Source organism: Nicotiana tabacum, chromosome 11 (assembly GCF_000715075.1).
Source record: "Nicotiana tabacum cultivar K326 chromosome 11, ASM71507v2, whole genome shotgun sequence".
In the NCBI taxonomy this organism is placed as follows: Eukaryota; Viridiplantae; Streptophyta; class Magnoliopsida; order Solanales; family Solanaceae; genus Nicotiana; species Nicotiana tabacum.
The window spans coordinates 89,539,536-89,600,658 of NC_134090.1; the positions used below are offsets into that span (position 1 = coordinate 89,539,536).

Genomic DNA, 61,123 nt, shown 5'->3' on the forward strand with positions numbered 1-61,123 from the left:
ATGTGAGAATTCTTCTGGGATCCTAGGAGGTCCACGTGCTACGAAGCTTTCAGCGCTATTAGAGGTTGATCCTAAGAACGAGCAGGCAAAGGGAACCCAAAGGCAATCTGCTAAGAACAATGTGATGGAGACTTGGGAAGGTCCTAGTATTGTTGTTGCAGAAGTTAGTGGCTAAGATGTTGGGTTTGATGATTGGAAAGACACTCTTTTCTTGGTTATCCAGGGAGGAGTTTTGGTGGTTTATTTTGTTGTCATTTCTGTTGTCCGGGTTATTTCAGGGTTGTAATCCGAATATTGTCTTGTGACTCAAACCCTTCTATCCTTTTATTTTGCCTAGTTTATTTAGTCATAGTAGCCCGTTTAATGTTGTCTAGGTTTGTAACCGCAATTTAGTTTGTTTGTTTTGTTGTCCAAACCCTTTCACCATCTGTCTAATGCAATTTTCTATTTTCTGTGATTTCTAGTCATTTTCGTTTAGTTCTCTTTTCTTTTTATAGTTCTTTTCCTGTTGACTCTAGTGACATGACATGCATGCGTAATTCTTAGCATGGTATTAAAAGTCAGTTTAATCACGAAGCAATGAAACAATGTTGAAGATGTAGGGACATTTGAAGGAAATAAGTAAAGGCATTTTGAGATCACTTCAAGCCCGAATTGTGTGAAATTGGGGTAGATAGAACATAAAAAAAACCCTGTTGAAATACATCATGCCACATCAGTTTGAAGCTAAAGGCAAGTTTGCCCAAATTGACAGGGGTCGTTCGTGGTAATGAGAGTGAGAGTGTTGTCCAATGGCGCTTTGTATTTAACAGATGTAGAAGGCGAATATGGGGATATGGTTATCAAGTCTGGTACAATCAAAAGATGTTACGAATGTTTTCCTTGGTTTATTTAATTGTGTTGTTTGCACTTGGCATATTTTGAAGATTGGAATGACGAATGCATGTTGTTCTGCTATCTAAACACATTATCCTTCGTTACCCCTTTAAGCCTCATTTATTTTCTTTCATACCCCTCTTTTGGAATCAGTAGCAAAGTTCATAAACGCAAGCGCAAAAGATAAGTAAAGGAAGAAAAAAAAAGAGAAAGAAAAGAGAAAAAAAGAGAGAAAAGAAAAAAGAGAGAAGAAAAACAACAAAAAGAGAAAAGGAAAGCAAAAAAGAGAAAGAAAAGAAAGAGAAAAGAGAAAATCACAATAACAAAGTAATTTTTATGACATGAATTACGTTCGACCTGATTCCTTGTAAGGATACGCCGACAGCCTCACGGTTCGGTCCCATCAAAATAAAATCCAAAAGTCCCCCAAGTAAAGAAACTGGGGCAGAAGTTGTGGTTGTTGTAAGAAATCTGATTCCGAAAGTTGTAATCTTGAACCCATTTGAATTATTTTGAGCCTTTTGATACCCTTTCTTTCCAACCCTGTCCAAAATCCCACATTACGATCCAAAGAAAGACCTTCCGATCAGTCTTCGAGAGATGCCAAGTCAAGCGAGTAGAGGTGAATCATATCAGGGGTAGCACTCAGGTCCAAGCAAGGAAAAATGAAAATGAGAGAGTCTTATTGGTGAAAACCCTCACGAGCACCGTAAGGCGATGGAAAACCGAGAGAAATAAAAATGAGAGATTCTAATTGGTAAAAACCCTCACGGGCATCGTAAGGCGATAAAAGCTGAGAGAAATAAAAAATGAGAGAGTCTTATTGGTGAAAACCTTCACGGGCACCTTGAGGCGACAGTAAGTTGAGAGAAAGAGCAAATGAGAGAGGCTTGATGGTGAAAACTCTCCGGGCACTACAAGTGGAATAAGGATTGTGAATTAGATTGGATAATCAGAGCATTGAAGCCCAGTTTCACGGTTTAAAGGTACAACAAGAGTTGAACATCATGCTTACTTGACAGAATAGGCCACAAGTGCATGTCATGGTCATTAGAGTTGGTATCCACAACTGATAGGTTTCTACTTTGTAGTTTTCTCATTAGGAATCATCTTTTTCTATTGTCCTTTACTCTGTTCTTTTTGTCTTGCCACCAGCTGTCCAATTGCACAAAATGGGGTGTGGCTAACACATCAAAATGTCATAAGTCAGAAAAGAACAACAAGCGCATTGAGCTGGTAATAATCAACATGCTTTGGGATCCTTGTGAAATACAAAGGTTTGGTACATATCAATTCATGAACAATGCAACAAGATGGAGGGTTTTAGGTGAACGAATCAAAGGTATTTTCGGTGAAACACAAAGGTTTGGTACATATCAATTCATGGACAATGCAACAGATGGAGGGTGTTAGGTGAATGGATTAAAGGTATTTTTTGTGATAAGATTGACATAGAAAGTGGTTAACCAATAACAAGCAAGGTTTTCCAAGTGAAAATCAAAGTTATCATGGCAAGTGAAGGAGCAATAGACCTCAAGGCCAATGCCAGTGGGTTAAGTCAGGAAAGAACAACATGCACATTGAGTGGACGATAATTGACGTGCTTTGGGATTCATGTGAGACACAAAGGTTGGTAAATGTCAGTTCATGAGTAATGCAACAGATAGAGGGTATTGGGTCTGAACAGAGAAGAGGTATTTTCTGTGATAAGGATGATAGAGAAAGTGATTAGTCAAGGAACAAGCAAGGTTTTTGAGTGGAAATTAGTTATCATGAGAAGTGAAGGAGCAACCACCCTCAAAGTCAAGGCCACAAACCAATCACCATATTTTTAAACTGACAAGATTTTCTTTGATTTGAAACAGGGGCAGAAAATTTCGTTTGTTTCGGAGAAACCCACCGCAAGGAAAGGCAAGCACCAGACAGGTTTGACCGTAAACTCTCGGGACCTGCCTGGATAATGGGATTTAATTTAAAGTTTTCAGGACCCCCTGGAAAATGGGACTTAGTTTAAAATTCAAAACAATCGTGAGTAGCATAATCTAGCATAAATGTAGAATATAAGTTGGCTTAAAAGTTTGCATGTTTGAGATAGAATCCAATTAGGAGTTTTCAGGACCCTCCTGGAAAATAGGACCTAGTTTAAAAATCGAAACAATCATAAGTAGCACAATCTAGCATAAATGTACCCCAAGGAATATAAGTTGGTTTCAAAGTTTGCATGTTTAAGATAGGATTTAATTAAGAGTTGTCAGGACCCTCCTGAATAATGGGACCTAGCTTTAAAATTTCTATTGGATAACAAAATTTAGCGTAAGTTCTGGTGTAGGGTAATATAATTTAGCCGTAAAATAGTCACTCTTAAGATAAAACTTGACTTTTGATTTTCAGGGCCCTCCTGGATAACGGGAAATAGCTTTAAAACTTTCTTGGATAACAAGACTTAGCATAAGACATACCTTAAGAAGATATAACTTACATTTAAAATTGTCTTTTAATTAAGAGTTGTCAGGACCCTCCTGGATAATGGGATCTAGCTTTCAAATTCTTAGTAATATTTGGTAACATGATTCAGTTTAACACTCACAGATGTGCCCAGCTACCAAACTCGGGCAGAAAATTTTTGTTGTTTCATTTATTGAAATCAGGTACCCACCTGGAGAACAAAGGAATACATTCAAGTTCAGCAATCAAGAGCCCACCTAGAGAACAAGGGAATACATTCAAGCTTCAGCAATCAGGCGCCCACCTGGAGAACAAGGGAATATATTTCAAGTTTCAGCAATCAGGCACCCATCTGGAGAACAAGGGAATACATTTCAAGTTCAGCAATCAGGAGCCCACCTGGAGAATAAGTAAATACATTCAAGTTTCAGCAATCAGGAGCCCACCTGGAGAACAAGGGAATACATTCAAGCTTCAGCAATCAGGCGCCCACCTGGAGAACAAGGGAATACATTTCAAGTTTCAGCAATCAGGCGCCCACCTAAAGAACAAGGGAATACATTTCAAGTTCAGCAATCAGGCGCCCACCTGGAGAACAAGGGAGTATAATTCAAGTTTCAGTTTTCAAGTTCTTACTGATATTTGGTAGCATGCCAAACTGGGGCAGAAGTTTTCTTTGTTTTTGTCTATTTTGTGGAAATCAGGCGCCCACCTGGAGAACAAGGGAATACATTTCAAGTTAAGCAATCAGGTGCCCATCTGGAGAACAAGGGAATACATTTCAAGTTCAGCAATCAGGAGCCCTCCTGGAGAATAAGGGAATACATTCAAGTTTCAGCAATCAGGAGCCCACTTGGAGAACAAGGGAATACATTCAAGTTTCAGCAATCAGGAGCCCACCTGGAGAACAAGGGAATACATTCAAGCTTCAGCAATCAGGAGCCCACCTGGAGAACAAGGGAATACATTCAAGTTTTAGCAATCAGGAGCCCACCTGGAGAACAAGGGAATACATTCAAGTTTCAGCAATCAAGCGCCCACCCGGAGAGCACGGGAATACAATTCAAGTTCAGCAGTCAGGCGTCCACCTGGAGAAAGGGAACCATGAACCGGAACCTCTTGTGATTCAAGTTTGAAGATATAGATAGGAATCTTGTAACTTGTAGTTGAACGGCTTAGTTAGTTTTTTTATGATGATTTTGATGTAATAACGGAACCATGGACCGGGACCTCGGCGGAACGACACCTCGACTGGCTCTCCACCTCGGCATACTCCATCATCGCACTCATATCTGAACTACATGTGGCCTGATTCCTTTATAGCCAAGGATATGTAGGCAGCTCAGATACCAGGGCTCGGTCACATTCCCCCCTCTCTTAGTTTTAGTCTCTCCAAATAGGGTCGGATCAAAAAACCAGTCTAGTCGTTCTTTGTCTGAAAATACTTCGTCTTTCCAGTCAAAGAGGGGCAGCTGTTGACATGTGATTTTTGACCCTCCCCAAGATTTTTTCATATTTAGCACGTAAATATTTAATTTAGGCCTAATATAGCTATTTCAACTATTTTTGACTTCTTTACTTTATTTTCGTCATAAAAAATGGAAAATCATAAAAAATATTTTAGTATGTATCTTTCATAAAAAAAATGCAGAAAATAGTACCTTATTTTTATCTTTATATAATTTTGAAAATACAAAAAAAAACATATAATAGTTTCATGTTAGCTTTTGCATTGTGTAGTATTTTTATCTTATTTTAAAATGAGTCAATTAAGGTGCTGGATCACAATTTTAAGAATTCTTGGCCCAATTCGGGTTAGTCCATTAAGCCTAGGGACCCTTCTAGACTCTTCTTTGGAATCAAAAACAAATATAAAAAAAACTAAGGACTTAACACAAAAAGATCTAGGGACTAATTGGAAAATACACAAAAATACACCTAAACCTAGACTCTACATATAGGTAATGCCTAAAAAATCTGAGGGAGGGGCGCAACTTTACATCAGGAACGACCCCCCCCCCCCCCCCCCCCAAGGAAGCTTCATCTTCTTCTTCATAAAAGAACCAAAGAAAAAAACGTAGACTCCATTGAACCTCTAAGACAAAACCTAGATCTTAGAAGACCAGAACACCCCTTCCAAGCCATCTCTCTCTTTTTCTATCTCACCCCATCGCTGGCGACGGTTGCTGCTCCCGGTCCCCGCCTTCTTCCCCCTCTACTGTCGTTGTTTCACCGGAGTCGTGCCATTAACGTCGAATGAACAGGAAACCGACGATAGTCGTCAAAACTGTCGAATCTGATTCTGCCGAGTTGTATCAAAAATAGCATGTTGATGTCGTCTGAGGTCGTGGTTTGGGGTTGCCGGTTTGAGGTTCGTCGTGGTCGAAGTTTGAGTATGTCGAATTTCAGTTTCGTTTGATCTTATTGCCGATTTTCCGTCGTTTAGCATTTCAAGCTGTCAAACAATCATATTTCAGATTTGTTCAAGGTCTATTTCTCCCTTTCTTTTACTGTTTTGCCTTAGTTTCATGTTTTCGTTTTGTTGATCTATTAGTTAAGGTTTCATTGTTGTTTGTGATGCCGTAATAGCATTGGTGAACGTTTTGTTCTGATGATATTTGTTTTGTGTGTTGCCTTCATGAATTCGTATTCGGTTGGTTTTCAAGGGTTGAAATGAGTTGTTTTTTATCGTTGACATATTGCTTTTGTTGAAAATAAATGTTCCATAGTTAAGAATCAAATTTTTGACAAAAAATGAATAAAGGAAATGAACCAAGATTATGAGATGCATGTATTTAGTTGTTGAGATTCTTTACATTGCCATTAGCTTTATCGTGTATTGTTTTCCAAGCAGCTGGTGTATCACAATCGTTGTTGGCTTCTTTGTATGAACTTTTCAAGTCTTGCAATTTAAAAATAATTGATGCTGTATTGGTGGAGGTCAAATATGTGATACTTATTATTGACCAATAAGTTAACGTGATTGAATAATTCGACTGTCATTCCCGTTGTTTTGAATGTGGATATTGGACATCCAGAATGAAAAATCAAGCTTATCATTTTACTTTGCCTGCTCGGACCATTAGGAGCATGTTTAGGACCACCACACCCGGTAGACAAACCTTCAGGCGCATTATTAATATATCGTCGTGATTGTGGACACGTTCGCGTGACATAATTACGATTACTTAAGGATAGATTGAGGTGTGCCGTCCATAATAAAATTGCTCATGGCCCTCACATATTTATAACTTAGATACTAAAAAATGAATATGTTTAGTTTGCTTTAGGCACGTCTAAAATACCATCGTGATTGTGTACGCGTTCACGTGACATGATTACGATTTTAAAAACCAAACCGGAGTATGTGCTCGCGCAACTTTGGCCAAACTTTTCTCAATAATAATAAAGCGTTATTAATTGTGGACACGTCCGCGTGACATGATTCTTGACGCGCCAAACAAATGGGTACACGTACGCGAGACCCGTTTCAAGATAATTTTCTTAGTTAAAAGCGGTAAAAGGTAAATGCACAAAGGATCTAAAATCAGTAATTAGACAATTTAATAAGCCAAGTATGATCAAAGCGACCGTACTAGAACTACGGAACTTGGGAGTACCTAACTCCTTCTCCTGGGTTAACAGAATTCCTCACCCGAATTTCTGTGTTCGCAGACTGTATAACAGAGTCAATCTTTTCCTCCATTCGAGATTTAATCCGGTGACTTGGGACACCATCAATTATCACAAGCGGCGACTCTGAATTTAATAAAAATAATTCTGTTTCGATTGTCACTTAAATTGGAAAAACTCCCTTATACCATTTACGGGGTGTAGGCCAAAGGAGGTGTGACAGTTGTCGCGCCCTCTTTTTCTAGAGCAAAATTGGGTTTATGACATTTGGAGGACAACTCATTCCTTTTGGGAATTGGGTTTGCGTTTGAAGAGTCGCCACCTAATGATAAGGGTGCATTAGGACACCAAAAGAGTTTGATTTTGAATAACCAGAAATTAGGGTAAGGGCTTGAAATTATTCCAAGGGGAAGGTGTTAGGCACCCCTCATAATTCACTAGTATGATTCCCGGCCAGACAATTATTGTGAATTTGGGGTGCAATTAACATGTAGACAAATAAGGCTCAAATAAGAGGGGATTTCATATAATGGTTTGCAAATAAACAAAGTTTGGAAGAACAAAGAAAGCTGATTTTTTAAATAAGGAGTTGAAATGATAAAAGAAATAAAGAAATAAGGGAAAGGGGATCCTAGGTTTATTAACAATATGGATCACCCCACACAATTCTCGGTAATCACTCCTCAATGAGGGGCTACACGTGGCATTATCGTGTGGTCATCATATCCATATCTATCATTCCCACCCTGTTAAGGTATTTAAAGCGTGGATTGGTCTCGTTTACTTATTGCGTGCTATTATCCGTCCCAATCCTGTCAGTCCTGGAGGAATTTAGGACTACTAATCCTAAAAGGGAGATACATTAGGCTTATTCGTAGTTTCAAAGGAAGAAAAAAACTCTAAGGCGACATACAAAACATGTATTGCAAATTGGGGAAAGCATATAACAAGCATAGGCTTAGATATACCTCCTTGAACAAAGAAGCACGTAATTAGCATGACTTATACATACTGTTTAGGTTTAATTTAAAAGGTATTAAAGACGAGTGAGAGGAAATTGTTGAGGCAGTTTCAGCTTATCACATAACTCAGATAAGAAGTCTGAATCAGGCATGTTTGTTGGTTATAATTATTAACAGAAGCAGATTCAGTTTTTATTACCCTAAGGCTTGCCTAAGTGTTTGAACAGGGGTCCTATAGGCATGGGATCTACTGGATTCAAAAAATCAACGAAACAGTAAGGCTCGAAATGAACTGTTTGAATGCATACTCGTTAAACTTGCTAAGTGATAGAATAAGATTATTAAAAGAGAGGCAGGATTTAAAGGAATTGATTAAAAGTCTTGCGGCTGATAGTAGCCATTATTACTGATTTTAGATCTAACACTGAGTGAGGCGAATTAGATTTTTTATTAGAAACTCTTATAGGCATGTTTTCTAGGCATTACTGATTTTAAACCTTTATAGACATGGTACCTAAGTGCAGAAGTGTTTGAAACCTATAGACATGGTATCTAAATTCAGAAGTTGTTTAAAACCTATAGACATAGTATCTAAATGCAGAAGCTGTTTAAAACCTATAGACATGGTATCTAATACAGTTGAATATGCAGAATTAGAACAACCTATAGGCATGGTTTCTATATGTAATTGAATATGAAGGATTCAGAATAATCCTATAGGCATGATTTCCACCCTTTGCATGCATAGTTACCCACCCCTTTTCACTAGCCTGCCCCAAGTATTTATTACAACTTATTACAAACTGGAATAGTAAATTACATCAGAAAATACAAATAAAAGTACAACTAGAGGTAGCCTGATTCTGACTTCCTCACTGAGTTATGAGATAAGCCAACTCAATGACCATTGATCCAAAGCCTTTCTCAACTTGAGTGTGTCAGAGTTCCCTAAGAGCCTCAATGGGACTCCGGGCAGTGCTCACACCTAAATTGTATTATCAGAATGGGTATAAGCGCAGTGTGGAAGGGCCAGCCCTCAAGTATCCAAGTTCAGAGGGAGCTCAAGGGGTCCCAAGGAAAGTCTCACAAGACGGGGGCAGAACTTAAAGTCTAAGAGAGAGTGAAAGTATAGAAACAGAACTTTAAGAACTAGGGCAGTAAAGAAAAGGGAAAATGGTACTGGGAAATAGCTACAAAATTGATAACTTTGCACAACAGGGGGTCGGGGATTGGGAACTAATTCCAGAGAGCCCATGCTTGGAAAGGCTAAGCTTTGGGCATGCACAACAATGGGGCAGGGGTTTGGGGTTCATAACAGGACAGGCAGAAGGAAATTACAGCATGCAAAAGTAAGTATTGAACTATACACAAATAGTAGACAGACAAGAAGGTAAAAGTATTAAGTAAACACATTGTTGTGATTGCTGAAAATCTTAATCAGAACATACTAGTTTCAAAGAGGCAAAGTACAATAAAAGCAAGTAGCAGGACTTGAAAACAGGCCACAATACAAGTAACAAGAGAGAATGCTTTTTGAAGGTGAGTGTGAGTTCAGAAAACTAAGAGTGTTTGTATGTGTTATTGTCAATGAAAGAGCATGATATTTATAGTTTGAAAATAGGCAGAGAATAAGGCAAGAAAATAACCATGTACCAATTAAAATCAATCAGTAGAAGAACTTCCTTTAATTAAGGAGTTCGAACTCAAACGGTAATGACCAGAAATCATTTAAGGAAAGAGATCAAATAAGCATCTTGTGCAAAGTAGACAATTTGGGGTAAATTCATAGGAGTTTAATTAAGGGAAGGATCTTTGAAATACACGGTTAAACAAATAAGGTAAGAATCAATCAGAACATAGTAAATCAAGGAGTCAGAGATTCGAAATTACCGGTCCATAAATAAACCAAGTCAGAAAGTCTAAGGAAAGTTTTCAAATCAAACCAAGAAACAGGAAAATTAGTAAAACAAGGAAAGCATCAATCAGACTTACACAAGGAGGTCTAAAATCTGTCAAAAATTGAAAGTCATTTTAGGGGGGAAGCTCAACATATATAAAGAGCACACAAGTATTAGGCATACGAGGATGAACTTATGATAAAGAAAAGTGTCATGCAATTGCAAAATCAGTAAGTAGTGGACTATAGGAATATGGTAGCCACATAGGTCAGTTTCAGTAACTCAATAATGGAGAAGGGAGAGAATATCAAATAGCATGCAAAGGTTCCAGTAGAAAGACCTTAGAAGAGTTTAGCAGGGATTCAGAATCATATAAAGAAACAAAAGATTTTGAAATTCAATCGAGCAACAGATGAAACAACTTCAGAAACCCAAATAGGTCCAAAGAAATTAGGGTTTTGAAACCAAACAAGTTCAGAGATGAAGGACAAGCAAATCACATAGCAAATAGCCTCAAAACTCGAGTAAACCCCCCAAATTTAGGGTTTTCACCATCAATCGATTATAGAGATGAAGGACAAAAGAATTAGGCAAAAATATCAACGAAGAAAATAAAACCAGAAACCTTAAGAAAGGGCCAGGACTTTTAACATAAAGAAACAAAGTAGAAGAATCAACATAAGAAACACAGTAGAAGAATGACATGTTAAAAAAAATCAGAAAAGCTTCGAAATAACTTAACAAAACCCTAAATCAAAAAAGATAAAGGTTTTAAAGGTAAGGTTTTGAAAGAAACTTTAAGAAAACTTTCAAAACGTTTGGAGAGAACACAGATCGACAACGGATCTAAAAGAATCAGAAGAACCTTGAAGGTTAGGGTTTCAGAAGAATAGCCATATCCGACCGGATCAAGGTCGAGATCAGGCTTGAGGCCATGATAATCGATCATGTTGGAGTCGTAGGAGGTAGATACAGGCCATCAATGGCTTTGGAAGCCCTGGATGTGGTCGATTTTAGGTGGTGATTGAAGGTGGCGGCTAGGGTTTCTGAAAGAGATTGAGAGAAAATTGGGAGAGGGGGAATTCAAGGGCGGCTTCAGACGTGAAATGATTAGGGTTAGGGGGTAATGGGAATTAAAAAAGGAAAGGGAAATGGGGACCGTTGATCTGGGAGATCAACGGTTGAGATTAGAGAGGGTAGGTTGAAAACGGGTCTGGGTCAGTTTGAACGGGGTTTGGGTCAGGTAATTGAGTTTGAGATTGGGTTTAATTGAGGGTTGATTTAGGGCTATAATTGAAATAAACGGGGCTAGCATTTAAATGGCCACTTTTCCCTTGTTTGATTTTATAAAAATGGTAAAATAATTTCTGAAAATAAATTAAAGGCACGAAGATGATTAATAATACATAATTATCAAATAAACAATACTAGAGCCAATTTTATAAATATAATTACAATTAAATCTTAGAAGAGGCTAATATTGCAATTTAGCCTAAAAATGCTAAATAAATTTGTAAAAATATGCAAAAGTTATATTAGCTATATTTTAGTATAAATATGATAATTCACTAAATGAATCACCAAAAATGATAATTTTGGGGATAATTATAGGTTTTTTCTTGATGAAATAGGGTAATAAATTGATTTAAAAACCCTTTAAAAATTGGGAAAAATAATAAAACCTTGGGACATGCTTATATATGCATATACATGCTATTTTGAAAGTATTTTGTATATTAAAAATATACAAGGAAAAATTGGATATCAACAGCTGCCCCTCTTTACCCGGGAAGGATGAAAGAGTTGTCGGGTAAAGATATGATGGTCAATTTTGACCAAACAAAATGGTTCGAGGAGACTTAGGTTGTACTTTGGCTTCTGAGATGCCTACATATCCCTAGTTTTATAGAAATCAGATCGTATATAGTTCGGGATCCGTTGGCAGAATATGTCGATGGAGACTTTTCAAGAACGGATGCAATATTCAGGTTGGGATGAATGTTGAAGTCTGATAGGGCTGCGGGAACTAGAGTGGGATTGCTCCTGCTGAGATGGTCGTTGCTCGTCGGTTTACCTGTAAATAAGCAACGCAAGCACATATCGTGCGTAAATTTAAACATGATGCAAATTCCCGTCGGACCATGAATGTTTGTCTTTGGACGATTAAGATGATGTCCTTAGACCATGATGTCCTGGGCCATGAAGCATATAATAAAGGATTTTCAGGCCATGAAATGATGCTCTCGGGCTATGAGAATGATGCCTCTGAACTATGACGCCTTTGAATAATGATATGCAAACGATTAAAAGGGATCCTCAGGCCATGACATGGCGTTCTCTGGCTATGAAAATGGTGCCTCCGAACAATGGCGCCTTTGGACAATTTGGCAATCTTTCAGCCCATGAGATGTAGTATTTGGCAATCTTTCAGCCCATGCAATGCAGTAAGTGGAGATCTTTCAACCAATGCAAATGTAAATAAGGTGGCGATCTTTCAGCCGATGCAAAAATAAAGTAGCGATCTTTCAGCCATGCAAATGTAAAGGTGACGATCTTTCAGCCATGCAAATAAGGTGGCGATCTTTCAGCTGATGCAAATATAAATAAGGTGGCGATCTTTCAGCCAATGCAAATGGAGGTAGAGATTAACCTCGGAAGGCAGAATGGTACCCTTATGCAATGCAAGAAATGCAGATGGAGGTAGAGCTTAACCTCGGAAGGCAGAATGGTAGCCTTATGCAATGCAAGAAATGTAGATGGAGACAGAGCTTAGTCTCGGAAGGCAAAATGGTAGCCTTATGCAATGCAGAAATACATATGGAGACAGAGCTTAGTCTCGGAAGGCAGAATGGTAGGCTTATGCAAGAAGTAAAAGGGCAAATGATAATAGAATTTTCTTAGGTGATAGCGGATTGCGATATTGCGACTGCTGGGGATACTGTGTTTGCTGAGGACACTGCGTGCGGATAGCAGCTGTGACTAAGTGAAACGGTTCTAAGAGTTGTATTTCTGAGTAATGTGAGTCTCGTGAGTGTATAGTATATTTGATGATTTTGCAACTCAAGTGCCTGCATCCAAAGAAAAATCGTGAGTTTTGTAAAAGGGGGAGGTTAGTTCGTATCCCCGCTGGCTCTGCCTGACCTGCTCGACTGTGATCTGATGATACTGTATGTATCATTGGGGTAGCGTTGCTAAACAAGGCAATTTTGGCAATAAACATCATGATTTAGTAAAGAAAATGTAACAATAAATACATAATTAAGAGTAGTTTTCTTTAGATGAACCAACGACTGCGACGTGGTTCAAGACATTGCAACTCTTCTTGTTATGGAATTTGAGGGTCCTCCTCAAAATTTTGCCCTAGTTTACTGGGTTGCTACTTCTAACTGCTGCTAGCGATAATTGGCTGAAATCAACTTCGGAATTTTGAGGGTCCTCCTCAAAATTCTACCCCAGTTTCCAATCGCATGGGAAAATAAAAATTTTATTGAATTGTGACCGAACTCATAGGGCTGCCTACGTATCCCCTCTTAAATGGGAATCAGGTCAGGTGTAGTTCAAATTACATCATATAAGGAAAGCATAAATATTACACATAGTAACGTTTGACTGCATCTGAATTTATCAGCTTCGGCCAGAATTCTCCGTCCATTTTTGTGAGTATGAGGGCTCCTCCTGTTAGAACCCGGTGAACCATGTATAGACCCTGCCAGTTGGGAGAGAATTTCCCCTTGGCTTCATCTTGAAGTGGAAAATTTTTCTTTAACACTAGTTGTCTCGGTGTGAACTGTCTCGGCTTGACTCTTTTGTTGAAGGCTCTGGACATTCTGTTCTGATAAAGTTAACCATGGTAAACTGCATTCATTATCTTTCCATCGATAAGAGCCAACTGCTCATAACGACTCTTCACCCACTCTGCATCGTCGAGCTTAGCTTTCTGTATGATCCTTAGGAAGGGAATTTCTACCTCAGCGGGAATGACGACCTCTGTACCGTAAACTAGCATCTAGGAGGTTGCCCCGGTTGATGTGCGGGTTGTGGTACGATATCCCAGTAAAGCAAACGATACTTCTCGTGCCACTATTTATGCTTCTCTATCATTTTCCTCAATATCTTCTTGAAAAATCTTATTGCCAGCTTCTACTGTTCCGTTCATCTTACCAAGACTCCACTTTTTGCTCCGTCCGCGAAGCGTATGAATTTACTGGAATGTAGATAGACCAAAAGAGGGAATGAAGGGATAGGAATAGGAATTATAGTACCATTGGAAAAAAGGGCACCTGTGGGAACATCTCTACTGATGAAGTAGGCTGTAGAATTCTTGTGTCTGATCTTGAAAGTTTCACACATAGCTTTCATCAAGTCACTGTTGAGATTGGAGCCATTATCGGTAATGATTAATTCTGGAATCCCGAATCGACAGATGATGCGGTCGCGGACAAAGTCTGCCCCGACCTTCTTAGTACCGCTCTGTAGGATGTTGCTTCGACCCACTTGGTGAAATAGTCGATTACTACTAGGATAAACCTATGCCCGTTGGAAGCGGCAGGTTCGATTGGTCCAATAACGTCCATTCCCCAGGTGGCAAACGGACACGGTGAGCTTGTTGCATTGAGTTTGTTTGGGGGTACCTTTATCATGTCTGCATGTATATGGCAGCGGTGGCATTTTTGGACATACTGGATGTGGTTTGTCTCTATAGTCATCCAAAAGTAACCGGCTTGGAGTATCTTCTTTTCTAAGACAAAGCCATTCATATGCGGACTGCAGGTCCCATCATGAATTTCCTCTAGTAGCTTGGATGCTTCCTTTGCGTCGACACACCTTAACAGTCCCAAATCAGGAGTCCTCCTATACAGGATTCCTCCACTGTGAAAGAAATTTTGGAGAACCTCCGAAGTGTGCGTTTCTGAGTAGGATTTGCAAGTTCTGGGTACTCTCCTTTTGCCAAATATTCCTTGATGTCATGAAACCAGAGCTTTCCATCTGCTTCTTCTTCAACATGGGCACAATAAGTTGGCTGATCATGGATCTTTACCGGAGTGGGATCAATAAAGTTCTTTTCTGGATGTTGTATCATAGATGATAGGGTAGTCAATGCATCGACAAACTCATTCTGGACTCTGGGAACATGTTGGAATTCTGTCTTTGTGAACCTTTTCCTCAATTCTTGTACATAATATAGATACGAGAGTATCTTGGAGTTCTTGGTTGCCCATTCCTATGGGACCTGATGTATAAGTAGGTCTGAATCTCCGATCACTAGCAACTCTTGAATGTTCATGTCAATAGCAATCTTGAGCCCTAAGATGCAGGCTTCGTACTCGGCCATGTTGTTGGTACATGGGAACCTGAGTTTGGAAAACACCGGATAATGCTGATTGGTTTCTAATACTAGGACGGCTCCTATGCCACTCCCTTGAAGTTTGTTGCTCTGTTGAAACACATTCTCCAACTGTCATAGAATTCTACAGTATCTTCTCCTATGAATGATACCTCTTCGTTAGGAAAATATGTTTTTAGGGGTTCGTATTCTCCGTCCACGGGATTTTCAGCAAGGTGGTCTGCTAGTGCCTGTCCCTTGATCGCTTTCTGAGTCAGGTAGACAATGTCGAATTCACTCAAAAAGATTTGTCACTTGGCTAGCTTGCCAGTGGGCATGGGCTTCTGGAAGATGTACTTCAAGGTATCCATCCTTGATATGAGATATGTAGTATAGGCACAAAAATAGTGTCTCGGCTTCTGAGCTACCCAAGTCAAAGCATAACAGGTGTGCTCAAGCATAGAATACCAAGCCTCGTACGGGGTAAACTTCTTACTGAGGTAATAGATGGCATGCCCCTTCCTCCTGTTTCATCATTCTGCCCCAGAACGCAGCTGAAAGCTCCATCCAATACTGCAAGGTAGAGTAATAGAGGTCTACCTGGCTCGGGCGGGATCAAGACTGGTGGTGTTGACAGGTATTCCTTGATTTTGTCGAAAGCTTTCTGGCAGTAGTCAGCCCATTTGGTAGCGGTATCCTTTTTCAATATTTTAAAGATCGGCTTACAAATGATTGTAGATTGTGCTATGAACCGGCTGATATAGTTAAGTCTTCCCAAGAAACTCATCACGTCCTTCTTGTTCTTCGGTGATGGCAACTCTTGAATAGATTTGACCTTTGATGGATCCAGTTCTATTCCTCGGCGACTCACAATAAACCCAAGTAGTTTTCCGGCAGGAACCCCAAATGCACACTTCGCGGGATTCAGTTTCAGGTTGTACCTCCGTAATCTGTTGAAGAACTTCCTCAAATCTTCCATGTGGTCAGTGGCTTTCTTGGACTTGATAATAATATCATCTACGTACACCTCTATCTCCTTGTGTATCATATCATGGAAGATGGTAGTCATGGACCTCATGAAGGTGGCCCCTGCATTCTTCAGGTCGAACGACATCATCTTGTAACAGTACATTCCCCACGGCATAATGAAAGCCATTTTCTCAGCATCTTCTTCATCCATCCAGATCTGATGATACCCAGCGAAACAATCCACAAATGACTGCAATTTATGCTTGGCACAATTGTCGATCATGATGTGTATGTTTGGCCAGGGGAAGTCGTCTTTTGGACTGGCCCGATTGAGATCCCGGTAGTCGACACAGACTCTGACCTTTTTGGTACTGGCACAATGTTGGCTAACCATGTTGGGTATTCTACTACTGTGAGAACCTTGGCTTTGACTTGCTTAGTGACTTCTTCCTTGATTTTCAGACTCATGTCAGGCTTAAACTTTCTGACCTTTTGCTTTACCGGTGGGCATGTTGGATTGGTTGGCAGTTTATGAGCCACAATAGATGTACTCATACCAGTCATGTCATCATACGACCAAGCGAATATGTCTTTATATTCCCTTAGAAATTCTATGTATTCCTTCTTTTCTGGTGGCGATAAGTGGACACTGATTCTCGTTTCTTTGACGTTCTCTGCATCTTCCAGGTTAACAATCTCGGTCTCGTCCAGGTTGGACTTAGGTTTGTTCTCAAAATTCTCAACTTCCTTAACAATCTTTTCTGGTATGTCATTTTCCTCTGAATCTATGTCTGTTTGTTGCGTTGTCTCGTTGCATGTCACATTCATTGGTTCATCAAGATAAGTAATAGTAATGTTGTACAAGTAAAGTAATGAGAGAAAACAATAGTAATAAGTGTCGATTTATAAGAAAAGTCAAAATGCTTTGATAAATTGCATAATAACTATTTTGAACACTGGTGATCTTATTGCATGAATTGAAAACATGCGAAAAAATAAAAAAAATTTAGTAAATCAAAACAGTGCTTGTTTTTGCCTTGCTACCCCAAGGCTCGTCGGGCCCTGGTTGTCCTGATGGTCTAGTTATTGAGGCGGGACCCTCTGCTTACGGCTTGTATGGAAGGGCTTTCCTCCCCCTCCTCCTCGAGAATGACACAGCAGTCCATATCACTATCTTCTAAGAACAAGTTCTTCACCGCTGCCAAGCATCCTCTTCTTCTGACCTAGAGATAACATCGGCCAGTTGGATAGTCTACTCCAAGTGAGGTATTGGTTGCTCCAGCGGATAGTAAGGATCGCGCCATGGTGGCGACCAGCTGTTGAACTCTTCCCAGGTATACTCATATCCCAGACCGAAAGTAGTGCAATGCTTTTTGAGTTTTATAGACTTAGTAATTCTTTAAAGATTCTTGTCGAGCCCTTTGCCAGGTTCGTACCCACACCAATTCAGTATACTCTCGATCTTGTTGTCCCACCATTTATCTTTGTCAACAGCATTCACTCGTTCATGATGGTAAGTCTCTCCACCCTAGCTTCCTTCTCCCTTCGATTGACAGAATGGTCTGGCAACTGTATATGGGGTTGCTACCGTCGCCGTGAATGATCACTTCTTGGTGGTTCCATTCAAACTTTATTGCCTGATGCAGTGTTGATGCTACGGCCCCAGCGGCATAAATCCATGGCCGTCCCAATAGTAGATTGTAAGATGTTGGCACGTCTATCACTTGGAAATCGACATCGAACCAAGTTGACCCCATTTGCAAACACAGACTAATTTCCCTAATAGTGGACCTCTAGGAACCGTCGAAGGCTTTCACGTTGATGGCTCCATCCTTTATCTTGTATAGTCCCTTACCCAACTTCTTGAGCGTTACCAGCGGACAAATGTTGAGACGGGAACACCCCTCGATCAGAATCCTGGTGATGAAATAGTCTTCGCATTGCACAATGATGTGTAGTGATCTGTTGTGACCCAACCCTTCAGGTGGCAGCTCATCTTCATGAAAAGTAATTTTATGACTTTTCAATACCTGTCCTACCGTGTTGGCCATTTCCCCGCCAGTGATGTTGCTTGGCACGTATGCTTCACTTAGCACCCTTAGCAGGGCATTCTTGTGTGCCTCAGAATTTTGTAGCAAAGCAAGTATGGAAATTTATGCTGATGTTTTGTTCAACTGGATGATGACCGGGTATTCTTTGGCTTGTATCTTTTTCCAAAGATCATCTAGACTCATCTCAATGATGGGCAACCAATTGGAGGCCTGCTTGCTTGACTCAGCTAGGTGTTCCGGGGTATAGACCCTACCAGTCCTCGTCATACCTTGTGCGACAATAGTTTTCTCGAACCTAACCTTGCCCTTCCTCCTTGCCTCAGCTGTATAGTCCCATGGTATAGCTTTGGTATGGAATGGTGTCATGGTGTACATCGCTACTGGGATCGGCGTGGACATTTTCACTCTGAACGGAGCATGTGCTTTGGGGGGTAAAACTGCAACTTTAAATGATTGAGGTGCATTTGCTGGAGACACGAACTCGACCTCAGTTGGTGCTGGTATCTTTGTAGATGACGTTGTTTCAAACTCAAGCGGCATGGACATGTTTACCTCAGCATCCCCAGATGGCTGAATCTGGACTATGATTGGATTAAGAGTAACTATTGGTTTCTTTGGATCATCACCTTCTGTGATCAACCCGATCGACCCCTCGGGATCCTAATCGTCCTCTATTTCAATCATGTGAATGCTTCCACCCTTATGGTCTGGTAGAGGGTTATTGCGGACATTCGGAGCGGATTCCTTTGCCACAATAATTTTGTTGTCAATCAGAGCCTGGATTTTGTCCTTCAGAGAATGACATTTGTCGATGGTGTGTCCTTTCATGCCGAAATGGTATGCACATGATTTGTTTGGATTAACCCATTGAGAAGGGTTCTCAGGAGTTATAGCAGGGATAAGGGTGACATAACCAGCAACTTTGAGTCTCTTGTACAACTGGTCAATGGGTTCGGCAATGGCTGTAAACTATTTAGGAGGTCTGCGGTCAAAATTTGGTTGAGGTCTAGGGAAGTTTTGGCGTGTAGGAGGTGATTGATGGTGGGATGGTTGAGCATTGTAGGCTTGGTAAACAAGTGAGGGTTGGGAGTATCTGGGTGAAGTAGGCTGATAAGTGGGTAGTGGAGATGATTGATAAGTGGGTGGTGGAGTTTGGTAAGAGGGTGAGGGTGCTTAGTAGTTTGGAGTAGGCTGATATGTGAGTGGAGGCATTGGATAGGTTTGGTATTTGATGTGAGATTTGGTTCTTTGTGCCACAATTACGGCTCTGATGTCCCTTTTCATGGACATACCACCGGACTGTAAGGCCTTATTTGTAGCTTGCAAGGCCTCGAGGTTCGTAACCATACCACTTTTGATGCCTTCTTCAATCCTTTCACCCAGCTTGATAATGTCGGAAAATTTGTGGCTCTCAATCATCATCAGCCTTTCATAATACTGTGGGTCCTGAGCCCGGACAAAGAATTTGTTCATATGTTCCTCGTCTAAGGCATATCTGACCTTAGAAGCTTTGGACCTCCAGCGAGTAGCATATTCGCGAAATGTTTCTGTAGGTTTCTTCTTTAGATTCTGAATGTAGAACACATCTGGCGCATTCTCCGTGTTGAACCTGAACCTATCCATAAAATCGGACTCTATGCCTCCCCAACTTGACCACTTCTTCGGATCTTGGCTAATGTACCAAGATAGAGCATCTCCTTTCAGAATCCTCATGAAAAACTTCATGCGGATTCTCTCGTCTTTCCCTACTCCAACCAGCTTGTTACAGTATGTTCTAAAATGGACCCTCGGATCACCTGTACCGTCAAACATCTCAAACTTCGAAGGTTTTTACCCCTCCGACAGCTCAACATCTGGTTGTATGCAGAGATCTTTAACCCTCAATTCCCTTACTTTCTTCGACGCCTTGAATTTGACTAGTCAGTTTCTTAAGTTCTTCAGCCAGGTTCCTGATGAGCGAGTCTTTATCATCAGACTCGGGTGTGCTTAAGATGGGTTGGGTGTTGTGTGGCATGGTCTCCACATAGATGGGGGTGTTGTGATGGGTGTGAAAGTGGTCATTTGTGGAGTTCAAGGGTTCTGGGACGAGCAGCGGAGTATTGTTGGAAGTATGGCAGGTGTTGCAGTGGTGGTGAGGAGCGGGATGATTTTGTGGCTTTGGAATATTTTGTGGAGGTGTGGGGTTCTGAAAATTTGGGAAATTGACATCGGTAGTGGTGAGGGAAAATGATAGATTCACCAGATTCCAAACCTGATCAAGTTCTTTTTGGAATTTCAGCAGCTTTTGTTCGAGTTGGGATGCACTTTCCTTAGGAACCAGAGTACCATGACCATGAGCGACCTCTACCCGTTTAGCTGAGTTTTCCTTTCTGGAGTTGTTCACATCTTCCATCTTTCCTATGTTCTTGTTTTTGATAGGACTAAGAGGAGGAGTGGGTGGAGGGCCCCTGGATCTCATGGAATAAGATGATGTTGCCAGAGTGCACGAACTAACCTTTGGGGAGGGGAATAAATAAACAAAAATTGAAAATAAAAAGGTAACAAGTTAGAGAGGATTATAAGAAAATATTGTGATATTTAAACACATAGTGCAAGAATGTAAATCGTGTCCTATTTTGGGGACCTCTTTGTGCCCGAGGTAAGCCTAGCGACAAGTTGATTTGGAGAACTTAGAATGCTAAATGCCTCATTTTATTGATAAAAGTAGACAAATCCCAAATCGACACTAAATAACAGGAAATAAAATATCACTAATGGTCATTGGCCTTATTACATTCATAAAACGAAAAAGTAAATTCCTATCTACTTGGTAAATTCCTATCTAATTGGTCCCAGAAGGACCTTCCTCAGGTTGAATGCTCTCGTTGATCAAATCCTCCAGTTCACGTTGGTTCACCAGTAAAAATGCCTTTGCCAGGAGTTCTCCTTTGTTTCCCTCGGCGTTCTGGAAGTCGGTGACTCTCTTCCTCACTTTCCCTTCGAATTCCAGCAGACTGTACTCCATATATTCCAACTTTTTGCTAGCTTTGGCAGCCTCTCTTTCCACTCATTGATTTGGTCATCTGATGGAAAACTCCTCCACCAGTCTAGCAAGAGTGGGGGTGTGCTAACCATTCCAAAACTGGGGACCTTGTTCTTTATTTTCTGGAAAACAAAAGGGTTAAGACCATAACCCTACCGGACTCGACTATTTAACATCAACAATTAGCATGAAGCATTTAGTTCTCCAATTAAATGCACATAACGTGATAGTGTCCATTTGGGTTTTAGGGAAACCCAGTGAACTTTGGATTAGGTTATCTTAAAGAGTCATTATGCGAACAACATAACTGACTCGGCTAGGTTTTACCATGATGCATGCACAATTAAACAGAGTAAGGTTTCTATGAGGTTTTAGACTGGTACCCTTGAGCGGACAACTTAAGGGGGAAAGGCATGGAACCGTCGACTACACCGTTGATCGACTGGTTTTACCGCAAATACGCCTTTTTCGGATTTAGGGGGTGATAATATCAGAAGAGCGCAACCACTCATTATAAGCGTTGCTATGGCATTTTGTTTGGCACGAGTGGAATATGATGTTGAGCATGATTATGCAATAATTAAAAGTATGTTGGCACATATTTGCTCATTAAGAAAGCAGTAAATATAGTCATTTCATAATTTAAAGCGGTAGTAAAGAGAAGCAGTAAAGGAAAGAAATAAAGGAGAGAAACAAAAGACAAGTCAGTTTTGCAAACAAAAAGAAAATTGAATGCTTGAAAGAAATAAACAAATAATTGTGCATAAAGAAGCATAAATTCATGATAATAGTCTGAAATGGTAAAAGCCTAAAAATCCTCAGTAGAGTCGCCACGCTGTCGTGCCCCCTTTTTCTAGAGCGAAATCGGGTTTATGACATTTGGAGGGACAACTCATTCCTTTTGGGAATTGGTTTGCGTTTGAAGAGTCGCCACCTAATGATTAGGGTGCATTAGGACACCAAAAGAGTTTGATTTTGAATAACTAGAGATTAGGGTAAGGGCTTGAAATTATTCCAAGAGGAAGGTGTTAGGCACCCCCCCACAATCCACTAGTATGGTTCCTGGCCAGACAATTATTGTGAATTTGGGGTGCAATTAACATGTAGACAAATAAGTCTCAAATAAGAGGGAATTTCATATAATGGTTTGCAAATAAACAAAGTTTCGAAGAACAAAGAAAGCTGATTTTTTAAAGAAGGAGTTGAAATGATAAAAGAAATAAGGGAAAGGGGGTCCTAGGTTTATTAACAATATGGATCACCCCACACAATGCCAGATAATCACTCCTCAATGAGGGGCTACACGTGATATTAACGCGTGTTCATCATATCCATATCTACCCTTCCCACCCTGTTAAGGTATTTAAAGCGCGGATTGGTCTCGTTTACTTATTACATGCTATTACCCGTCCCAATCCTATCAGTCCCGGAGGCATTTAGGACTACTAATCCTAAAAGGGAGGGATATTAGGCTTATTTGTAGTTTCAAAGGAAAAAAGACTCTAAGGCGACATACAAAACACTTATTGCAAATTGGGGAAAACATATAACAAGCAGAGGCTCAGATATACCTCCTTTAACAAAGAAGCACGTAATTAACATGACTTACACATACTGTTTAGGTCTGATTTAAAAGGTATTAAAGATGAGTGAGAGGAAATTGTTGAGACAGTTTAAGCTTATCACATAACTCAGATAAGAAGTCCGAATCAGGCCTGTCTGCTGGTTGTAATTATTAACAGAATCAGATTTAGTTTTTATTACCCTAAGTCTTGCCTAAGTATTTGAACAGAGGTCCTATAGGCATGGTATCTACTAGATTCAAAAAATCAACGAAACAGTAAGGCTCGAAATGAACTATTTGAATGCATACTCGTTAAACTTGCTAAGTGATAGAATCAGATTATTAAAAGAGAGGTAGGATTTAAACGAATTGATTAAAAGTCCTACGGCTGATAGTAGTCATTATTACTGATTTTAGATCTAACACTCAGTGAGGCGAATTAGATTTTTTATTAGAAACTCCTATAGGCATGCTTTCTAGACGTTACTGATTTTAAACCTTTATAGACAGGGTACCTAAGTGCAGAACTGTTTGAAACCTATAGACATGGTATCTAAATTCAGAAGCTGTTTAAAGCCTATAGACATAGTATCTAAATGCAGAAACTGTTTAAAATCTATAGACATGGTATCTAATGCAGTTGAATATGCAGCATTAGAACAATCCTATAGGCATGGTTTCTATATGTGATTGAATATGCAGAATTAGAACAACCTATAGGCATGGTTTCTATATGTAATTGAATATGTAGAATTAGAACAACTTATAAGCATGGTTTCTATATGTAATTGAATATGAAGGATTTAGAATAACCCTATAGGCATGATTTCTGCCTTTTGCGTGCATAGTTACCCACCCCTTTTCACTAGCCAGCCCCAAGTGTTTATTACAACTTATTACAAACTGGAATAGTAAATTACATTAGAAAATACAAATAAAAGTACAACTAGAGGTAGCCTAATTTTGACTTCCTCACTGAGTTATGAGATAAGCCAACTCAAAGACCATTGATCCAAAGCCTTTCTCAACTTGAGTGTGTCAGAGTTCCCTAAGAGCCTTAATAGGACTCTGGGCAGTGCTCACACCCAAATTGTATTATCATAATGGGGATAAGTGCAGTATGGAAGGGCCAGCCCTCAAGTGTCCAAGTTTAGAGGGAGATCAAGGGGTCCCAAGGAAAGGCTCACAAGAGGGGGGCAGAACTTAAAGTCTAAGAGAGAGTGCAAGTGCAGAAACAGAACTTTAAGAACTAGGGAAGTAAAGAAAAGGGAAAAAGGTACTGGGGGAATAGCTATAGAATTGATAACTTTGCGCACAAAAGGGGGTCGGGGATTGGGAACTGATTGCAGAGAGCCCATGCTTGGCAAGGGTAAGCTTTGAGCATACACAGCAATGGAGATGCTGGCATGCCTATAAGCCTACCAGAACATACAACAGCGAAGAATCATAGGGGTTAGGATCCCAAGGGGATCAAGCTTGAGTCATGGATAGTAATATTCAGTACTATCATGCCTCAAGCAAACCATAGTATCAAACACATTGGGGCAGAGGTTTGGGGTTCATAACAGGACAGGCAGAAGGAAATTACAGCATGCAAAAGTAAGTATTGAACTATACACAAATAGTAGACAGACAAGAAGGTAAAAGTATTAAGTAAACACATTGTTGTGATTGCTGAAAATCTTAATCAGAACATACTAGTTTCAAAGAGGCAAAGTACAATAAAAGCAAGTAGCAGGACTTGAAAGCAGGCCACAATACAAGTAACAAGAGAGAATGCTTTTTGAAGGTGAGTGTGAGTTCAGAAAACTAAGAGTGTTTGTGTGTGTTTGTGTCAATGAAAGAGCATAATATTTATAGTTTGAAAACAGGCAGAGAATAAGGCAAGAAAATAACCATGTACCAATTAAAATCAATCAGTAGAAGAATCTCCTTTAATTAAGGAGTTCGAACTCAAACGGTAATGAACTGAAATCATTTATGGAAAGAGATCAAATAAGCATCTTGTGCAAAGTAGACAATTTGGGGTAAATACATAGGAGTTTAATTAAGGGAAGGATCTTTAAAATACACGATTAAACAAATAAGGTAAGAATCAATCAAAACATAGTAAATCAAGGAGTCAGAGATTTGAAATTACTGGTTCATGAATAAACCAAGTCAGGAAGGCTAAGGAAAGTTTTCAAATCAAACCAAGAAACATGGAAATTAGTAAAACAAGGAAAACATCAATCAGACTTACACAAGGAGGTTTAAAATCAGTCAAAAATTGAAAGTCATTTTAGAGGGGAAGCTCAACATATATAAAGAGCACACAAGTATTAGGCATGCGAGGCTGAATTTAGGACAAAGAAAAGTGTCATGCAATTGCAAAATCAGTAAGTAGTGGACTATAGGAACATGGTAGCCACATAGGTCAGTTTCAGTAACTCAGCAATGGAGAAGGGAGAGAATATCAAATAGCATGCAAAAGGTCCAGTAGAAAGACCTTAGAAGAGTTTAGCAGGGATTCAGAATCATATAAAGAAATAAAAGATTTTGAAATTCAGTCGAGCAACGGATGAAACAACTTCAGAAACCCAAATAAGTCCAACGAAATTAGGGTTTCGAAACCAAACAAGTTCAGAGATGAAGGACAAGAAAATCACATAGCAAATAGCCTCAAACCTCGAGTGAACCCCCTCCAAATTTAGGGTTTCACCATCAATCGAGTATAAAGATGAAGGACAAAAGAATCAGGCAAAAATATCAACGAAGAAAATAAAATCAGAAACCTTAAGAAAGGGCCATGACTTTTAACATAAAGAAACACAGTAGAAGAACAACATAAGGGACACAGTAGAAGAATCAACATAAGAAACACAACAGAAGAACGACATGTTAAAAAAATCAAAAAAGATTCGAAATAACTTAACAAAACCCTAAATCGAAAAAGATAAAGGTTTTGAAGGTAAGGTTTTGAAAGAAACTTTAAGAAAATTTTCAAAAGGCTTGGAGAGAAAATAGATCGACAACGGATCTAAAAGAATCAGAAGAAACCCAAAGGGTGAGAAAGGCTTGGAAATCATCGATCTAAGCAGGAGAGGTCGAGATCAGGCTCGAATAGCTATATCCGACCGGAGCAAGGTCGAGGATGGCCGGAGACAGCCATAGCACTGAAAAAACATCCGAGGTCTGGACCAAATTTCTTCAAGGTCTGGCCTTGAGGCCATGATAATCAAGCATGTAGAAGTCGTATGAGGTAGATACAGGCCATCAATGGCTTTGGAAGCCTTGGATGTGGTTAATTTTTTATGGTGATTGAAGGTGGCGGCTAGGGTTTCTGAAAGAGATTGAGAGTGAATTGGGAGAGGAGGAATTCAAGGGCTGCTTCAGACGGGAAATGATTAGGGTTAGGGGGTAATGGGGAATTAAAAAAGGAAAGGGAAATTGGGACCGTTGATCTGGGAGATCAACGGTTGAGATTAAAGAGGGTAGGTGGGAAACGGGTCTGGGTCGGTTTGAACCGGGTTTGAGATTGGGTTTAATTGAGGGTTGATTTAGGGCTATAATTGAAATAAATGGGGCTAGCATTTAAATGGACACTTTTCCCTTGTTTGATTTTATAAAAATGGTAAACTAATTTCTGAAAATAAATTAAAGGAACTAAGATGATTAATAATACATAATTATCAAATAAAAAATACTGGAGCCAATTTTATAAATATAATTACCATTAAATCTTAGAAGAGGCTAATATTGCAATTATATGCAATTTAGCATAAAAATGCTAAATAAATTTGTAAATATGCAAAGATTATGTTAGGTATATTTTAGTATAAATATGAGAAATCCACTAAATGAATCACCAAAAATGATAATTTTGGGGATAATTATTGATTTTTTTCTTAATGAAATAGGGCAATAAATTGATTTAAAACCCCTTTAAAAATTGGAAAAAATAATGAAACCTTGGGACATGCTTATATATGCATATACATGATATTTTGAAAGTATTTTGTATATTAAAAAATATACAGGGAAAAATTGGGTATCAACAGTTCGCAGTTGTCGTGTCGCGTTCACATAGAAGGATAGAGCAGCTGAGCTTCGGGGGAATTAACTCATCGCGTTCGCGATGGATGGAACGCGTTCGCGAAGGTTCGTCTAGGTAAAGCATTGCGTTCGAGAGGGTCTGGTCGCGATCGCGTAAGAGGAAAGTTGGTCAAAGTTAAATTGTGCTTCGCGAACGCGAGGCGTTGACCGCGTTCGCGAAGAGGATTTTCAGGCCTGGGCAGAAAGTTTAAAAAATCGTCTTGTTCGCGAATGTAGGGTTTATTTACTCCATAGTTGGTCGTTTTTGGAATTTTTTGAAGGAGATTGAAGAGGGATTCAAGGGGAAACATTTGGAGGTAAGAATTTTGGAGTTAAAACTCGATTCTATTGTGAAATCTACCTAATAAATCATGAAATCTAAGCCTAAAATTGAGAAATTAGGGCTTGAGATTAAGAGACTTTAAATGAGGATTTGAGGGGTCATTTAGACTCCAATTTCAGTGTTATTGATATGTATAGACTCGTGGGAGGATAAGGATTCCGGTGATGTAATTTTTATCGAGTTTCGAGACATGGGCCCGGGGGTCAGGTTTGGCCAATTTCGAGATTTTGGTATTATTTGATTGTTTTCGCTTGGGCTTCGTTCCCTTAGCATATTTTGACGTCGTGATTCTAATTTTGGATAGATTCGACACGAGTGGAGACTGATTCGAGGGGCAAAGGCATCGGGATCTAGAGATTTGACCGGTTCGAGGTGAGTAATGATTGCAAATGATGTTCTGAGGGTTTGAAACCCCGGATTGCACATAGTAGTGCTATATTGAGGTGAGGCACACATTTGATGACGAGCGTGGGGTCGTGCACTATTGGGGATTGTGACTTGGTCCATCCCGATTGATGATTTTACCGCGTATTTGATTGTAAACTATTTGTGATCATCATTATTTGGGTCGAATGCCATATTTGGGCTTCGTGCCAACTATTTGAATCCTTCGAGGATTTTTATTGATATTTCCTTACTGTTTTGACTTTATACTTGAACTCAGTCATGTTATTTTCCATTGTGTTTGTACTCAGCCATGTTTACTCAATTTTAATACTTAAATGATATTTTTAAATGATGTTGGGCTGAGAAACACTGTTTTACTATTGCCCGAGTGGCTTGTGAGGATTTTTGACTGAGTGAGGCCGAGGGCCTCTGTTGTGAGGAAATATTTGATACTGATCATGAGGCCGAGGGCCTGAGATGTGTGCACCATGAGGTGACTTGATTGATATGAGGCTGAGGGCCCAGTGATGATGCCATGAGGTGGCTTGATATTGCGCTTGGGCTATAAGGGGCACTTCCAGGTGTTTGCACACCCCCCAGTGAGCGCGGGTACCCATTGCGATATGAAATTGAGCCCGAGGGGCCGGTATTGTTCTGAGATGTTGCCCGAGGGGCGGTTTTGTTGATATAGTGCCCGAGGGGCGAACCTTTACGTGTTTATTTTTCCTTAATTGTCTATTAACTATCTGCTTACTTGTTGATAAATGATTTTACTTATCTTTTAATTGGTTTACTTTTTTAAATAGTTTTACTGCTTCATTATAGAATGCATTGTGCCTTACGTATTTTCTTGCTTTCAGTCTTTATTTACATTTGTTACTCACTGAGTTGGAGTACTCACTTTACTCCTTGTGCCCTGTGTGCAGATTCAGGCATAGCTGGTCCCGCTCCCGAGTGCTGATCATTCCAGTTCAGGCAGATCCGAGGAGTCTTTAGGTAGTTGTTGGCGTTCGCAGCCCGGAGCTCCTCCCTATCTTTTTTTTCCTTTATGTCCTTAATTCTGTATAAAACTCTGTAGTTACTTTGGGGTATTCTGTGTTGTTAGATGATGTGACTTGTGACACCCCGGTATCGGGCTATGTTTGGGTTGTATTCCGCACATTATACTATCTTTTGCTTAGACTTTGGTTTATTAACTCATGCTTAGACTGTTTATTATTGTTTAACTACTTAAAAGGTGAATTGGGTTTAATTGACTGACCTTGTCTTCACGAGAGGCACCATCACGACCGGGTTCGGGTTTAGGGTCGTGACAATGACACTATCACCTTTGTGTTAAAACCACAACCACAAAAATTCAATCCGTTTTGAGAACTCTCTGCTCTTTGCGACATGGCTACAACGACTATGAAGTTCAAACTCTAAATCAGGGAAGAAGAAGACAACTAGTATAATAGAGTTCAATTTCCTATAAATTTCATGAAAGCTTCAACAAATTGAAGAAATAATGCAGTCTTTGAATATTCATAGAGATGGAGCTTTTGAGATTTAGGGTTTATTTTGTATCTGATAACAAAGATAGATGTAGGAAAATGGGGTATAAAGGGGGGGCTCAATGGTATTTATTAACGTTAAAATGGGAGATAAGTACAACTTCACGCGTGACCTGGGTGGGGAAACTCACTCAATGTGACAAGTCGGCATTTAGTGTTTAAGTGGCACATAAGAAAGTGAGCTGAAGTGTCAAAATTGAAAATGTCAGAATAGAAGTGTCAAAATAAAAAGTGAATACAAGTTTAAGGAGTCGTTTATGGGTTTGGCCATAGTTATTCTTATTGGATATTCCACCCTATGGGATATCATGAAATATCATGGGATATACATTGTAGGAAAAATTATGCGACATGTCAAATATTTATATTGTATTTACTATTCGTAGCTATACTTTCAGCAAATTTACCATTCATAGCTATATTTGAATCTTATAGCAAATTCATGAAATAAGAGATTAATTATTTTGAACTGTAACAAGAGAGCAACAAGATTTTGTAGTGTTGGTTAGAGTGTCTGCTTAGTTAGCGAAGGTCTTGAGTTCGACTGTCAACAAAAACATTTTACTTTTCTCTATTTCTGTATTTCGCCTTAGTTGTATTCGTTGCGCGAACAAATACAGTTGATACATGTTGTATCATTTATATACACCCTGTATACGATCGATACAAGTTGTATCCATTGTATACACCCTTGTATTTTGCATTGGTTACAGTTGATACATATTGTAATCGTTGCACGAATGAATACAATTGCACGAATGAATATATAGACGGTGTATTTGTTGCGCGAACGAATACAGTTGACACAAGCTGTATTCGTGCATGTTTGAATACAAGTTAGTAACAATTGAATCGTATCTATGAATAATAATTAGGCAAATTATAATTACTAAGCTCTAAATTATAGTGGTTAATGAAAATTCCTCTACGTTGTACCAAATGATCGTAAGGACTTTCACGTATCTGGTTCCACTATACAGTAATGGGCTTGAAGAACCTCAATCCAAATTGAATATGGATTTATTTAAAAGAGCCCATGGCCTATAGTCCAGTGTTTTACTCATTAAAACAAAGAAAAATGATACTATATAGCCGTTATAAGCATAATAGCTGAAAAATATATAAAATTTATATACATTGTATGTTATATACAAAAACTATACAAGTTTATATAATTTTTCGGCTACCAAATGTAAATTGTTTCGGGAGGGGGAGGGGCTAAAAATGATAATACCCCCATAAAACAATACTGCAAGTCCGCAACAACATCTCAGTATAATTAAATTCAAAGTTCATACTTTCTTTTGGTAATAAAGACTTATTTTTTAAAAAGCAAAGAGTTATTTTATTAAAATTAGGAATTACTACAATATTTTAGTTTGTCTAGGATACATATAATAACCTGTATAGAAGTTCAAAAATAAAGCTCCTATCGTAGTTTCTAAAACAGTATTGGTCCTTTTTTTTATAAGCGGCAAAAAAGGAGCTTAATTTTAGTATAAGTGGCAAAAAGCACTAATCCAAATATACATAGGAGAAGGAATGGGTGGTACCGCACATTTTTTCCTTTGTTCACCTGATATAAGAATTATTAAAGGGGCTAAACAATTTCCTTTTCGGTTTTTCTTCTTTATTATAATACTCAATGGCGGCTCCATAAAATTTGTGGTCTAAAGCGAAATTTAATAAGAGACCATATATTTTTTTATTAGTATATATACACACACATACAAAAAAAAGATAGTATTGCCATTTTTTCATACTTGTTATTTATAGCATAACATGCTTAAATGAATGAAACCTTTAACTTCACATAGGAGTATTATTATTTTTATTAAGAAGTAACTTAAATAAATTGGATGTAAGATATGTATTTTCAATATGTTACCTTTGATTTTGTTGTAAAAAACATATTTACTAATATGAAGATCTAAGTAATTTAATTCAAAGTTCTAAAATATTTTTAGTGTTAAAGAGTAGATGTTCTTTCTTTCTTTCTTTCTTTTGTCCAAGGTTTATTGTATTTTTTTTTTTACAAACTTTAATATTGTCTAACTTGAACTAAAATCATAAAATCTATTATTAAAAAATTTTGGAGACCTAAATTAAAGCTTTACTAATCTCCTAATCGAGCCACATGTCCATCCCCATGCTATTCTCAATCAAATTTTATTGAGTCTCAATTAAGATAAGACAACAATCAATGAATGTGTTATTTAGTTACCAAATGTGAATGAAGTTGTTGAATAGCACGTTCATGGGCAATGGTCTATAAATAATTGTTGATCACTAATGAGGGCGGCTTAGCGGAACTGGTGGCTTAAAACTAAAATATATTAAAAAACCCTGAATTTCTTTCATAATATCCATATAATATGGAGACAAAAAAAGTGGTGATAGAACAACGTATAATATGTGGGTTAGGCGTAAGTCATATGGCATTGAACTCCCTATAAAAAAATATAGCATTAAATGAAAATGGTAAAAGGATTGAGTCTATTATCGATCGTGTTTTGAACCTTACGATACGTGTCTCTAGGATTTCTTAGTTAAACAAAATGAGACACAAAAGAACTTGATTACATATATCAGGATCTATGAAATGTGACAAAAAGAAATAGCTAATTTAGAGAATTTGATTTGAAATTAGAAAGTAAAATAGTAAAAAATATGAAAAAAGAAAGAAAGAAAAATAGAATTGATGAGAAGATTTATGTAATTTAGTGAAAGAAATGTTCTATCCTACTAACTCATTCAATCCTACATTTACCAAATTTAAATAAATATTAGAATTTAAAATATTTTATCAATAATCTATATTATATTAAAAGCAGGAAGCCCCTAACTTAAAAGTCAAATTACCAAAATATCCTTCATTAACTAAATATCCTATTCTAAAAAAAGAAAAAAAAAGAAAAAAAAACTGCCTACTACTAACAGAAGCCAACACACGGCTGTTTTGAAGAGTTGCCATCGTTTCTGATAAGAATGGTGTTTCAGATATTTTATTGAAGGCATATTTACGTATAGTTGCTAGCACTTGGCTTCTTCTAGCAAGTACCCAACACTGTATGTATTATATATATTAGTAGACTGTGGTATGCCCCTTTTTCTTGGTTGAGTGCTTGTTTCCACAAGATCCAACAGATCATCTGTTTGATTGCTCCATATTAAAAGACTTAAATTTAGGTTTTTGGCTTTTGAAATACCTTTCTTATCATATTTAATTTAAAAGTGCATTAATTGTATCATTCTCATAAATATATAGATAAACGTATGTGTATATGTGTGTGAATGTAAGTATGTAGTGAACTATATCACTTTAATTGATCATTGAGCCCTTTAATGCAAAATAGACTTTTGAGTGGCAAACGATATGGATGTCAAACGTAAAATGCGCAGTATTTTTGAAAGAATTGCCCTTCTATTGGACTGTATTACACATGACAAAATCCTTTTAATTTGTTTGATTTTCTTAGGTGCGATAAAGGGTTGAAAGAATGTTGAACGACGGGTTATAATTTATACGAAGTCCCTGATTTACCCCTGGTTAGTGTTCAATCAAATACCTTTAATATCTAACATAATTTGAACAATGTCTTAACGTATTCGTCTGCTTATTTATGTTGACTGACTTTGCGCTAAAAGTAGATATGTGCTAGCAGGTTGAGGGGAGACAGAATTGTTATTTTTTGATTAGTTGAATCAAAACATTAATTGCACACACAGAGTTTCTTTTACTAAACAAATTTTGTGAGACAGAGCTAATTACATTGTTCTAGAGATTTAGCTATGAGATCCCATTTAGTGATTGCTTGTTTCTTGCTTTGCATTTGATGAGTTTAAATTTCTGAGTTATTTGATAATCGTAAAATACACATGCTAGCCTAGAAACTAACATATATAGGGTCCATTTTTCGCTCAACCTTTATTCGTTCCACTATTTTTCTGCGGATTTGGTACTTTCATTTTCTTTTTGTCAGCATCAAAATTTTTGTACTGCACCAAGTTAATATATGTTTGAGTACTACTATGTCCTTATTAATATTTTTTTTACTTTGTTTTGCTTCAATACATGTCACCCAATTCTTTTGAAAAGATTGGCCCGACTTCGCTGTTCATTAGAAAATTAAAAAAGAGTATGAGCCTATTTGTGGTAAATGGTTCATACTTTTAAAATAGTTTAAAAGGCATAATCTAACTCTGATAAGAATGGACCTTGGGCCTAACTCAACCCCAAAAGCTAGCTTATGATGTGTGGATTGTCCAAGACCATATAAGGAGACCAAGATACCTATAACCCACCGACGTAGGACACAACTCAGCAAACTCTATTGATCCATGCTCTCAAAATATGACTAAGTACTCCCTGCACTTTGATAATTAACTGCTTTCGATGTATGTGATGCTACTTAGTACTTATGATTTGTTAGAAATTAGTTCTTGACTTATTTTTCATAAAATTAAAATATTCTCAACTTTGAAGTGTCCAATCGTGCTAATTTGGGTGAGTTTCATACAGGAAAGAATCATAAGATTTTTGTGAGAAATATTTTATCGCAATAAATCAAACTGCCACAGTGTTGATAAAGGTGACGGTCACAAATAAGGTTTAATTTTCAAATACTCACTGATAATAAATTTTAATAGGTTCTCTAAGCTTCCTTATTTTATGAAATTTTGCACTTTCATTCAGAAAAACTTGTACTTTAATCTTTTATGTATAATTATTTACTCATAGCTTTATTTTTATAATATTGATATTATCTTACATAATCGTAGATTACATGACTTGATATATATATATATATATATATATATATATAGATATATATATATATATATATATATATATATATATATATATATACTTTATATTTTTGGGGCCTAGAGTTGCCCTTGACTAATACCAAATCCCATTCAAACAAGGAAATCTGAAACAAACAGAAACTATAAACAGAAATCTGCCTAAATATATTAACAAGTAAAAACACATACTCTTTGACATATTTCTCGTCTTCGTTTTTTATAGCAAGAAAATTGTGATGAAACGTAAGAGAAGTTTTCTTTTTCCATTGAATCTCTTCCTAATGAGCTACTTGCTGAAGTTGTTGCGAGGGTTGCTTCTTGTTCTTTTAAAAGTTACATCAATATCAAGCTAAGGTATATATATTTATATATATCTCTTACAAATATCATTTTTTTTACAAGGAGCAATTTCTTTTTTTCTAACCGATTGATATTTTAGTTGCAAGGTTTTTCATGAACTAGCAAAGGAACGTTACGTATATCAGAATGCAACATTGGCAGACTTTCCTATTGAACCTTCATGGGAGAGGAACAAGCAAGAGAAGATAAGCAAACTTACTTCTTTCATGGAGCTGTGCAGCGAATGCGGGAATACAGAAGCTTTATATAGGAAAGGCGTGGTACGTAATTTACACTTTATTTTAAGTTTCCAATCTTTCAATATTAATTCTTTTCCTGTTCTAGGGTTTTCTACTGCTCCTCAATTAATTAGGCTACCCGTAAATATTACTAGTAATATTTTGCAACTCTGGAACACTGGATCAAGTTAGAAAATAATAAGCCCTGAAATAGAGACCATAACAGGACTTTTAGAACAAGTTTTTTAAGAACCTTCTCCTAGTGAGTCTGCCGTAAAAATATACAGTAAGTAGTGTATACTATTGTTTTGCATGCATCTATGGAATTATGCGTCTCAATTTGGAAAGTAATGCAAAAACAACCAATAGGCTATTAGTATATTGTTTGTTATATATGGATGCGAAATAAATGATGGAATATATACCACAGCGGAAGCAATAACAGAATCTTATTCACGTGTAATCTAAACAACTAGCACGTATGGAGATTTTAGGATTACCTCTTGAAACGTAAACACAACAAATCTAGGTCGTTCTCCAGTTCCTCAGTTGAAAACACACTAGCAGATTTCCACAGTCTTCTACTGTGTTACCCAAACAATAACCGAAAAAGAGAGAATTTTGGGTGGGCAAAATTCTAGTAGAAACCGCAGTCAGAATCATGTAAAAAACGTCCAGCCCTTATATCCATATATATAGCTGCGTTTTTTTAGGTCAAAACCATTTTCAAAACCTGTTAGGTTTCCTTCTCCCACTAAGGGACGGTTTCCACGTTTTCTTTCCCACTAAGTAACAGTTTCCACTATTTTCTATTATTTAGGCACAGTAGGGACCACAGAATTTAATTAACAAGGCTTCCTATTATGATATTAATTTCGAAATTCTGAAACTAATTTCCATCATAATAAATTACGAATTATTCCACTAAAAATTCGTAATTGCACTCCTTAGTTCAATTTCGAAATTCTTCCATAAAACCTTATTTAACTCCCCATGTTAAGATTCAGATACTAATCAATCAAATTGAATTACTGACTATTTAATTTATTGATTACTTCCTTTAGACTTACACTTAACTTATTTCATGTGTCGGATACAAAATTCACCAGTCGGGTTTACACATGAAAACTTATAAGCTTTCATAAAGGAGTATCATCAATCTCAAAATTGAGACATGGATTCCATCAACTAATTATTACTTCGCCAATGTATATCATTGTTATCCAATTTACCAGGCTTATTGACTCGCGAAAGAATCTCGCCTTTTAATAAATCAAAACAACAAGTGACATACACAGCTAATAATAATTATATCAGGATTAAGAGTATAAGTACATTAAATGGACTAGAGAAATTATTTTATAAAGTCAGCATAAAATACTCATCTCTACTTGATCCGTTCAATACATACAAAATGTACTAGCACAAGAAGTTGGAATTAAACCATTCTCATAATCAAGATAAATTATATTTAATCTTGTGCTACAATCATTCCGATGATTTGTCCAATTCCATCATTAGATTGTGAACATTAACTTTTATGTCTTACAAGAACCGATGATTTAATCTTCCGTGTATAAGCTAAACTCTATACACTAAATCATCTACTATGTAAGCAATGGACGCACAAACCAACACATGATCTATTTAAAATGAAACTTTATTGAATTTAAACAAGTAAATAAATAGTTATTCATGAAGAATACTATAACAATACGCATGGCTTATAGTATATTCTAACAATAAACATAGTGATTAAAGGAAAAAATAAAAAACAGGAAAATATGTGCTAGAAGAGTTATCCTTAGCTAGTTAGCATATATGCATATTTATTTGAAACGGGAAAAAGAAATCTTTCCACAGTAAAGTAAAGGTCTTAACCTTTTTTTGATCTCCTTATTGCGGAAGATTATATTTCAAATTGAGGTGATATTAAAATTTTATTTTAATCTGACCAGATGGACTTCTTTAAAAACGAAAGGCCAGAAGTTGCTAAGGAACTTCTGAAGAAAGCAGCAAATGGAGGGCACCTCGGAGCATTGTATGTGATTGGTATAATAATGATATTTATGGGTGGTGACGTTAAGGAAAAAGGAGTAATGTTGATCGCCGGGATGAAAGAAAGAGAGCCACTACGAACAATAGCAAAGGATTGCCGGAAGAGTTTAGTAGAAATATTGAAAACTATTTGGGTGAAAAATCCTCAAGTCTTGGGACAAAGACCCACTCGTTGCACTATCCAACATCAACGCAGTCGCACCAATGGGTGGCCTTCCATTGACAGTGACGATGAAGATGCTGATTTTCATTGTGATGCTTGCACTTGTGATGTAGAAATTGCGCATGTCATTACTGCTTTGCCTGCGTCTATTACTTGATCAATGGCGTAACATTAACATGGGTCCAGTTCCAAATAAGAACCTTTTCTCCTAAATACTGTGTGATTTTATTTGGTCCACTTGGATTTTGTATCTTCGTAAAATTAAAGTCCTTTGACAAACAGGGGATTACATTCATTAATTATATAGCTTGACAATCCGCCTATTACATGTTAACGGTTGGAAAACTAATTCAAAGTTGTAGTAGGAAACCTTTTATTTAGGATTTGGTTTATTTAATTCATGTCTAAATAAGATTTGCAGTTAGAATAAATATAGGAATAGACTTTCCTGTTTCTAGTTGAAATAGGTTTCGTACTATTATACATAGAGGTATTGATAACTTATTTTATGTGTGGAGATTTGTGAGAATTGTAGAGAGCTTTCAGAAAGATTAATAATAAAATATTTTCCTTCATATTGGTATCAGAGCTTCTACGATCTTGGGAGAGAAATCAAATAGCTTCCGCTGCCGGCGGGCGGCGCTAGCCAATGGGTGCCGCCCGTCTGGCCAAAAAATATGTTGGCAAATCATAGATAGTTGTCAACAAAATTAGACTATTGATGAAAAGTTTCATGACAGATTTAAGAAAAAAAATAAGTTTAAAGAGGTGCAACAAATATGGCACAAGACGAAGAAACTCTTCTCTAAAAGTTGGAGAGAGGTTTTAAAAAGTTGGGAGTTGAAGACTGGTGCTTCAACAAAATTGGGTGTTGGTAACAAAGTGCATCAACGGTTGGTGACAAAGTGCATCAACGTGAGTTGGAGACATGTGCTTCAACAAAATTGAGAGTTAGTGACAAAGTGCATCAACGGTGTTGGTGACAAAGTGCATCAACGATTAGTGACAAAGTGCATCAATGTGAATTGGAGACAGGGGCTTCAACAAAATTGGATGTTGATGACAAAGTTCATCAACGGTTGGTGACAAAGTGCATCAACGTGAGTTGGAGATAGGAGCTTCAACAAAATTGAGTATTTGTGACAAAGTGCATCAACGGTTGGTAACAAAGTGCATCAACGTGAGTTGGAGACAGGTGCTTCAACAAAATTGAGAGTTGGTGACAAAGTGCATCAACACAGTTGGTGACAAAGTGCATCAACGTGAGTTGGAGACAGGGGCTTCAACAAAATTGGGTGTTGATGACAAAGTGCATCAATGGTTGGTGACAAAGTGCATCAACGAGAGCTGAAGATAGGTGCTTCAACAAAATTGAGTGTTGGTGACAAAGTGCATCAACGTGAGTTGGAGACAGGTGCTTCAACAAAAATTAAGGGATGAAGACATGTGCTTCATCAAAAGTGAAAGTTGGAGAGAAGTGCTCCAACATAACTGCACAACGAACAAGTCAGACGTATACAACTTTGAATTACGGGAGAATGTTGGAAAACTAATTTTGTAGTAGGAAACCTTAGTTATTTAGGATTTGGTTTATTTAATTCATGTCTAAATAGAATTTGCAGTTAGAATAAATATAGGAATAGGCTTTCATGTTTCTAGTTGAAATAAGTTTCATACTATTATAAATAGAGATATTGATAGCTTATTTTATGTGTGGAGAAAATAAAGAATTATAGAGATCAATCAGAAATTTATAATAAAATATTTTTCTTCATTGACAATCATGTTCTTGTTCCTTGTGTTTTATTATTTTCCCCATTCAAGAAAAGAAAACAAATGAATAGTTAACCACATCCAATTTGGAGTATTGGTATTACTAGCTAAGCTAGATTTGTAATACACATCCATAGCTTTATGGCTTCAAAAGTGTATCAAAGAGCTTCTCTGAGAGATCGGAGAAGCAAATTGGCTGTAAAAGATGTGGAATATGTCTTGAGTTTTATTTAGTTAGGGGGATGCCAAATACTTTCCTCTTTCAGTTTCGAATAGCTTCCCAGACATAGCGCCTTGGTCAATAAGTCATCATTCAAACTTCAGAGTGAAGTTCCAAGCTGAGTTCCTTTCGTCCCCTATTAACTTTGTGAAGAAAAAAAAAGAAGTTCCGTCATAGTAATTAAATGGTACTGTACACAGAGCTAATGCACTCGTATATTAGTGAAGACTGATCAACTCCAATCGAGCTGAATTTCAGTTAAACTAATGAAATAAACCCATCACTGTGGGAAACCAAATTTGAAGCAACCACAACTAGTCAATCTACAATGAACATTTTGGATTCAGTTTTCTTCATCAATCCATTCATTTTCTTAAAATACTAACAGTGTCTATTCTGATGGAGTATCACGTGGATCAACTTTGAGTATCATGGTCTTCAGATCCACATAAATGGATACCTGTCTTTGGCAGTCTGAATATTTTCAGAGTCAAAATTCATTAGCTATTTAACCAAAACCATACATGCTTCGAAACTAAAAACATCTACATGGTAGTTCAATGCAGCGAACAATGGCGGCTCCATAAAATTTATGGCCTATAGCCAAATTTAATAAGAGACCATATACTTTTTTATTAGTATATATACACACACATATACAAAAAAAACAAAAAAAAAAAAAAGATAGTGTTGCTATTTTTTCATACTTGTTATTCATAGCATAACATGCTTAAATGATGAAACCTTTAACTTCACATAGTAGTATTACTATTTATATTAGTAAAAAGTAACTTAAATAAATTGGATGTAAGACATATATTTTCAGTATGTTACCTTTGATTTTGTTGTATAAAATATATTTACTAATATGAAGATCTAAGTAATTTAATTCAAAGTTCTAAAATATTTTTAGTGTTAAAGAGTAGATAGTCTTTCTTTCTTTCTTTCTTTCTTTTGTCCAAGGTTTATTGTATTTTTTTTTTCGCACTTTAATATTGTCTAACTTGAAATAAAATCATAATATCTATTATTAAAAAAAATTGGGGACCTAAATTAAAGCTTTACTAGTCTCCTAATCGAGCCACATGTCCATCCCCATGCTATTCTCAATCAAATTTTAGTCTCAATTAAGATAAGACAACAATCAATGAATGTATTATTTAGTTACCAAATATGAATGAAGTTGTTGAATAACACATTCATGGGCAGTGGTCTATAAATAATTGTTGATCATTAATGAGCGCGGCTCAACGGAACTGGTGGCTTAAACTAAAATATATTAAAAGATCCTGAATTTCTTTCATAATATCGATATAATATGGAGACAAAAAAAAGTGGTGAGAGAACAACGTATAGTATGTGGGTTAGGCGTAAGTCATATGGTATTGAACTCCCTATAAAAAAATATAGCATTAAATGAAAATGGTAAAAGGATTGAACCTATTATCAATCGTGTTTTGAACTTTACGATACTTGTCTCTGGAATTTCTTAGTTATAAAAATGAGACATAAAAAAACTTGATTACATATATGTTGATCTATGAAATGTGACAAAAAGGAATAGCTAATTTAGAGAATTTGATTTGAAATTAGAAAGTAAAATAGTAAAAAATATGAAAAAAGAAAGAAAGAAAAATAGAATTGATCAGAAGATTTATTTAATTTAGTAAGAGAAAAGTTCTATCCCACTAACTCATTCAATCCTACATCTACCAAATTTAAATAAATATTAGAATTTACCATATATATATATATATTTTTTGGGGCCTTGAATATTTGGGGGCCTAAGGCAAGAACTTCACTTGCCTTACCCTAGAGCCGCCCTTGGCAGCGAGGCCAGTGAGCTAAGACTAGGGGTTCCACTTCAATGTGGTTTTCTTTCTTCTTTTCCTTCTGATTTCCCTCATAAATGCATAGTTGGGAACACGACTATAGTTTTATCATCCTACAACTTTGAAAATATCCAAACAATCCTTTGGCACAATATTCAGAATTACCGAGCTATTCAGATTCAAATAATGTACAAAATTTTGCCTAGAAAGTAAGTATTCAAAATCTCCCCACACCTGCCCGCCACAACCAGAAAGAGAAACTTTATTCTCAGACCTGAGGTCATCAAAAGTTTCTGACAATGTACCCCAAAAGGATGCCAAGCAAGCCAACCACCAAGATGTACGAAAGTGGAACTCCAGTACGATGTTCTTGACGTCCATGCCTCAGAAGCTCCTGGACAATGGTTTCAAATAGCACCCAAATGATAAAATCATCCTAGACAAAATGTCAACACAGCTGTATGGAAATTTTTCTTTGCGCACACAAACTAAATTCAAACAAGTGTTATAGCAAATCCAGATAAAGGCCCAAGTTTGCTATGAAGTTCCCAACTTAGGCCAAATCACCAGCATGGTTATCACACCAAAACTTAATAGTCCACGAACTATTTGCTTCTGATTGAACAAAAGAATTTCTTAAAAACGAACTCGTTCTACATCGTGAAGATAAGATTCCTCATTTCCAATAACTACCACATTTTTCTCTAAACACGCCTTTCAAGACTTGCTCAAATTATTTGGTTAGTGCTAGTGTGCTGACGGACTTTATTAGTGCTATATCTGGGGATTAATGACTTCTGATCTACCATGCACATAAATTATCTGAAGAGCCATCCTAAAGGGATAAAACAAGCATAAACAAGCAGACAGCAAAAGGAAACATCAATTTACTCAAGAACCATTGACCAAGCACGCAGAAAAATCATATACCAGTTCTCGGTTGAGCTTGGCATTTTGTTGAATAATGGAATCTCTCTCTTGCATCAACCTCAAAATTAGTTCTCTGGCCTGCAGTGATTCCAAGATATGAATTACTTATCAAAAAAAGAATATGACACATCTAAATGTGAGAGGACAATAAGTTTGATACTAGCATTCTGGAAAAACAAAATTCTTTTGTCGATAAGGTATGATATGTGGAAAGAACAAAATTCTTTGACTATCACTTCCCAAATCCAAAGATAAATGATGAGGCATTACTTGTTTCTGGAAGAAAAACAAGCACATAGGCATATATAATTTATTTTCAACCATTCTTCTGTTTAAGTTCTCTCCCTTAACTTGTTTTTTATGTGTTTGCGAATGTAATAACTATCACATTCATCTCCTTCTCAGGAGAAATAATCCTGAAATACTAAAGAAATATTCCACAATTACAAACTAGTGTTGGTTTCTTCAACTTGTTTTTCACCTGTATCTGTTTATGCAAACTTGAGCTAATTCCTTACCTAACTAAACAATTTCTGGGATCAAAAAAACATTGATGAAAAGAACAACAAAAACTACTATGCCTCAATCTGAGCAAGTTGGGGAAGTTGGTGAAAAGAACAAACATAATTTCTTTTTGGTCAGGTTCAGGTGTCACTTTTTACACAACAAACAAGAGAATCCAAACTGGTAGGTTGCACCATTTGTCCAAAGAAAGAGGACAAGACAAGAAGAGTGTGGAGTTGCTGACTACCAACAGAAGCAGCAGACAATCGATTTCAAACGAAATGTGGTTAGCATTAATTGTTGGAAACTGAAGGTTGGATTAAGAGGTTGAAATAGAAGGAAAATACAATTCAACTTGTCACATTATGAAGGTGAATTAATGGGTAATAATACTGGGTTTCTCGATAAACCTTCTTTCCAGGTTTTCTGTTTGTTACCTAAAAACTGTTCTTGCATTCCACGGGTTACTATAGTGTCCTCACATCTAATAAACAGATTAACTGGACAACAAGAAGAGTGATGAAGTTGAGGATCCAAATCAACTTCCTAACAGTGTAGGTTACAAAGCATCAACATATATGAGCCTCTTGAAGGTAAGAACCACCTGAGAAAATAGAAACAATAGGGGAACCAAATCCAGAATAATCTCAAAGGAGCTAATCAAATTTTTCGAACAGAAATAGCAAAATCTGATATGAAAGAATTGATTCCTCTCCTTGTCACCAAGATTAATAGGCTAATAAGGTTCATTAAGTTTTCTAGTGATTCTAAGAGTTCTCTTAAGGTGTCCCCAATCTCATCTTCACTGGTTGAGGCCATCAATTAACCCCGTTGAGTCCAGAAGGTAATCTACATTTACAGCTCAGATGAAGTATATTTCTCCCAGAAGCTATGTCTAATGACTTAACAGTTTCCGAACGTCAATGCTTTAGATGACCCTCATAACATACCTTAGTGGAGTTATCCTGAGACTCACTGTGTTCTTGTAAATCCTGTGATAAGCAAAAATTAAATCATTTGCAACTAATGTATGTCCCTACCATGATGAACAGATGAATTAGAAGTAAATGGTGTATTCTAATTGAATACAAAAGATGCAAAAACAGAGAGTGGAAAACTAATTTAGATTGTCATCTTACAGTTTCAGAAGCTCCTGGTGAAGTCCCTTCCTCAGAATCTTCAGGGACTGGCGATGGCTTTCTTGGTGGTGAAACATAAACAACTTTTAGTTTGCATTCCTCAACATGATTTCCTCCGGACTTGTTGAACTTCGGAAAAAGAAAAGAATAAGATTGGAATGTATAAAGTCGACTACAAAGAAACAAAAGAATCTATAAGCTAAAATACCATGTCTGGGTTAATATCTTTCGGGGTAGACCCAGGGTTCGTAATCACACTCTGTACAAGAAACTTGTCTTTGCATTGCATATCCGGAGGCAACTCTGTTTGCGGTTGCATCGTAACTAAATCCAATTATCAACAAAAGTAAACCAAAAATAACATCAAATGACATTAATCAAATCTAAAAGACCCATCACAGAGAACTAGAAAAGCACCAGTAACGTTGGATCTTGATTGTGGGAGAACAATTCCACTGTTCGGCCTGACAGTATACTTCCTGGGATTGGTTGTCTTTACCTAATAAAAGCCGATAAAGAGTACATAATTTAGCCTTTTCAAAATAGTATGAAATCCCCCTCAGCCAGAATATTACAAATTTATAACACTAACATTTAAATGACCATTTCCTTTATCAAGGAACATCTTCCTCATAAATCAATAATAAAAAATTCAGAATTGAGTGAAGATTAGGACTTCAGCTTTCCTGCTCATCAAAAACAAAATAGGTAAAACTTACCGCACCTAATGTTTGCACCAAACCAAGTAAAACCTTTAGAAGTAACAATTAAAGTGAGATACATATTGATATAATCAATCCTACTTTCTCTTCTATTTTTCTATCTCCCATCTATCTATTTTCTTTAGTTATTTACTAGAGCAAATATGATCTGGAAGTCGATCAGAGCAAGTGTTCGGATCTATTATGACATAGCCTTGAGGCACTCAAGGGACCTTTTAGCCTTCTAAAAACCTCTTTGGGTTTGGAAATTAATTAAAAAAACTATCATGTATTTAATAGTTTGGTGCAAACACCGGAGCAAGTAAATTCTTCTATCTCCGGCCCAAACTAGTAGGACTCGGCTATATGATTTCTCGGCACTCATTCCTCGACTATACAATTCTCTATTGCATCCCGCTCTATTCGGTACTTCCTAAAAACTAATTATAGTCTGACTATAAATTACGCTGACCCGTGGCAGGGGCAGGATTTCCGCTAAGGAGTTCAAAAAAGAAAAAGTAAAAAAACTAATGGGAATTGAACTAGCAACCTCGCAAAGGTTTTGAACCCGTTAACCACTAAATTATGCTTTTGTGATGTGGCAAGGTGATTCAAAATATAATATATAGAGGCACAAAACAAAGTTTGCCTTATTTGTACAGCGTAATTTTCGAGCGAAGGGGGTCGGAAAATCCCTTCCGCCCCCCTAAATCCGCCCCTGATGCCGACAATCAACCTACCACAATCTCTCTCTTCAAAAACAAGGAAAACACCAGAAATTAAAACAGAAAGGGGCACAATTCCGCACATGAACGTCAGTATAATAGAGGTTAAGTAATAATATATATACCTTGAAAGCAACGTGATTATCAGTCTTATTGATCAGTTCAAAAGAGCTCGAAATTGACTTCTTGAGCTCGACTTCGAAATAACAAAAGCAGCAAAAAAAAAGAATAATCAAAACCCTAGGAGAACATAATTTAGAACTGATTCCTTTTTTTCCAGAAACGAAATTGAATCATACGAGTATTAAAATTAAAAGATACATAAAGGAAGAAACTCACATGGAAATTGGAGGTCTAAAGGATCGATAATTAGAAGTTCTTCACTTGTCATGGTGAAAAAACAACGAAATATGGAGCTGATAAAATAAAATTTCTGAAATTATGAATTATGATGATAGCAAAGAGAGAGGAATTTGAACGTGAGTTTCGAAGTTTGGTTTACTGAATTGGAAAATATAAATACTACTCCATTGGAATCTTATTTTGACGGAATCAGAGGATAGGGTCTTCTCGTGAATTTCAAAGACTAACTTCCAAAAGATATACTAAGTAGACGTTTGGACATAAGAATTGTAAAATTCCAAAAAATTGTTAAGCGAAAATGATATTTGAAATTTAGAGTTGTATTTGGACATAAATTTCAGTTTGAATTGTTCTTGAAGTTTTATGAGTGAAAATTTTGAAAATTAGTTTTTTGCAATTTTTCAAATTTTTCGAAAATTTTCAAAATGCATCTTCAGCTGAAAATTGAAAATTTTATGAACAAACGCTCATTTCGAAAAAAAAGTTTTACTTTTTTGAAAAAATTTTCCATCAAAATTTATGTCCAAACAGGCACTAAGAGATTTTTTTTCCGCTTTATCCCCATAATTATTCGAGAAAATGTTTGGTTTGAATACGACTTATGCTAGGATAAGTTATGATGTGATAAGATATGATGTGTTTATCCTGGTATTATTTTTTATCCACTGTTTCGTATGTTGTATTAAAAATAACAATTGCATAATTTCTAAGAAGAAGCTATAAGTTATCCCGGCACTAATTACCCCACCTTCTACAAGGTATAAGTTATCCCGGTACTAATTTTAATCCCCGGATAACTTATACCAGGTTTGCTAACCAAATAAAGTATTAAGGTGGTATTAAATTTTTATACCAGCACTATGACTTCTTATATCTCATACCAAATGACCCCTACCTGTTTAATTATACATAAACCTAATTAACAAGCTTGATTAACAATTAATAGTGAAAGGATTTATGTTATATACTTGGGGTGCATTTGGTACGAAGGAAAATGTTTTCAAGAAAAATGAGTGGTTTTATCACTTATTTTTCATTGTTTGGTTGATGAGTGGAAATTTTTTTCGAAAAATATTTTGTAATATTTGATTAGAGAGTAGAAAATATTTTTTTATGCTATTCTACTCACCTTCCCCCCCCTCCACAGTACCCAACATTTTCAGAACTCTATTTTCTTCAAGAATTTAATCATTCTTCTAAAAATTCATACAAACCCAAACTAACTAATGTGATGCTTACTTTTTTACGCAAAAAATGATGTTGAAATTCGCTCCATAACTAAAAAGAAAATATTCTTTGTTGGTTGAAAAAGAAAATACTCTTGCTACAACATGAAAATAAAATATACTGGCAAAAGAAAAGAAAACTTTCTCTCTTTTCGCTCATGCTCTCGGCGCATGATAGTAACGTGTGCTGACAGTGCTCATCCATGGAGAACGGAAGAGGACAAGGACGAGGGTGTGGTAGGCCCAAGAAGAACCCCATAGCTATCTTTGGTAGCTATGTGGGTGCTCGAATCCAAGCTGATGAAAAGGAGAAGGAACAATTGGGCACACCTTCTAATAAACAAGTGGTGGAAACTGGAATTGCAATGGGGATGATGAGCTGTGAAGCGGGATCATCAGAGGCTAGATCTGAACACTGCTCCAACAGCAACTGAAGCTAACAGACCTGAGGAGCACCAGATCCAACATGCAAGTAAGGAAACAATAATTTCTAGCAATGAAACAGTGAGCTTGTGTATGCTGCTAATGGAACAGTGATTGTGGAGAATCCTAAGCCTGATGAGGCAAGTGTCGCAAAGACCAAACCGTGGACAAACCTATTTCAGAGGAACATTGCAGTTGAGAATGGTATGTCGTTATCTTACATACCTCCACAAATTATTGATGGCCAAATTGTAGTACAATTAGACAAAGCTGAAATTGATTTAGAGATAAAGAAGTGGAGAGGTGTTGTGATAGCTTATATCATTGGGGAACTACCGGGTTACAACACTATAAAGAGATATATTGGGATGAATTGGGCAAATGTTGTTGAACTTGAGTTATACCTACATGAGGAGGGATATTACATCATTAAATTCCAAAATGAAGCAGACATGCATGAAATCTATTACTCTAGGCCATATACGATCAACAATAGACATATTATTTTGAAGCCTTGGATACCAGATTTTGACTTCAATGAGGAATTTCCTATAGAAATTCCTCTGTGGGTCCAATTCCCTAAGTTGCCTATGAATTATTGGGGTCATGACTCTTTAGACATAATGGCTAGTGCAATTGGGAATCCTATCTATGCAGATGAGTGTATTGATGTAACGATCCGACCAATCATTTTGAGCTCTAGCGCGTTGTTCGGCGGTTTGAGGCCATGAGCAGCTTCATTTCAGGTATTATGACTTGTACGCATGGTCGGAATTGAATTTCGAGAAGTTTAGGGTTGATTCGGAAAGAAAATTTTCATTTTGAAAGCTTTAAGTTGGCAGAATTGACTAAGATTAGATTTTCGAGTAAACAACCTTGGAATCAGGATTTGAAAGTTCCAGCAGGTTTGCATGATGATTTTGGACTTAGGCGTATGTCCGAATCGGGTTTTGGATGACCCGAGAGCGTTTAGGCGCCTATTGTGCAAGCTAGCATTTTGGAAGAATTTCATAAGTTTAGGTTGAAGTGCATTCCAGTGTTATCGATGTCCGTTTGGGATTCCGAGTCTGGGAATAGCTCTATATGGTGATTCCGGTATTGAGAACGCGATCGGAAGTGGATTTGGAGGTCCATATGTCATTTTGGAGTCATTTGGCTAAAGTTAGAAATTTGAAGGTTTTTGAGAATTTTGAGTGAAAGTGGACTTTTTGACATTGGGGTCGGATTCCGATTCCGAAAGTCGGAGTAGATCCGTAATGTTGAATATGACTTATATGCAAAATTTGAGGTCAAATGAGATTTGATATGATTCAGCATCGAATGTTGAAGTTTGAAATTCTAAAGTTTATTAAGCATGGATTGGAGGGTTATTCATGGTTTAAGCGTTGTTCGATGTAATTTGAGGCCTCGAGCAGGTCCACATTATATTTTGGGATTGGTTGGTATGATTGGACGGGGTCTCGGGGGCCTCAGGTGGATTCTGGATGGTTAACGGATTAATTTTGGAATTTGAAGAAGAAGTAAAACAGCTGCCTTCTAGTGTAACCGCACCTGCGAGGCTTGGGCCGCAGGTACGGAGTAGCAGAAGCAGCCATGAGGGACGCAGAGCAGTGTTGGGATAGAAGTGAAGAGACCGTAGATGCGGTCATATAGCCGCAGAAGCGGTACCGCACTTGTGGTAGGTGAGGCGCAGAAGCGGAAAATGTAGCCTGGTAGAAACTGCATGAGCAGTAGTGGGGCCGCACCTGCGAAACCGCAGAAACGGTCAAGTGACCGCAGGTGTGAAAATGCTGGAGGCAGTGAGGTTATTTAAATCGGGGGTTTGGCTCATTTCTACCCCATTTCTTTCATGAGTGCCGATTTTGGAGCAACTTTGAGCTGCCATTTTCACTACCAAGCATGAGGTAAGTGGTTTATACTAGTTTGAGTTAAATACATCGATTATGTATATGTTTTAACATGGAAATTAATAGAAAATTGGCATTTTGAAGAAAACCTAGAAATTTGGTATTCTTGGATTTTGATTACGACTTTGGAGATGAAATTGAGAGTAAATTATATATTTGAGTTTGTGAGGTTATAGGCAAACTTTATCTTCGAAAAATTTCAGAATTGGGGCATGTGGGCTTGAGGACGATTTTGTTAACTTTTCGATCGGGGTTGAAAATTTCTATGAATTGAATTGTTATGAGTAATTGAGCATGTATTAATAAATTTTCATAATTATTGGCTAGTTTTGGAGCGTTATGCATCGATCTGAGTCTTCGGAAGGGCGTGGAATACCGGTTATGGAACTCCGGAGCGAGGTGAGTCTTCTTTCTAGCCTTGTAAGAGAGAATTGTCTCTATAAGTGAATTAATTGGATATGTGCTTCTATTTATGGGGGCTATGTACGCACGAGGTGATGAGAATCCGTGCATAACTACTATTATGCCTATGTCCGGGTAGTCCTAGGTTACATCATGTTTTGTTGATATTGTTTTTGATCGATGTTATTGATGCCTTGAGAAGAAATAAGATTGAGGTTGCGTAATTATTATGTTGAAAGGTATTTTAAATTGAGGAATTCAAGAATTTAAATGTTACCGCTAAACTTAGTACTTTCAAAAAGAATTGGGGAATCTTATAATAACTTAAGGAATCTATGTGTAACCGCGTCGCATGTATGTTTCGCGAGCGGTGAAAACTACCTTAAAAGCTTCACGTTGAATTGTCTCTATTTTTGAAAAGGATCAAGAAAAGGATTTTGATTTGTTAATAAATTTATATTTGACCGCGTCGCATGTATGATTAGCAAGCGGGGAAATTCCTCAAATCTATATTTGACCACGTCGCACGTATGATTTGCGAGCAGGGTATTTACTTCTACTACTCTGAAAGGAGCGGGCCGAGCACCTCGGCAGGTTAATAGATGCATCTATGGTTCGTGTTGTTCGACCCTCGGTAGGGCACAATTTACTTTTATGTTGGATAGAGCCGTACGCCTCGGCATTTCCTATATATATACTTGTGTATTATACTCCTGGAATCGTGCGTAACACTTGGCCAGAAGCCAGTGTATATGAGGGATTTTTCCCTGAATTAAATTCTGATAATTTCCTTGACGGAAACTAATATAATTTTACATATATGCTACGGTCACGGAGGGAAACTTGTTAGCTGAAAACTTGGGTAAAATTATGAAGAAGGGGGATGTTATTATTGTGTTTTATACATGATTGTTTCATATATTCGCCATGTTTCATACTTATTCACTTCTTTAGTGTAATGATATTATTGGACTATTAGTAAGTATCGAAATCGGCCTCTCGTCTCTACTTCTTCGAGAATAGATGGGATACTTATTAAGTACACGGTGTTTTTGTACTCATGCTACACTTGCTGTGCATTTTTGTTGCACATGTACCTCTAGTGGCCTGATAGGCATAGCAGCATGGATGATACAGAGACTTAGGTGAGTTGCATCTCTCGAGACGATCCACAGCCAGCATAATCATTTTTGGTGTATTATATTTACTTTCTGTCTAGGTTTGTATTTCGGACAGCTATTGTACTTTATTAGAATTCCAAGTAATTGCTCATGCACTTGTGACACCGGGTTCTAGGATGATTTCGGGATTATTCAGTAAATAAAATTTGTAAAGATATCATTATTTATCGAGTGAAGCTTATCATCCATTGTTTAAATGTTTAGAAAAAATGATTCGAGAATATTAAAACGAGAATTTACTAGTAATATGGTGTTGGCTTGCCTGACAGTAGTGTTCGACACCATCACGACCCTTAGTAGATTTTGGGTCGTGAAAACTGCGAAGAAAACTAGAGTGTATTTTGCGAGGATGCTGATAGAAGTAAACATCACTAAAGAGTTTCCTCTATAGTTAGTGGTTATGGATCTTAATGGGAGGCAATTCATACAGCTAATCAGATATGAATGGAAACCTGAGTATTGGTAGAAATGCCAAGTGGTGGGCACAAATGTTGCATAGAGAAATGACCAAACAATCAACAGGAGAAGCAACCTATGAGGAGAAGAGAGCCTAAGAAGGTCACAATGGAATGGAGATGCAAAGGCCCTTTGAATGAAGGAGACAATCAGACCAATCAACCAGGAGACCAAGCTCAACAACAGACACAAGACACTCTCCCTCAGTAGAGCAAAGAAGGTCCACAGGGCAGAGGAAATGTGATGAAAACTGAAGGTACTTATGCACAAGAGAAGCAAGGCAATTTTCAAACGCCTATACAACAGCACAATGACTGTCAACTATATCAGTGAAAAATGCCTTTGAGCCATTACAAAGAGGAAGTTAGATTGCTAACACCCTACCACCTGATAAGGGTAGGGGTCACATGACTTGCTAATGAAGTGGATCTTCTAGAATATAAGAGATGTAAACAAGACATACAAACAAAAAAAGTTAAAAAAATATATCAGTAGCTAGAAAATAAAGTTAGCAACTATGGTTGAAACTAGAGTCAAAGAACATAATGCAAGCAAGGTGACGCTAAATGTAATTCCGGGGTGGAATCATTTTACAAACTATCAACATGCACCAAATGAAAGATTATGGCTTACGTGGGATCCCCAATGGTATAATGTGATATGTGGCTATAATTCATGGTTTTTACACATTATATTCTTTGTATTTTACATGCTTTAATGTTAAAATACACTTTGCTGGAGCGTAATGGAGGCTATTTTATATGTAGGTGCATCGGAAATGAAAGTAGAGATAAAGGGAGGCTAACGTCGAAAGTGAGCTCGAGAACGGTGAAAAGGAGAAGCCAGCAAAAGCCAGCTTGACCAGGCTTTATCCAGGCTAGGCCAGCTTAAAGCCAGGCCTAGGCTGGCGTTATCTAGGCTAGGCCAGCTTAAAGCCAGGACTAGGCCGGCGTTATCCAGGCGAGGCCAGCTTAAAGCCAGGCCTGGGCTGGCGTTATCCAGGCGACGTCAAGCCTAAGGCCAGGCCTAGTCCGAGTTTTGTAGGTTTTTATTGTTTTCCGATTTGACTAGGAGTTGACCTACATGTTTAGGGCTTGTCCCAAACATATAAATAGACCCAAAAATGCCACTTTGAAGGACTTTTGCAACCTGAGGCAAGAATAGCTCGTAGAGCACTACTTGGGAGTTGAAAACATTGATTTCTACATCTCTTCGTCCTTACTCTGTAATTTAATTATGCAAATTACTTTGGATATTTGTACTATGAGTATGAGTAGCTAAACACATAATCTAGGGTTTTGATGGAACCTGTTGAAGGATGATTTTCTCGTTATGTTAATATAGATTTGTCATAGTATTATGTCTATTTGTTCAACTATATGCTTATTGCGGTTGATTGAAGGGCCCTCAATTAGCTATTCCTATTTAGTGTGCATTATGATCACAGCCTACTCCACACCACTAATAAGTAACGAGAGAGGGTCGCAATAGCTTTTACCCGATTTTGGGTCAGGATCAATTTCCACAGAGAGCTAGAAATGGAGTGGTGTATTTATTTAGCTTAGGATTGTGCAGAGTTCCAAATTGCACTTCTCATGATTTTTGGGGTTTTCTTTTAATTCTACTTTTAACAAACTACAAATTGTAAATTAAGCTAAGAGTTAAATGCTACGGGTTGTTCAAATAGTTTAAAGTCACTAGGGTAGTGACATCCGCCTAGGTGGTCAATTGACGAGTACTTGAAACTGAGGCACAATTGACATGATTGGGGAGTATGATATAACTGTTGCACTACTTTACCTACTCTATACCTCTCGGTGGTTCAATGGATTTTGCCCAATTGACTTTCTCAAGACCAATTGGGTATGCAAATTTGCACAAGCAACTTAGGGTTCAAGTCAGATATTACTCTCTCGAGGTTTAACCCTTTTATTGGGGCTATCAATCTCTTGAGTACGCCCCAATATCTTATTGGATCAATTTCGGAAACTTAGGCTCTCTTTCTCAAGAAGAGCCCTAGTCAACTAAACACAAACTAGTATTTGCAACCACTAATTCGGCAATTAACCATGAAATTGACCCAAATATCAGACACCCATAGTCAATTTAGCCCTAAAATGCAAGACCCATCAATTACCCACACTAAGGTTGAGCGATAACCCTAGCTATGGGGTCTAGCTACTCATATTCAAAGAAGAAAAACAAGAAATAGATGAAGATAAGCACATATTAATTAATTGCTAAGTTAAATACAAAGATTCAATGATGAAAAGTTAGTAAAATTGCCCAAAATGGCTATAAGAGTCGTTCCCACGAGCGCAGCTGCTTCTATAATCTGTCTCCTCACCTAAAAATGGAAAAATGTTCTATTTATACTAAGCTGAAAAATCTAGACAAAAATGCCCCTGTGAGGTTAGTGCGGAGCGCACAGAATGGACTGCGGCCGCACTAGGACTCTTGGCTTCAAAATCCAGCTCTCTGAACTCAGGCTCCACGGACCGCACAGAATGGACTGCAGTCGCGGTAACTTCTAGTGCGGTCCGCACAAAGTGGACTGCGGACCGCATTGGCTTGAAAGCTCCAACTTTAACTTCTCTGAATCTTGGCTCTACGGACCGCACAGAATGGTAGTGAGGCCGCATGGAGTCTAGTGCGGACCACACTAAATCTAGTGCGGCCGCATTGCCTTTTAGCCTGAAAAACTTGCTCTCTGAACCTCCTAGTGCGGACCGTACAGAATGGTGTGCGGCAGCACTGGACCTATTTTGCCTGAGCTTGTCTTGTCTTGTCTTTGGCACTTGTGCAGGTTTCACTCCTTTTGAGCTGATCTTTGACATCTTGTCACTTTGTTTATCAAACCTGCAATCAAGCACAACTTATGAGCCTTTTGGGACTATTTTGTATGAATATTTAACCAAAGCATAAGCAAGAAGGAGTATAAAATGCGTCAAAATCCCCAGTTATCAACTCCCCCAAACTTAAGCTTTTGCTTGTCCTCAAGCAAACAAAATAAGACCCACCCTTTAAGGGAACATCCAAGAAATTTTCAGTTGTCCTAAAGAAACATCAACTAGCATCAATTGGGAATAACAATTTCCCTCAATACAAATAAATCATTAACAACATTTACTCTTTGAAAAACCATGGATCAAGTGCGACACAAGAGCATCAAAAGTTGACTCAACACATCAAAGAACTCTTTCAATTACTTTGGTCATTGTGGAACCCAAACTCACACATCCTTAACTCTCTCTAAGCAAACCTCACCTTTAGAATAGTGGCACGCAAAACGAGGTTAATGGCAATTCACTCATCTCTCTCAAGAAAAAGTCACAAGTCCGGTTCTAAGTACCATAAGCTTGCCCCTTATGTGAGTATCCACTAATGCAAGCTTCATTCAACTCAAGATCATATAGGGCTTTTGTGGAGACATTGTGAAGGCTTTTGGTTCAGGGTAGGAAATGTTTTGGTCTAAGTGGGTTCCATCTTCCCTTAAACACTTCTTTTGATTAATTTGGCATCTATTCACTTGACTCTTTGAGTCATTTTCACTTCTTTCTAAGGGGTTAGAGAGACACACAGACACTCTTTCTTATGCACTTCAAACCTTTTTCTCCTCTTTCAACTTTCCACACCTTTCATTCTTTGTTTTTCTTGAATCCCTTTTTATTCTTTTTCATATTGATCATTCTTTTTGTCTTTTTGGTTTTCTTTCCTTTTCATTGCATTTCCTTTTCTTCATTTTTGTGCCTTTTTACCACTTTGTCGCAATCCTCGTCTCTCCCCCCAAACTTATTCTTTTGCCATATGCTAAAGGAAAGATTGAGTGCCAAGAGAGGGTATATTTTAAAAAGGGTATAGGATTGTATCATGGTTCTTGAAAGGCTAAAAAAGGTTAACTAGGGATCATATCATTGGTAGGCTATGGAATTGTTCAAACTATCATTTGGATCAAAGAGAGCCTATAATCATGTCTCAAGTCAAAATTCACTTATGATTTCGCCTCAACAAACATTCAGGGCAAGTTCTAGACCAATGGCTCGGGACTTGGACTTGCAATTCAATTACTCACCACACAAGCTAAGGGATTGCTAATGACATAGAGTCGGGGACCCACAACGACCTTAGATACGATTTGAGCATACAATGGTCCCGAAAAACCACTTGATGATTATCGGTCAACACAAGAGTCTCAAGGTCATGACTTTCACCATCCTAAACACAACCAATTGTTTTTGACCATAAGATAAAAGGAAAATGTGCTAGGCCCAAGTGAAGCTTTTCTTGAGGCACCCTTAACTACTAACTATTAAAGACCAAAGAGAAAAATAGACTCAAACCCTTAAGAAGGTTGTCACGCCATCCATCATTGGGAAGAACCACTCGGTTCACACAACACTCCACATTTGGAAAGAACCGTGGCACTAAGAAAACCAAAGGCTTATTGCAAACTTCGAAAACAAAAAGCTACGAATCACAAATAAGAAGCTAAAATGAAAAATTTTGTGGAAAATAGAATGAATATATACAAGAGGGGAATTGTCGAATATACAATAGGTGGGGATGAATATATACAATGTAGCAAACTTTATATATAGACCCAAAGTAAAATAAAAGTACGATAAATGTAATGAAATATCAAAATTATATACAGACCAAAGATAAAAAGATAAAGAAAGCATAAAAATGTAACAAATATATATACAATAATCCAAATGAATAGTAGGGCCTACCCCCTCAAATGAAAACTGGCATTGTCCCCAATGCCAACTAGTCTAAATAAAGCATCAAAAGATAAGAGAAAAAGGACATAGGAAACTCCTTAAGGCCTGTCTGTATGCATAGGGTCATGTGTGTGTGCCCTAGGTCCTCTCTGTGCTCGGGGACCTTAGACTGGTCCCTTGTGGTCTACTGCTATGCTACTGGGACCTGGGCCTGGACCTGGACAAGCTCTGTAGGTAGTGCATCCTGCGGCTGACTGGAAGAGGTCTCATGTGGGTCAGCCAACTGGATGACTGCATCATTAGCTCAAGGGATCATCCTTTTCCTCTTAGGAGGCTTCCGTGACTGCTCCGGCTCTGGATGAACTACTGGGGCTGGGTCCTGGAGCAATAAATCTAAAGGCAGGTGATTTGCCTTCAGTCAGTCTACATCTACTCTCAGCTCCTTCACGGACTCTTTGGAGGCCCGTGTCTTTCTCAACTTCTTGTGCTCCCGAGCAAGCTCCTTGAGAGCCTTGCTATGTGAATCCACTGCCTTGAAGAGCGTTGCCTGAGTGTCGAGGATCTTCTTATGGTTGTCAAGTATCTCTTTAAGCGCATCCTCTATCGACCGTGGAACCTGTGCTGGTTGAGGTACCGACAGAGCCTCTACCATAGTGGTGAATGTGGACAACTTGGATGAGGCAGTCTGCATCCAGTTGTTTATGCTAAGAAGCTCATGGCTCAGTCGGTGAGCAGTAATAGGATGGGCCCGGGAAGATGGAATATCCGGGCTTGCTGAGGTGGATGGACCGACAGGAGTGGCTGGGATATAGAAGGATCGGGAGGGATGTCTGTAGAAGTGGAGGTAGGCTCAGCAAGAGCCACTACCACAACTGGCTCTTCAGACTGGCCAGTTGGAGCAGTAGCGGTACCTTTGAAGTTCTTGCTTTTGGGGTTGTCATCCCTATGCATGTTGTACCAGGAAAACGGGACTTTCGCCTTAACCTTGATGCCATAGGGACTTTTGTCCACTTTCAGGTCCCGAAAGTACATTGTGAGGAAACTGGGGAAAGGATAGTTCCAGTCATGCTCCGCGCCCACAACAGTAGTGATTCTAGATATAACATTCCCCACGTTGATGGGATACCCTACCATAATAAAAGCCATTAATATAACCCGGTGGAAAGGTAAGGTGTTGTCGTGAGTGGTAGGGTCCAACCGACTGCAAACAAAGGTCTCACATCCCCTTGCTTCAAAGTTCAAGCTCTTTCTCAATATCATGACTCTAGCAGTCAACCAGTCGGGGACGGTACCTGGGATTGCCAGGTACTGTGCTAGCCATGGACAAACCTCCTCGCCCATTTCCATCTTCTCCATGTACAAGGTCTCATCCTCATCATTGAAGCCCAGGTAGTCATTGATCGACTTTCCATCAAACAACACTTTTAAGCTCTGAACATTGGTCACTTTGGAGCCCTTTTCGATGTGGGCTACATTGCAATAAAATTCCTTAACCAAGTGTTCGTTGGCGTCCACACAGTCATCCATAAAGTGCTCCCAACCTACTCTAGTCCTAAACTATCTCTGCACGTCGGGGTTGTGAGGTAGAAGGTCTCTATCTATGAAGCTCCTCTCCGAAATCAATTTTCTCACCGACCACCACTCCCAAAAACTTATGGTACGCCACGTCACTCACAAATCTATCCTCCCAAGCTTCGAGCTTCCTAGTTCTAGCAACGCCTCCTACCTAAGGCTCACCTCCTTCAGTTACCTCCTCATTTCCCTGTACTTCCTCCTCACCTCCTTTTGCACCCTCCCCGAATAATGAAGTTGTGGGAGAGGTGGAGTATTCCCCACTACCTGCTGCTGAGCCCTCAAACGACCTAGAAGAAATATGTGTTGGTGCTTGGGTAGTGGGTGATGGTGGAGGAGTGTCTCTCAATTGATACCTCTCCGGCCAGTCAAGGATGTATTCAGGTATAAAATCTGAAGAGATTTCCCGGGAGGGCTCGTACTCACTCCCTGACATGTCACAGGCCCTATCAGCTGCTTTTATGGCCTTTCTCATATTCTTGATGTTTTGCCTCGCTTGGGGAGAGAGTCATACCATTTTCTGCTTTTCACCCAGGGAGGATTCACCTCTACCGGGTTATTTCGAGCCTTTTCCCCATTGTTTAACCATAGCCTGCAAGCACAATCAAATGAACTCGTTAATATCATTGCAGTAGTTGAAAGCAGTGTTACAGAATGAGTTGCAGATCAGGCATGCAGAATTGCAGACAGTTGTAGAAAATAGCCTAGTGCGGACCGCACAAAATGGAGTGCGGTCCGCATAAGGGTGGGGTTTAGAATACCCACCCTCTGTATTTAGCTAGTACGGACCGCACAAAAAAGTAGTGCGGCCGCACAAGGGCCAGTGCGGTCCGCACAAAATGTAGTGCGGCCGCTCTACCCAAAGTTCAGCTTCCCAGAATCCATCAGTGCGGTTCGCACAAAATAGTACTGCGGACCGCACAGAATCGACTGCGGTCCGCACTACGTGCCCTTTTTTGGCACTAAATTAGGGTTCAAGAATTTTTGCTTTTAAGTCCAGTCTTTCACCTAATTAGTGTTCCTAAGTAGTTGCCCAGTTCATTAAACTAACTTATTCTAATCTAATCGAAAAAATTAACAACCCTAACCTACTTAATTGAAGAAAACACGGAAAGCAAATAAAACTAGATGAGAAGAACAGAAAAATAAAGGAAAAAATAACAAAATTAAAGCCATGAAAGAGAAATTAAAGTACCGGATGTTAGATGAAAAGGATGATACCAATTCCAAGCAATGAAGTAAGAGTAAAGAAACAAAGGAACAGTGATTTAGGCTCTAAGTTTCAAAATTGCGAAAAGAGTAAAAGGAGGGCCTCAGGCCCTATTTATAGAAAAGGACTTGGGGCCCAGTCTCACCTACCAGTGCGGACCGCACAAAATGGACTGCGGTCCGCACTGAACTGTTATGTTCAAGCTTGAGAAGGCAATGCTTTGCGGTTCGCACAAAATGGACTGCGGCCGCAGAGGTCCACCGTGGACCGCACAAAATGTAGTGTGACCGCGGTGGCAAACTTCAGAGAGGCTATACTTTACCCTTCACCAGTACGGTCCGCACAGAATGTAGTGCGGCCGCACCTCAAACTTGAGAGACCTGTGCATTTTTTCCCACTATGTCTTGCACTGCATCAACATAACCCTGTAACATCTCACAACCAGTTAGCCCAAAAATCAATCCTATACTTCAAAGAAAAATCAAAGAAGAACAAAAAGAAAAACACATGGGTTACCTCCCAAGAATCACCTGATTTAACATCGCGGCACGACGCGGGTTACCATCACATCATTTGAAATGAAGAAAAGCCACCACGTGGCTATCATCAATTTTTTCAAGATAATGCTTGACCCGGTGCCCATTAACTTTGAAAACTTCACCATTTTTGTTCTTTAAATCAAGAGCACCAAACGGGGTCACACACACACCACTTCAAAAGGTCCACTCCATTTTGATTTGAGCTTTCCCGGAAACAAACGTAACCGGGAGTTGAACAAGATAACCAAATCACCTACTTTGAACTCCTTTCCACTAGCATATTTATCATGAAGTCACTTCATCTTGTCCTTATACAAGGACGTACTGGAGTAGGCATGGAATCTGAATTCATCAAGTTCATTGAGTTGCTCCACACGAAGATTGGCTGCAACATCCCACTCAAGATTAAGCTTTCAAAGCCCACATGGCTTTGTGCTCTAACTCAACCGTTAGATGGAAAGCTTTCCCAAACACCAACTGATACGGGGGCATACCAATCGGAGTCTTGAAAGCCGTCCTATAAGCCCATAGAGCGTCATCCAACTTCTTCGACCAATCGGTCCTATTTGCATTGACCGTCTTTGACAATATGCTTTTGATTTCCCTGTTGGAGACTTCCAATTGACCACTTGCTTGAGGATGATAGGGGGTAGAAACTTTGTGATTGACACCATACTTAGAAAGCAACGTGTCGAAAGCTTTATCGCAAAAATGAGACCCCTCATCACTTATGATTGCACGAGGAGTACCAAACCTTGTAAAAATGCTTTTCTTGAGAAATGCAATAACACTTCGGGCCTCATTGTTGGGAAAAGCCACGGCTTTAACCCACTCTGAGACATAGTCCACCGCCACAAGAATATAAGTGTTCCCACAAAAGCTAACAAATGGGCCCATGAAATCAATGCCCCATACATGAAAAATACCAACCTCAAGGATGGTATTGAGAGGCATCTCATCTTTATTTGAAATTCCACCCGCTCTTTGGCATTCGTCGCATCTCTTCACAAAATCACCCGCATCTTTGAAAAAAGTTGGCCAATAAAACCCACAACTAAGAACTTTAGAAGCCGTCCTTGCCACACCATGATGGCCACCATAGGGAGAGGAATGACAAGCCTCCAAGATACTCAATTGCTCTTCCTCCGGGACACACCTTCGGATCACACCATCCGTGCAAATCTTGAACAAGTATGGCTCATCCCAATAAAAATCCAAACTATCCCGCTTGAGCTTCTTCCTTTGGTTAGAAGAGAGCTCACACGGGATTATTCCGGTCACAAGGTAATTAGCAACATCGGCAAACCATGGCATATCATTTATTGACACCACAAGGAGTTGTTCGTCGGGAAATTAATCATTGATCTCTAGGCCATCACTAGGCCTCCCCTACTCCTCCAAACGGGACAAGTGGTCCGCCACTTGGTTCTCACTACCTTTCCGGTCCACAATTTCTGGATTAAACTGTTGAAATAGTAACACCCATCGCATCAACCTTGCCTTGGAGTCCACAAAGGCAAGCTCTAAACCAAGGTCTCTCATCCCCTTGCTTCAAAGTTCAAGCTCCTTCTCAATATCTTGACTCCAGCAGTCAACCAGTCGGGGACGGTACCTGGGATTACCAGGTACTGTGCTAGCTATGGACGGACCTCCTTGCCTTTCCATCTTCGCCATGTACAAGGTCTCATCCTCCTCATTAAAGCCCAGGTATTCATTGATCGACTTCCCATCAAACATCACTTTTAAGTTCTGAACCTTGGTCACTTTGGAGCCCTTTTTGATGTGGGCTACATTGCAATAAAATTCCTTGACCAAGTATTCGTTGGCGTCCATACAGTCATCCATAAAGTTCTCCCAGCCCACTCTAGTCCTAAACTATCTCTGCACGTCGGGGTTGAGATGTAGTAGGTCTCTATCTAGGAAGCTCCTCTCCGGAATCAATTTTCTCACCGGCCACCACTCCCGAAAACTTAGGGTATGCCACCTCACTCACAAATCTATCCTCCCAAGCTTCGGGCTTCCTAGTTCTAGTAACGCCTCCCACCTGAGGCTCACCTCCTTCAGCTACCTCCTCATTTCCCTATACTTCCTCCTCACCTCTTTCTAGACCCTTCCCGAATAATGAAGTTGTGGGAGAGGTGGAGTATTCCCCACTACCGGCTGCTGAGCCCTCAGACGACCCAGAAGAAACATGTGTTGGTGCTTGGGCAGTGGGTGATGGTGGAGGAGTGTCTCTCAATCGATGCCTTTCCGGCCAGTCAGGGATGTATTTAGGTAAAGAATCCGAAGAGATTTCCCGGGAGGGCTCGTACTCACTCCCCGACATGTCATAGGCCCTATCCGCTGCTTTTATGGCCTTTCTTATATTCTTGATGTTTTGCCTCGCTTGGGGAGTGAGTCGTACCATTTTCTGCTTTCTACCCCGGGAGTCACCTCTGTCGGGTTGTTTCGAGTCTTTTCCTTGTTGTTTAACCATAGCCTGCAAGCATAATCAAATGAACTCGTTAATATCATTGCAGCAGTTGAAAGCAGTGTTACAGAATGAGTTGCAGATCAGGCATGAAGAATTGCAGACAGTTGCAGAAAAC

At 38.4% G+C, this 61,123-nt stretch overlaps 2 protein-coding genes and 1 long non-coding RNA gene across 5 annotated transcripts; 2 read left to right on the top strand and 1 right to left on the bottom strand.

Annotated features, from left to right (window-relative positions):
- The first annotated feature begins 5,312 nt into the window (after positions 1 to 5,312).
- LOC107825463 (uncharacterized) lies at positions 5,313 to 28,743 on the top strand. The gene is made up of 2 exons (XR_001657067.2): positions 5,313 to 5,809; positions 28,474 to 28,743. It is a non-coding gene; the product is annotated as an uncharacterized LOC107825463 (long non-coding RNA).
- Positions 28,744 to 29,183: 440 nt separating this feature from the next.
- On the top strand, positions 29,184 to 36,865 carry LOC142165936 (putative F-box protein At1g67623). The gene is made up of 4 exons (XM_075224327.1): positions 29,184 to 29,217; positions 34,158 to 34,263; positions 34,349 to 34,529; positions 36,446 to 36,865. The coding sequence occupies exons 1-4, from the start codon at positions 29,184 to 29,186 to the stop codon at positions 36,863 to 36,865; spliced, it is 741 nt and encodes a 246-aa protein (XP_075080428.1).
- A 3,768-nt stretch (positions 36,866 to 40,633) lies between these two features.
- LOC107825464 (vesicle-associated protein 1-2) lies at positions 40,634 to 45,117 on the bottom strand. Of its 3 annotated transcripts, none has more exons than XM_016652333.2 (8): positions 44,872 to 45,117; positions 44,658 to 44,728; positions 43,524 to 43,605; positions 43,315 to 43,409; positions 43,107 to 43,235; positions 42,918 to 42,959; positions 41,464 to 41,541; positions 40,634 to 40,927 (listed from the first exon to the last, which is right to left on the bottom strand). In XM_016652333.2, exons 1-8 carry the CDS (start codon positions 44,921 to 44,923, stop codon positions 40,817 to 40,819), a joined length of 660 nt encoding a protein of 219 aa, XP_016507819.1. In that variant the 5' UTR covers positions 44,924 to 45,117; the 3' UTR covers positions 40,634 to 40,816. The 3 variants fall into 3 exon arrangements, with proteins under 3 accessions (XP_016507819.1, XP_016507818.1, XP_016507821.1); XM_016652332.2 differs by having other exon boundaries at positions 43,315 to 43,430; positions 44,872 to 45,114; XM_016652335.2 differs by lacking the exon at positions 42,918 to 42,959 and having other exon boundaries at positions 43,315 to 43,430.
- Positions 45,118 to 61,123: the final 16,006 nt, after the last annotated feature.

Coding starts and splice junctions, on each gene's coding strand:
- LOC142165936 (XM_075224327.1), top strand. CDS start 29,184: ATGGGAGATAAGTACAACTTCACGCGTGACCTGG. Junction 29,218..34,157: donor CAACTTCACGCGTGACCTGG/GTGGGGAAACTC, acceptor ATGAAACGTAAG/AGAAGTTTTCTTTTTCCATT. Junction 34,530..36,445: donor CTTTATATAGGAAAGGCGTG/GTACGTAATTTA, acceptor TAATCTGACCAG/ATGGACTTCTTTAAAAACGA.
- LOC107825464 (XM_016652332.2), bottom strand. CDS start 44,923: ATGACAAGTGAAGAACTTCTAATTATCGATCCTTTAGACCTCCAATTT. Junction 44,729..44,871: donor TTTAGACCTCCAATTTCCAT/GTGAGTTTCTTC, acceptor GTTATTTCGAAG/TCGAGCTCAAGAAGTCAATT. Junction 43,236..43,314: donor AAGATATTAACCCAGACATG/GTATTTTAGCTT, acceptor CTTTTTCCGAAG/TTCAACAAGTCCGGAGGAAA.